Genomic DNA, 71,938 nt, shown 5'->3' on the forward strand with positions numbered 1-71,938 from the left:
AAAGCATTTCCAAAGCCTTAGAATGCTTGGATTTTTTTTTTTAAGTTTATTCAATTTGAGAGAGGTAGAGCATGTGTGTGAGTGAGTAGGGGAGGGTCAAGGAGAGAGGGAGAGAGAGAATCCCAAACAGGCTCTGTGCAGTCAGTGCAGAGCCCAATGCAGGGCTCAATCCCACAAACCACAAGATCATGACCTGAGCTGAAATCAAGAGTCAGATGCTTAACCAACTGAGCCACCCAGGCACCCCTGGATTTTTTTTTTAATTTATTAACTCCACAACTAAGAAATAGTCAGAGATATATGAACTCTTTATGCAGAGATGTTTATTACATTATTATTTGCAATTTTAAAAAACTAAGTATGGCCTAACAAAGGAGGTGAAAGACTTATTCATTGAAAATACAAAACATTGCTAAAAGAAATCAAAGAATATATAAATAAATGGTAACATATCCTGTGCTCATGGAGTGGAAGACTCAAATATTATTAAAATGTCCAACTAATCAGAGTAATCTACAAATGCAATGCAATTGCTGTCAAAATCTCAGTGGCATTTTTACAGAACTAGGAAAAAACATCCTAAGATTTATGTGGAATCTCAAGGGAACCCAAACAGCTAAAACAATCTTGAAAAAGAACAGAGTTGGAGGCTTCACACTTTCCAGCCTCAAAATATACTACAAACAACAGTACTCAAGACAGTGTGGTAGTGGCATAAAGACAGATATATAGATCAACATAAGAGAATAGAGATCCCAGATAAACCCTTACGTATATGGGGAAATTATTTTAGACAAGAGTGTCAACACTACACATTGGGAAAAGGACAGTCTCTTCACCAAATGGCTTTGTTAAAACTGGATATTCACATGCAAAAAGTTGGATCCATACCTTACACTATAATACAAAAATTAACTGAGAATAAAGACCTAAATGTAAGACCTAAAAAACTCTAAGAAGAAAAACTTCAGGGTACTGAATTTGGGGATGGTTTCTTGGACAGGGCACCAAAAGCATTGGCAAGAGAAGCAAAAATAGACAAATGGGACTATATCAAACTTAAAAACTTGAGTGTCAAAGGCAACAGAGTGAAAAGGCAGCCTATGGAAGGAAAAAACATGTTTACAAATCATATATCTAATAAAGGATCACTATCCAGAAGGTAAAAGAAACTTCTACACTCAACAACAAAAACAATAGTCTGATTTAAAAATGGGCCAAGGATTTGAATAGACAATTCTCCAAAGAAGATGTACAAATGGCCAGCAAGCATATGAAGGTGCTCAACGTCACTAATCATTAGATAAGTGGAAACCAAAACCACGAGATACCATCTGATACCCAGTAGGATGGCTGCTATAAAAAGAGCAGAAAACAAGTGTTGACAAGGATGTGGAGAAATTAGAATACTTGTTAACTCTTGGTGGAAATGTGAAATGGTGGAGCCACTATGGAAAACAATATGGAGGTTCCTCAAAAATTTAAAAATAGAATGACAATATGACTCAACAAAACAGTTCAAAGCAGACTCTAGGAGAGCTATTTGCACACTCATGCAGCATTATTTACAAAAGCTAAGAACTGGAAGCAACCCAATTGTTCATCAACAGATGAATAGATAAAGAAAATGTGGTGTGCATGTACAATGCAACATTATGTAGCGTTGGGGGAAAAAAAGGAAATCCTGCTGCATGCTGTAACACGCATGAACCTCAAGAACACTATCCTAAGTGAAATAAGCCAGTCACAAAAGGGCAAATCTGTATGATTCCACTCACATAAAGTATCTAAAATGTCAAAATCATAGAAACAGAAAGTAGAAAGATGGTTAACAAGAGCAGGGAAAAGGGAGAGTTAGCGTTCCATGGGTTTCAGTTTTGCAAGATGAAGAAGTTCTAGAGATCTGTTCATAACAATGAAAATATGCATAATACTGCTGAACAGTACACTTACAAATGGTGCAGATGGCAAAATTTAATGTTATGTTTTTTTACCACAATAAAAAAAAAGTTAAGTTGGATACAGTTAAATAAATCAGTAATGGTGTGTTTTTTTGAAAGAATATTATTCAGCATTTAAAAACAGTATTTAAGAATTTTTTTTCAAGTCTTATTTATTTAAGCGATCTCTATACCCAACATGGGGCCCGAACTCATGTCTCTGAGATCAAGAGTCACATGTTGTCATGACTGAACCAGCCAGGTGCCCCTAAGAACTATTTTTAATAATATGATAAAATACTTGTGATATAATGCAAGTATTAAAAAATAGTATGTAATAGTATTAACCAAATAATGAATGCATGCTTGAACAAAATATGTGTAAAATACAAAAAAAAAAAAAAAAACAACTAGAAGGAAATATTTCAAAGTGTTAACAGTAAGTATGTCTGGGTGGGGGATTTTAGATGACTTCTGTTTTAGTTTCCTTTTTGTAGTTTTCCATACTTCACAAATGTTTCACAAATATATTACTTTTGTAATCATAAAGAAGTTAAAAAATATAAACTTTTATTAAGTGTCAACTAAGTATGAGGTCTCAGGGACCAAAGATGAAGAACATGAAGAATACAAAATTCTTGCTCATAGTGGGCTCAGTCTAGCCAAATTATAAATTCCTGTCTGTGTGGCCTTGGCAGCTAGCCCAGTGCCCTGACCTGGGGCTGAGCTCTGTGGAGCTGAAACTCAGGTCAAAGTCATTTTCTGCTATCCAGACCTGGGCTTTTAAAAAAAAAAAATTTTTTTTAAATGTTGATTTATTTTGGGGAGACAGCGAGAGACAGAGTGCAAACAGGGGAGGGGCAGAGAGAGAGGGAGACACAGAATCAGAAGCAGGCTCCAAGCTCTGAGTGGTCAGCACAGAACCCGACGTGGGGCTCAAACTCACAAACCGTGAGATCATGACCTAAGCGGAAGTTGGACGCTTAACTGACTGAGCCACCCAGGTGCCCCAGACCCGGGCATTTTTATACCTCTCCTCTCTGCTTGAGCAGCTGTCACCTACGTCTACCCTGATTTGGTTTCACCAAGCCACACTTGCTCTGCTGAAGCAAATTACCTCATCACTGGGGTTCTATTTAACAGACCGCCAAATGGCTTATAAAAAGTTATGAGGACTTGTAAACAAATTATAAGGATGTGAACTATCAGTGTCTCAGTTTGGCACAGAAGTCTTCAACCTGATTTTGAGAACCGTGAGACTTTTATCTAATGCTGCAAATTTTACCTTCCTTGTCAAACACTCTCCTTCTAACTTCCCTCTGTGCTCCTGTCCCTGCAAAGCCCACCATTTCACGCTCCCTCTGTTGCCTTCCTGCCATTCTGTTCCACTCTGGACAAACATCTGTCCTCCTTGAAGTATATCTCTGGGTGCTTTCTCCACATCCTCACCCTGACAGAGACCTAGCTTCCCCCTGAGCACCTCACTTCCTTTCTGGTCCTGTCTCACTGAGGCTATTTATTTCCCACTTCCTGTGAAATTCAGAGCCAGGTGAATTCTCGGCATTTACCTAGATGTTCACTGGCGGTTCCAAACTAGAACCCCTTCTCCTTCACGTACATGAAATACCTCCTTCAAGGTTAATGCTGTACCTTTATGGTTGTTGTTACCAACAATCTGCCCAGTTGCTTATCCACATTCTGTGAGCTCTCTGGAACCCAGTCTGAGACACTGATGACTTTTGTGCTCAGGAGCATGAGTAATTGTACACCTACCTCAGCTTCAGGGTACTTGACCTTTACCTGTACTTCAGTCCCTCACTGCCAAGGACACACCCTCGTCCCTGTCAACAATCACAGTAACTCCGCCTCATTCCAGTACCTTTTGTTTTCCTCACAACCCTTTAGTTCTGACCTTGGTTCCTTTTGTTTCCAGTTTATACTTCATGATCCCCTCAATTCAGTCACCTAACTCTGGGCCTTTTGTTTACTCAAACCATTTTACTCTTCACTCTCAATCCAAGATGCTGAATGAAGATACAGGAGAGGGGACAGGCACCTGGGTGGCTCAGAAGGTTGAGCGGTTGAGTCTCCGACTTAGGCTCAGGTCATGATCTTGTGGCTTATGGGTTTGAGCCCCACATTGGGCTCTCTGTTGTCAGTGCAGACCCTGCTTTGGACTCTGTCTCTCTCTCTCTGCCCCTCCCCTGCTGGTTCTCTCTCTCTCTTTCTCTCTCTCTCTCTCTTCTCTTCTCTTTCTCAAAATAAATAAACTTAAAAAAAGATACAAGAGAGGGGAGATCACCGATGGGTTGGAGGAGCGTGTCGGCTGGGAGAGTGACAAATGGGTTGAGGGTCCAGCTGTGATTGGAAATGGAAATGTGTAGAGACGCCAATTCACATGGTTGTGTGATTTTTCTCCAATATCCCAGGGTAGGAGTGAAATGCACACCTGGTTGGATTTGGGGTTTGTAGTTCAGGTGAACAGAATGACAAGACAGTGGAAGAACTGAGACTGACTGAGCCAAAGGACCATAGTATCGAAGAGGAAAGGGAAAAAAACATGACAACTTCTGTTGTGCTAGTATGCTGTGTCCATCCACTTTTTTTCTTTATTTAAGGTGTATGAGAACCTGGCACAGTGTTAAGATCTAGAGCTAGAGTGCAGATCAGCCTAAGGTGTCAGAATCTGCCCCATCTCTCTTAGACTATTCACCAAGGACGTGACCATGTTTATATGAAACCTGAGGAGACTGAATGCGGTCACTTGGCATGGGCAAAAGGTTAGATTTCAGTTTTAAACATAATGAGATGTAGCATTAATAATTAAAAGTGTAGGCAAGGAGGCAGACCCACCAGAGTTTTAATTGGGACCTGTCACATACTAACCAGAGCAACTGCATAAATTATTGCACCTCCCTTTGGCTGTAAAGTGAGGACAATGAGAATATCTACCTCATAGAACTGATGTGAGGACTAAATGATGTCACGGGCTATTGATATTATTATTATTGTAACATCGCAACAGCAAAGAGGATGGATACTTGATCGGGACTAATTTCCACCCTAACTTGGCATCTAGCTCAGAAGATTAAGATCATCAATAACTTATATTATCCAAATTTAACAAAGTCTCCTGATATCTTCCTATGGAATCTTACTCCAATATGACTCATATCCCATCTTATCTCATAAGGAGACCAAATGTTCCTATGTATCTTTTCTCTTGGTTAATTTCTTCCAGACTTATGACTTTAAATACCATCCATATGCAGATAACTCCCTGATTTATATCTCATTCTGACCTCTCCTATGAGAGGTCTCCTATGAACTTCATATTCACATATCCAACTATCTCCAAACTTATACTGAAATACAAGTTTAAAATATTAATATACTTACATATAAGTTTATTTTTATATTTGAAGTATACCTCTTGCACAGGCAACAAACGAAAAAAAAGATAAATTGGATTACACCAAAATTTAAAACTTTTGTGCATAAAAGGACATGATCAACAGAGTGAAAAGGCAACCATGGAAGGGGAGAAAATATTTGGAAGTCACCTATCTGATAAGAAGTTAATATCTAAAATATATAAAGAACTCCTACAACTCAACAACAACAACAACAACAAACAACTCAATTAAAAAAAAACGAGCAAAGGACTTCATGGACATTTCTTCAAAGAAAATACACAAATGGCCAGTAAGCACATAACATAATGCCCAACATCACTAATCGTTAAGCAAATACCAATCCAAACCACAATAAGACATCATCTCATATTCATTAGGATGGCTGCTATTAAAGAAAAATAGAAAATAACAAGTGTTGGTGAGGATGTGTAAAAATTGGAACCTTTGTGTGCTGTTGATGGGAATGGAAAATGGTGCAGTTCCCTATAGAAAACAGCATGGCAGTTCCTCAAAAAAAAAAAAAAAAAAAATAGAATTGCCATGCAATCCAGCAATCTCATTTCTTAGTATATACTTAATAGAACTGAAAGCATGGACTTGAAGAGATATTTATATACTCATGTTCCTATAGCAACACTATTCACAGTAGTCAAAAGATGGAAGCAACCGAAGTGTCTATTGACAGATAAATGAAAGAACCAACTGTGGTCTATACATACAGTGGAATATTATTCAGCCTTGAAAAGAAAGAAAATTCTGACATATGCTATAGCACAGATGAACCTTGTGGACAGTGTGCTTAATGAAATTAGCCAGTCACACCAGGACACACAGGACTGTAGGATTCCAGTTATATGAGGTACCAAGAGTGGTCCAGCTTATAGAACCAGAAAGTAGAAGGATGGTTGCTAAGGGCTGGGGGAAGGGAGAGAGTGGGAAGTTAGTGTTTAATGGGGACAGAGTTTCAGTTTTGCAACATCAAAAGAGTTCTAGAGATGGATGGCAGGAATGGTCGTACAACAATGTGAATGTACTTAATGCCACTGAACTGTATTCTTAAAATGGTCAAGATGATAATTTCATGTCATGTGTATTTTACCGTGATAAACTTTTTAAAAAATTAAAAGGAAGTAAAACTTGTAATTTCCCACACCCCCACCCACCCCATCAATTTCCTCATTCTAAAAATTGGCACCAAGTTGCTTAGTCCAAAACTCCAGGATTCGTCCTTAATTTCCTCCCCTCCTGCCCATATCCCATAGTAAGTCATGTTACCTTTTGCTTCCGAAATATATTCTGAATTTATCCGTTCATCTCTTTCACAGATACTGTTGTACTTCAGGCCATCATATGCTCTGACCTGTGGTGCCACACTGGCTTCCTAAGCAATTGACCTGTTTTTCTTTCTTGTCCTCTCCAGTCAATTGGTATAGCAACCAGAGTGCTCTTTTTATGGTAGAAACCACCCGTTTTTCTTTCTCTACTTAAAAATACCCTGATAGTTCCTCATCGCACCTATAATAAAATCCAAACTCCTTGCCACTGTTTACAGGGCGCTAGATGATCTGGTGTCCATACAAACTGGCCTCCCTCCAATGTCTCTGACCTTATGTCCCATCACTACTAGCTTTGATCACTATGTTCCAGTCACGCTGGTCTTCCCTCTGTTGTTCCAACACCCCCAAGCACATGCCCTTTCCTTGCAGACTTAGCATTTGCTGCGCTTCTGCTTGGTACACTCTCTTCCCAGATCTTCACGTGATAGGTTCCTTGTGATGCCTTGCGTCTCAGCTTAGCTATCACCTTCTCAGAAAAATATTCATTTACCACTCAATCTAAGGTAGTCACCCACTGATTGTCACTCTTTACACTGTCATTCTCTTCTATCTTTTCTTGGCACTTACCACTACTAGAAATTCATATTTGTTTTCACAAGTTTATCATCAGTTTCACCATCCCCCCACTAAAGTGTGAGCTCTGTGAGAATAGATACCTTGTTTGTTTCCTCGATTCCCAGAACCCAGAACACTGTTGGGCACATTACATCCTATTTGCTGACTGAAGGAAGAAGTAAGTAACATCAATGACTCAATTTTCCTTCTATATCACATACAGACATAAAAGCCTTTTGGCTGAACTGATATTTCTAACATTAGCTATCACCAATATCTTTTCTATCTATTCTAGAATGTGGTAACCAGTCTTCAAAAGTCAAGCAACATATTTGACATTTCATTTTATGCAGGTATACCCTGAGGGGAATGATTTTACATTCCTACTGTTGCTGAAGTGTGTAGCAATGTGTAATTATTTACCTGGAATTTAAAAATTGTCCCGTATTTCTTGAAGCCAGATTGTAGGTTTTCACATTGGAAATTACACTTGTTCAAAGTAAAATTCCAGACATCTAAGTCCTTAAAAACTTGTTCACAGTATTTCATTACATACTTTTGCTAGTCCTAAGAATGTTTCACAGTTCATTCTCTTCACGGTTAGTTATCTATCTGTCCAGGACAAAATACATTGGGATTTAAAAGGCAGGACCATATACCAGCACAAATGTGATTTCTCTGCCTCTTCTATCTGTGCAACCCCAAACTCCTTCAAAGTCAAACCTCTAACCACAGTTGGGCCCATGAATATAGACTATTCTGTCATTATTTTTGAGGTGTGTCTGCAGTGGACACCAGGGCACCAGTGGCACAAAAGTACTGCATTCCCACTGACAAATGAAGTCCTGCTATGCCAAGTTCAACTGCAGCTGTTCTACTGTACCCAAAGTGCTGATAGGCATGGGTGATGAAATGCTACTTGGGATGTTGTCTGATGAGGGGGATAGACCCCTATTCCTCCACTCTTGAGTCATACTCTGATGTTCTGAGGCGAAGGCAAATGGAATGTCACAGAGATCTTGTCAAAAAAAATAGCTATTCCAGATTTCACTTTCTATAAAATCTGTACACAATCTGTGGAATTGACAGCATTGCCTGGGCAGACCCTCTGAATCATCCTTCACTCCGATAATGAAGCTATAACATTGGGCTAAACCTGGACCTCCTCTCTTTTCCCAAAGGAGGAGTTCTTTCTTTGGAGGCTTCTCCTTCCTCAGGCAAGTTAAGGGCTGCCTGCTTCAGCTCACTTAATGTAAACATTTCCAAATCTATGGAGAACTTGTAGTTCCAAAAGTGTTTCTTTAGTCAATAAGCAAAAATAAAAATAACTATAGCTAATACTTATTTCACACTTAACATGTGCTAGCTAGGCACTGAGCTCACCACTACCATCTGGGAAATTGAGGTTTGGAAAGTTTATAAACTTGCTCACGTTTACAAGCTAGGACTTGAAGGAGTCAGTAATTGAATGCTGACAGCTATACCCAGAGACTATGCTCTTAACTAATGCACTGTATTCTCTTAACCTGGAAGTAATTACAAAGTTTCCAAAATTCTATCTTGTTGAATAGAAGATAAATCAAGGAGTTATAGATGTTTATTCTTCCTTATTTTAATCCGTTATTTAATAATCTGTGTATTTTTTTTAACATTTTTTTTTTTTTATTCTGAGAAACAGAGCATGAGTGGCGGAGGGGCCCAGAGAGAGGGAAACACACAGTATGAAGCAGGCTCCAGGCTCTGAGCTGTGAGCACAGACCCCGATGTGGGGCTCAAACACGTGACCAGTGATATCCTGACGGACGCTTAACTGACTGAGTCACCCAGGTGCCTCTTAATCTCTCTTTTAAAAGATGCATTTTCAATAATAATAGCATTCAGAGTAATCACTGCCCCACCTAGAACTGGAAGCTGCTGCTACAGGTTGCTCTTTGCTTTGTACACATAGACAAGCCTTTTTTGGTAAAAGATTTGTTTTCTTAAAATCTTTTTTGGTAACCTACTGAATTGTTTTCAGACCCTTCAGGAGTGTTTTCTGATGTCCAAGTGATATTTCTTAAGACCTTTTCACTTTTTTTGGTCTGGGCGCAGGTCAGCATTCTTCTCAGAGAAGCTTTAGTTTATTTTGAAATATTGAAACAATTTTGAGAATTGATACAAAAAAAGTTTATTTTCAAGAAGCTTGGTTTTCCTTTTCAGTTAGTTCCAGAAAAGGACTGTTACTTGAGATAAGATGTTAGAAAGGATTAAGTGCACTTTTGAAGGCATAGCCAGACATCTTCAGGAGGCAGGAATATTGTACGTATAAACAAAATGACTAGTATCTGTGTTAACACTTTTATCTCAAGTTTTAAAAATCTATGTTTTTATGTTTTAGGAAAATGTTTATATTTTCTTGCATAAAACATGCTGGCTTGTCCTCTATTTTTATTTTCAATTTAGAATATAATCACTATTAAAGAGTGTTTATCCAAGAGATTACATTTAAACAATATACATTTAGTTCCCTATCACCAAGCCACTGTTATAAAAAAAGGAATATACTGCAATGTTAAATTTAGCAGCCCTAATTTTTAAAGGCTTTATAACAGTGCTGTCCAATAAGATAGCCACTTAAAGCTACATGTGGCTACAGAGCACTTAAAATGTGGTTAATCCAAATTGAAATGTGCCGTAAAATACACACTGGATTCTTAATATTAGTATGAAAAAGAAAAGTAATATCAATGATTTTTTTATATTAGAATATAAAATATCTCATTAATTTCTATGTTGATTACATGATGAAATGATAATGTTGGAAATCTCGGACTGAATATATTATTAAACATATTATTAAAACTAACTTCATCCATTCCTTTTTACTTTCCTTAATATGTAGTGTTTCCAGATAAAATATGGGACACCCAGTTACATGTGAATTTCATATGTTCCTGCTTATATTTTAACACTATAAAATTATCCCTCTTTTAACTGAAATTCAAATTTTCACTGGGTATCTTATATTTTTATTTGCTAAAACTGGTAACTTTATTAATAGGACTACTAGAAAAACTTAAATTATAAACGTAATCTATTGGACAGTGAAACTTTAGAAGCATCTAGTTTTGTTTTGTTTTACCAGCTATTGAGCCAATTGTGCAGAAATACCTAATCTGAATGAACATTTAATCCTAGACTGGGGTCGTCAATACTCTGGAAGTTAAATTTTTACATTTAACAAGTTAAAGGACAACAAAGGAGCTTGACGCAGACCAAAGTATGGAAAGGGCATTTGGATTAGAATTAAAAGTCATTGCTCCCAGCCTCTCCATTAGGGTAGTTAACGGTTCCACTTTCAAAACAATCCCTGCCACTGTTACAAGGATGGGCGGTGTCAAGGTCAGTTAACTGGCAGGGAGACTCTGGGCCAGTCACAGTCCCTCAAGAGAAGTCAGTAAAAAGTTGGCGGGGGTGGAGGGACGGTATTTTTATACTTGACCCTCGCACTCCGGTGGTCTAGCCATCCTCTCCCCTGGCTCCGCGCTGGGCCAGACGCCGAGGCGCCGAGTCTCACTGCCTTCCTAAGCCGAACCACGGCTACCTGGGTTGCAAGACCAAGACTGTTCCTGGAAAGGTCCGGTGCCAACCAGCTAGACCCCACATCTGCGCTCCGTGAGAGCCACAGATGCGCACAGCGGCTGGGGCCCGCCCACCCGCCGTCACGCACAGACCCAGTCCCGCCTCTCCGTCTGCGCCGCTAAGCCCAGAGCCCGCCCCAGCCTCCAGCTCTATGTAAAGCAGGTCTCTGCAGGCAGGCCGCTATGGCGTCTGGAGCGCGACAGCCCGTTCAGTCAGAGGGCCGACAAACCGCCCCTCCCTCTCTGGGTCGCGCGACGAGGGCCTGGCGCGCACGCGCACGCGCACGCGCACGCTCCACCCCCGGCCCCCGCCCCCGCGCGCTGCCGCGCGCCCCCGCGTCCTTCGACCCCGGGCAGCGCGCCGCTGGCCGCCGAAGGCGGCATGCGGGACTACGACGAGGTGACCGCCTTCCTGGGCGAGTGGGGGCCCTTCCAGCGCCTCATCTTCTTCCTGCTCAGCGCCAGCATCATCCCCAACGGCTTCAATGGAATGTCAGTCGTGTTCTTGACGCCGACCCCGGAGCACCGCTGCCGGGTGCCCGACACCGCGAACCTGAGCAGCGCGTGGCGCAACCACAGTATCCCGCTGCGGCTGCAGGACGGTCGTAAGGTGCCTCACAGCTGCCGGCGCTACCGGCTCGCGGCGATCGCCAACTTCTCGGCACTGGGGCTGGAGCCGGGGCGCGACTTGGATCTGGAGCAACTGGAGCAGGAGAGCTGCCTGGATGGCTGGGAGTTTAGCCAGGATATCTACCTGTCCACCATCGTGACTGAGGTGCGTACTAGCCCCGGGGCCGAGGACGTGGGGAGGACCTTCGCACTGCACCCCACAAGGTGTGCGCTGGATGCTGTCACTCTCTCTCTCCCAATACACTATCCACCTCAAAGTGGGCATCCTCCAGGCAACGCTTTGAGAAGTGACTTCCAACCAGACCATGCCCCTCCCAGCACGAGTGTCCTATTAGCCGCCTATGTTAATGGCCACCTTGAAGAGGGTGCCAAGAAGGCCACGGTGGTCCCTGATAGATACTCTAAGACCGTGAATAATCAAAGACTTTTTCTAGATGGAGATGGGGGTGTTGAGCAAATTCAGAGCTTGGGCCAAGGGGCTACCACCGCTTTTTCTCTAGCCTCTTGGCATCTGTTCAGAGAGAAACACTCCTTTCTTAAGAACTTGTAAAACTAAGGGAAGCATGTGTATAAAATAGTCACGGTGCTCCTTTCTCTAGTTACTCTTTCCTCATCCACCCTCATCCAAAATGTCGGTCTAGTCATACCCTATCAGGGATTGTTTACCTTTTGCTTATGTTTAGTTACCAGAATTATAGGACCCATTCATCTGAACATCCATTCAGGCTGACTTGTTCACCTGGAATGCTTTAGAACATTCGAAGGCCATGTCGTTGGGCAGATTTAAAGCATACAACTTTAGTTCATAGGAAGCATGGCGGGGGGGGGGTGCTTCTTATTCCCCAACCCCTTGGATTTTCCTTTTTGGGTAGCTTTGTCTCCCCCAGTGACCCTGCAGTCATTAGTACTACATGTATGGCATCACGTTAACGGATGCTTGTAGATGTGCTTTGCATCTTATTCAGATACTGGACTCCCTGGGGTCTCAAGCAGAAATGAACTAGCAGAGCAGTGAAAAGAGTCCTCCATAGGCACCTAGGTACCCAGGTTCACAAAGTGTCAGGATCAGGGATTCACAGATGAGAGAAAGCTTCCTGGCAATGGCATCTCGCTGAATCTGGAGTGTTTAGCTCCAGTCTGGAACAGCTGGAAACAACCTGGAAGGAGGGCAGGGTTCACAGGGAGAGTTCTAAAAGGGAGTGTGCACAGGTCCTGATATGGCATCAAACCCTCCTGTAAGCCCACAGGGGTTCTGGAGGCTCCTTTTATGTTGCTTCTGGAGGCTGTCACCCTTCAAGGGAGTCTGATCACTGCCTTGAGCCTCTTGTGTCTATGGATGTGCACACCTGTGCTCTGTATGTTTGGATGTTTGATGTCCCCAGCATCTGTGCTTCCTTACTGCCATGTATATGTAATAGAAGTGTGATCTGAGCCCCACTGGGATCTCTCAGCTAGTGATATCATTCCACTGTCCTGAGGTATTGATACTTGACAAGAGAGGCACTGAATGGAGGTAGCTGACAGTGCTTTGTGACCCAAGAGTCGGCAGAGAATCAAAACTCCTAGTCATTACAAGTCCTCGCTCCTAGCGTCATAAGCAAGTCTGTCACACCCCTGGAAGCCAGTGAGTTGTGAAAGCAGAGGCTGTCCCTCAGGTTGCTTGCTGAGGCCACCAAGGGGAAGCCATACTTCATGACACAGGAGTCCCTGCAAATTCTGCTTCTGGCTGCCCAATGAAAGGGGAAGCAGTGAATTCACGAGAAGCTCATGGCATCTCTTTGGATTTTACCCTGACTTCTAGAGTCCCTTGGCTTACCCTACTCATTTGCTCTTGCGTCACTGCCCCTATCCTGTCTTGGGCTAAGACTGGTGGTGGCACTGATGAGCTCCCAAAGGTCGACTATAGTGGAAGGGTCCTTGAGGTACATTGCTGCCAATGTCAGGCTTTTCCTTTTTTGTATTTAGCCTATTTATTTAGCTGTCTTGGCAGTTTCATAACAGCTGCGTGCCCTTTTACCTACATACACATTTTCAGCCTTTGCAAGGAGACAAGGTTAATACATTACTTAGCCCTTTGTTTTGGGATTCTGGAATGTCTGACTCTTAAGTCCAAGGCTGTTTGTTCCTCTTAGGTGAATAGTCACCCCTGGAAGCTATTGCATTAACATTCTGATGGCTCCATTTTTCTAAGACCCATTGTCTTCCAACCTGGACCTGGCCTGCTGATCACTGCAGACAGTTCCATGTCTGATAAAGTTTCAAGCCTGCCCTCAGCCCCAAATCATACATAGAGGTGTTTATAAGTACATTGGTATTGAATTCCTATTTGTTTTTCAACAGAAGATGAAAACTGTAGGTCTCCTGTTTAATTGTTTTTCCTTGTTGAAGTTATCAAGTATGTACATGTAGTACTAAACGTTGTGGTAGATTTACCTCTTTGCATCTCCCTGACATGAGGCTGGATATAGACAGGGTACTGGAGGAAATTTTTGGTGAATGGATTAATGAACAACTTAAGAAATGTTGTCTAAAGTTTGAGAGCTAAAGAAGGAAAGGACAGTTTAATTCATAGAAGGGAAACTTGGAGGTGGTCAGAAAGCATTGACCAAAATATTTTAAAGAAAATGTAACCTCCCAGCCCACAAACTGTGGCTTGCCCCTAAATGGATCTGCGACAAGGTGTTGGGATTGGCGGAAAGGAGGTGAAAAGGAATGCGATGAAAGGGAATGTTTCGGGAATAGTTTGGTGGTCCCTGTGCTTCTAGACTGGCCTCTTCCCTGCCCCTCAGTCATTCCTGGAGTACTAGAGAATCAGCCACCCCACCTTGCAGCGTTGCTCCAATATCTGAGTGCTTCTTGATTCAGGACTACCCCTCTTCTGAAACCTGGGTGATTTCTCAGGCTGCCTGGCCCACCTGCTTTTTGGTATTTCTCTAGCCCAGCTAGCAGCCAGAAAGATTCTTTGAGAAACTTCTAGCTCTTCTGGCACCCATCAGTTAGGGTGTCTTCAGCTAAGACCTGGCAGTCATGTGTGTTTCCTTGCTTCTGGCCATTCTCTGCTTCTCTGAAGCCTCCTGCCCCAGCCCATGGCAATACTCTGACTCACTCCTTATTGTCCTGGAAAGTCTCTTCCTCTGGACTGGCTTTTCTGTCAGTCTTATCTCAGGTACCGAGTCTTGGAAGATAGGACAGCCCTCACTGCTATCTACAAGCCTGCCTGAAGGAAAAACCACATCAACGGGGGAGGCAGGGCTGGGCTGACTCAGTGTGGAAAGACCCGGAGCTTGTGCCTCACTGTTAGGTCTTTGCTGACATGTCTCACTCAAGGGAGAGTGAGTGAGCAGACCCTCAGCCCTGCCTTTGGAGCTCATGGCAACCAGAGAAGTTACTTGTTGGGTCCCTGAGGCCCCTGTACACACAGTCTTAGTAGAACCATCTAGACATGAGTGGTCAGATTGAGCCCTGCTCTAGCTAGCTGAGAACCGACACCCTGGGTTAAAGTTCTTAGAGCTGACACAGAGAGGGGGTTAAATAGAAAAAAAAAGAAAGAAAAAAAAGAAAAAAAATTCTAGAGATTGAAGCTCAGGGTTCATCTGGGCCTTGAGCAGCCAAGCCTAAGGTCCAAGCCCAAAAGATACTGTGGTGTTGCAAGTTAACAGCCCTTTTATTTATCTATTCCCTCACTCAACTATGTACCAAATAGCCTCTCCTCTGTAGAGCACTGCCAGGCGTTATATAGAGGATATGGCAGCAAATTCTTTGTCTCCTTGCCCAGACAGCCTTGGGGCAAGGATCTGCCATTAACTGCAGCAGGAGGCAGGATGAAATGTGTGTAGGAACACATGGCATTCAGTAACAGGTGGTGCTTACCAGCGTAGCGTGTCTGACCACTGATGCGGTCAGGCCAGGTACATCACAGGAAGAATTTCTGCCCTATGGGCACAGACCCTGTCTTTTTTCCCTTCCAGCCAACTCACAGGTTAGAACATTTAGTCCCAGGGATCTACATCACATCTCTATTTCCCATAACTGAGAAGCAGCTATAATTATATACTGCATACAAGAGACACAGTTCTCTCTCTTCTTAAAAACATTGACAGCTTTGGGGCGCCTGGGTGGCTCAGTCGGTTGAGCGTCCAACTTTGGCTCAGGTCATGATCTCGCGGTTATGATCTCGCTGTGAGTTCCAGCCCCGCGTCTGGCTCTGTGCTGACAGCTCAGAGCCTGGAGCCTGCTTTGGATTCTGTGTGTGTCTCTCTCTCTGCCCCTCCCCTGCTCATGCCCTGTCTCTCTCTGTCAAAAATAAATAAACATTAAAACAAAAAAACATTAACAGCTTTGTTGAGGTGTAAATAACAGAAAATAAATGGCACATAAGTAAAGTGTACAGTTTGAAAAGCTTTGAGAGAGAGAGATCCATGAAACCATCACCAGTAGAGAGGCACATTTCTGAACAGGAAGGATGGCAAGTCTGGACCCTTGCCAGAGTGGCTCTTAGATTTTTTCAGGCTGTCTGTTTTCACAGCTCACCCAGCTGAGGGGTCACAATGCTAGACTCATGACCTGAATCTTAAACACACATTTAGTTCTAACACTGAGACTTGCTATCATCAGCCAGTACCAGCCTATCCCACGAACCAAGAGGAAGCATCCATGAGCTAGTCTGTAGCTGCTTTAGTCACGGCTGGGGAGCCACGAGCTCAGGATAGGAACACTAGATTGCTCTGCAAACACAAATCTTGGATACGTAGCCTGGACTCTAAGGGCTTCTCAGCCCACCTCTGCTAAAGAGGATGCAAGCCAAATCCTGGAGCCCACTGCAATCCTGGTGGCTGACAGGTTGGGTTGGCTGAATGGGTTGGCTGGGTAGGATCTAGTCCATGGCTGCCCTTGTGTTCATTTTTTGAGACCTATTATCTTTCCTGACCCTACTCATAGGCTGTCTGTGGCCAGTAGGAAGGAAGTGTCAACCCGGGTTTGCTTTTGGAGGGCCCAAAGCCAGGTCCTGAGGATTGTTAAGAATCTTCAGTGGTGGATAAAGGGCCCAATTACTCCAAGGAGTTACACACTTGCCCAGAGTAAGGACAGCCTGGACCAAGTGGTGGGGTTGAGGCTGCAGGTACTGGAGAGATGCCCTGGGAATCTATCCCAAGATGAGCATGACAGACACCTTGTCTCCTGCAGGGGATAGTCTGACCTGGTTTCAGGTAACACCTGGCCTTGTCAGCACAGAATTCCCTAGAAGCCTGTATCAGGAGACCTGACATTGTTGGGGGAGGGGTCTACTGCTCCAGAACTCACTATAGAAGCCCCTGTGGATTTCCAGTCTAGCTCAGCTGTATCAGTCCCCACCCCTCATGCGAATCCTGTTGAGAAGCAGCTACTGACTCTTCAGTTCTGCATCTCCATTGCTACAAAAGTAATGCGTGCTGGCTGGGAATAGAGCCCATCATAGTCAGGAGCTGCGGTAGTCGTAATCTGGCCCCTGAAGCTCTAACACCTAAGAGCCAGAGGCTTGCACCCCATTACCAAGTCCCCCAGTTCTCACTCCCTGGTCACTCCCATCCTGACGTAGCAGCTGTGTCTGTATGAGGACTGTCCTGGGAGCACTCACCCTCCTAGAAGAGAGATGGTATCTAGGTGCTAGCACCACTGAGGCTGCGGGGGTGGGAGGGCTGCCTGAGTATTTGGACCTTGGTGCTCCTCTATCCTTGCCTCCTGCTAATCTGGACTTCCTCTAGATTTGTGTGTATGTGTGTGTGTGTGTGTGTGTGTGTGTGTGTGTGTGTGTGTGTGAGACAGAGAGAGAGAGAGAGAGAGAGAGAGCGCACAAGTAAGCGAGTGGCAGAGAGAGAGAATCCCATGAGGGACAGAGAGAGAGAGAGAGAGAGAGAGAGAGAGAAGGGGGGCTCAAACTCACAAACCCTGAGATCATGACCTGAGCCAAAGTCAGATGCTTAACCAACTGAGCCACTCAGGCGCCCCTAAACTTCTCTAGATTTGAGTTTCAGATTGCTACCTCTTCCTTGCAGTGAGGATCACCACACCATTCTCAGCCCATCCAAGGTGCATGCTTATTCCAGAGTGGAGAGCCAGTTATGTGGCCAAGTGACCCTTATTGTTAGCTGTGGGGGTTCTTCATGGACTGCCTCACACCCCTCTGAGGTGCCCAGAGGCTATGTGCACACATGCCCAGTGGGGCAGGGAAGCAGACTTGTTTTTCCCCGTCACTGGCCTGGAAGAAATGCTTTCTTGGAAGCTGCACATCGCCCCCCCGCCTTTGTTACTGGGAAGCCAGCAGGCTCCATGGAGGGCAGGCCAGCAGCCTGGCACCAGACGGGCAAGGGTCTGCATTCCTGGAGGGCAGCCTTCTTGGTGATTACTGAGCACCATCTTTCTCTGTTCTGGGAAACATTTTTCTGGGAACCACTAAGCTTTTTGTTTTGTCCTTTCCTCTCTTTTTTTTGGCTCCTTGTTAGGCTGGGGCAACCCACCATCTGAATGTTCAGCTGCTTCCCCATGCCTGCAGATCTCTTTTCATGGTAACTATAGATGGAACTATGCACTGGGAGCTGGGAAACTCAAGCGGAGCAGCCTGTTCGGTACCTCGATCCCTGTTTTACACATGGGGAAATTAAGGCACAGTGAGGGAGGAAAATCTTACCTGACATTGATAACCACTTAACAGTAGAGCAGAAGCTAAACCCAGTTTCTTGATTCCCAGCTCAGAGCTCTTGGCTGTAATTTGGCCTAGTGTTTTTGGTACAGCATTAAGGATCCCAGGGCTCACTGGCCCAGAGTGGGGACCTGGGTCCAGCTGCAAGAACAGATCCACATGATGCATTCCGGGCCCTCTGGCCTCAGTCCTTTGCTGGATGCCTTGACTCTTAGAGCCCCAGAGTCCCACTCTAGACCCATTCCTGTGCCATTCATCCTAATGGCCTCAACCCCACGGAAAGAGTACCCTGCCCCATCCACAGATTCTTAGAAGTGACCATGAAAGGCCACAGTATTTGCTCCCTACCTGTCCCCCCCTCCTCAAATTGGTAGCAAAACAATGGAGCTGAAAGCCATGAAAAACAGGATGGGAGGGGCCCACTCTCCCTGTGAGGGGCAACCTCCTCTCTGCTTTGCTGCCCACATGAGCCTTTGCCTGCCTGAATGAGGTCATGCACCTGTGCAGTAATGTAAACAGAACCTGCAGGGATGCAGGATATTCTCATTTAATTTAACAAGAAATCTTAAATTTAAAACATTTAACAAAAGAAGTGAGTGATATGTCCCTTTGCTCCCTTACAGTGGAACCTGGTGTGTGAGGACGACTGGAAGGCCCCACTCACGGTCTCCTTGTTTTTCGTGGGTGTGCTGGTGGGCTCCTTCGTTTCGGGGCAGCTCTCAGACAGGTAAGGTGGGTGTCTGTCTCCTGCAGCTGCAGGGGACCATTGGACCGAACAAGGAGCATGTACGTACCTGGCGTTTGACTTCAAATGATAGTCTCTCAGCCCAGGGCCTTGTGTTTTAAAAGAAGAGGAAGCTGTGTCTATAGTATATACTCCATACCAGGTAAAGAGACCCAACAACCTCCTCTCTAATTCTTGCTTAGCAGAACAATCTGAGTGAATTATATCCATGATCCCACTGAACCAGAATTATGCCATAATTCACTTCTTGTACCAGCCTAGTTGGCTTTCCCTAGGTGACTCTTTCGTGTCCCTGAGCTTTGGAGAGGTAGACACCACACACATGCAGATGAATTTTTTGTACATCTTAAGGCCTACAATGAATGACCACCTCTGTATTTTCCAAACCATCATTCTCTCTGCATGGTGAGAGATCTCACTAGCTGGTAGTGGCATAACAGGCAGAACTCTTGGGTTCATGGGGATGGTGCCTCTTAGCTAAGAGACTTTTGGTTATGTTACCTACTTCACAACAAGCAGAAAATGTGCTATTTTGGCCCATAAGCAGCTTATTTGTGTAATTCCAAGGTTTTTAACTCAAGTTCCATTCATGGCTTAGGGAGTTCACCTACTCTTGAAATTATGTGCAAAATTTTAGAGATTGTATATGAGCATTTTTTTCTGGAGGAAGGTCCATAGTTTCCATGAAGTCCTCAGAGGGATCCATTATACCCTGTCTTTTTACCCTAGGGCTCCAAGGTCTGTTGGAGAAGCCCACAGTGAGAAGAATAGCCTTCACCAAGGTCCTTGGCTGTACTGGATCACCCAGTGGAGTCCCAGCATTCTCCTAGCTGGTTGGGGTTTAACAGAGAAGTTCAGGATGAGAATGTCATCCTACCTTAAGAACAAAGGGGTGTCTGGGTGGCTCAGTCAGTTAAGTGTCCCACTTCGGCTTAGGTCATGATCTCATGTTTTGTGTGTTCGAGCCCCACGTTGGGCTCTGTGCAGACAGCTCCTAGCCTGGAGCCTGCTTTGAATTCTATGCCTCCCTCTCTCTCTGCCCCTCCCCTGCTCATGCTCTGTCTCTTTCTGTCTCAAAAATAAATTAAAAAAAAATTTTTTTAAAGAACAAAGTCATATTGTCCCATAGCACAAACTCAGGGTGATGTTCTGGCATGTTTAGATTATTGTTTTTACCTGAGAATTCTTTCTTCATGAGAAATAAATGCATTTCTCACTAGATTTGTGTTTCCCAAGTGTCATCTAGCCATTAGAAAAGGGTCGGAGTGCCTGGGTGGCTTAGTTGGTTGAGTGTCCAACCCTTGGTTTCATCTCAGGTCATGATCTCACGGTTTGTGAGTTTGAGCCCCACATCCGGTTCCGTGCTGACAGTGCAGCGCCTGCTTGGAATTCCCTCCTTCTCTTTCTCTCTCTTTCTCTCTGCCCTTCTCTCTCTCATGCTCTTTGTCTCTGTCTCAAAAATAAATAAATAAAGTTTAAAAAAATTAGAAAAGGATCAAATTCCCGCAGTCACCAGTGAGCATTAAAGAGTCAGGTGGGCCATGACCACTGATTGACAATTCTAGACGAGCCTGAGACACTTGCTCTTTTGGAGGAAAGACCTTGCTTCCCTAGATCTTTAATCTAGCAGCAAGCATCAGTTGATTACTTATATTTATCTAACAAATACATGGCACCTAAGATGTATTAGACACTCTCATAAGCACTGTACAAATTTAAAAGAAAGAACAAATAATCTCATCATAACCCTATGAAGTAGGAAGTATTCTTACTCTTATTTTTACAGACAGGGAAAATTAAACCCACAGGAGTTAAATCACTTGTACAGTCACAAAGCCAGCAAGTGGCAGAGCTAAAGGATCTGGGTCCAAAGAGCCTTGATGCTCTGTTTTGTGTGGACTACTGTTCTCGGGCGCTGCTCTTCCAGAATTTTCCTTCTATCAAGGCAGAATGTACTAAACAATTGAGGCATGTACTTGTCCTTTGTGGTGTAAGTGATACAGAGAAGTAGTACAGGAAGCTAAGAGAGTCTGACAGAGGAGGCCAGGAGAAACTACCCCGACGAGATGACAATGTGCTGGGAGTTGAAAGATGAGTAGAAACTGGCCAGCGATAAAGGGGTGCAGAGAGGAAGGAGCATTCTGGGCAAAGAGAGCTGTACTTAAGCCTAGACTCCAGAAGAGACGGCACACTTTAGAACCTAGAAAAAAGTCCTCTGTGGTGGATGTGTGGAGAGTGGTATGAAGAGGAAGCATGACACATGGAGGCCCAAGCAGAAGAGCAGGCCAAGCTTAGCTGATGGACAGGAATTTGGGCTTTAGTCACAGAGTAGTGGGGAGCTGAGAGTTTTGTAAAAACAGGAGTGTGGTATAATCAGATTTGTATTTTTTTTTAACGATTATCTGATAATTTTGCAGAGAAAGGACTGAAAGGGAGAAAGAGGGGTTGTGGAGAGACCACATAAGAGGCTGTCACAGTATTTATGTGGGAAATGATGGCTTGGACCAGGCTGACAGTGGTAGAAATGGAGAAGAGAGGTAGGAGGTCCAACCAACAGCCCTTGGCTGTGTGTTGGATGCAGGAGAGGAAGGAAGATTTGGGGCCTGTACAACAGAACCCTTCTCTGAGACAAAGGACTCTGGAAGAGGACCATGTCTGTAGGAGAAGAGTGGAGCTCAGTTTGAGTGTTCTGAATCTGGTGTGACTGGGAGAGGCCTGAGTGGATGAAATGAGCCTGCAGTTGGATGTACAGCTATGGTGCTCCATGAGAGGTTTGAGCTGGAGAAACACATTTGGGAATCGTCAGCTCCGTAGAACCCTTGGCAAAGCCCCCGAGTGTGGAGGAGATTGCCTGGGAAGGGTGTAGAGTGAGAACAGGGGCTGCCCAGGACTGCTCTTTGAGACCTTCCAAATGGGCTGGTCGGTGGGAAATCTCCTCTCACGGGGTTGAGTGGCAGCTAAGACTCAGAGGAATTTCCTTGATGTAAAAATCAAGAAGGAAGTACCCCAAGTTCAAAGTTGAAACTCAGTGCATTTTTCTGGGTCAACTATGTCATGGGTTAAGTAGATCTTTGTGGGCTAGCCTGAGAACCTGATTACCAGGAACACCATGAATGCCTGAGGAAAGTGTTCAAGTTCCACAAATGTGATCCCAAGCAAACAGTAGAAGGAAAATTAATGAGTACATTGAGGACTACCTTAGCCTTCTAAAGGGCAAGTGCAGTATTTTAAAAACGTAAAAAACGTGAGCAGACTTCTTTTAAGTAGGGTCATCTATGTCAAGTAAATGAAGCAGCTAAAAGTGTAGCTGTTATAGGTGCAGCCCTGCCTTCAGCTCCTAGCATCACCTCTCAAGTTTGTCTGCACCCCTATGGGAGGCACCAGGCTCGGCGGGATGGACGGTTTCTGATCTCATTACTTCTAAGTAAGCTGGCTCAAAAAAATGACCTCATGCCAAAGAAATGACCTCAGAGCAGTAGATTCATGCCCTCAACTTGTCTAGGGTATCAACAGTAACTTTTTGTATAGGGCAAAGATTTAGTCTCCTTTCTAGAACGTTAATAAGCCTGAAATTCAAGAGCAGTTAAAATAATCCTGGGTTGTCACAGCATTTTACCTGAAGATACCGAGTTACCTTCTTGTGTGTGAATTACAAGAGGGCATAGCCCTAGAAAGAAGTAGTCAGATATTTCCTGGTTTTCTAACATATGTGTGGTTGACATTTTGTTGACAGACTTTAAGAGTAAGCATTTCTGGTCCCAGCCCTGGACTGCCAAAAACTGGTGCTATGTAATGATTCCCTGGGTCTTTCTCTTCCCTACCATCCCAGGGAACCCATGGGAAGGGAAAGCATGGGTAAAGGTTATCCCTGTCTCCTTATAGGAAGGGGCCGTCCCTAGGTTTGTGTGTAGGGTACTCTTGTTATGGAACAATGCAGGGGGAGATGGTCTCCTTCTAGACCAGAGTTTCTCAACCTTGGCACTATTGATATTTTGAGCCAGAAAATTCTGTGTTGTGGGAGACTATCCTGGGCATTTTAGGATGTTTAGAACATCTCTGGCCTCTACCTACTGGATGCCATTAGCAGCAAAAACAAACATTAAACCTGTTTCATTGGAGACAAGCACCAAACTCTTTAACATGGCACCAAGGCCTTGTGCGGTTTGGTTCCCCCACACACACAGACCCCGGCAGCCTTCTGTTGAACAGCTGACGCCACTCAGGCTGGCTGCTGGCTGTGTATGTCCTCCTGTCTCCTCCAGCTGCACTTGTGTATGCTCTTCTCTGTGTTCCCCAATCACCCTGACCTTCCTCAACCATGAAGGCCAACTCATGCTTCCTTGTGCCTTTTCTCCATTGCACTGATCGGAAATTGGTAAATAAGAGGTGTTATCTGATTAATGTTGGTCTCCTCCACTATACTGTGAATGCTTGGTCCCTTTTGCCTACTTCCCTTTGTCAGTAATAACTTCTTTTTCGGGCCTCATCAGCTCCCCATCATTGGGGATCCCTTCCCTGAATGCCAACGTCCCCAACCCCTAGTCCCAGGCCAGAATAGTTTCTTTTGTTGTATCCCTTGTGAACCTGAGTGGTGATCATTCAGTGCGCTTGTGTCCATGTGTAATTGTACTTTCAGTAGTGTGGTTGTTTGATTAGAATGTGATTACTGTCTGTCCCACCAACTGTAGACTGTAAGTCCCTTGAGGGTAGAAACAACATTTTTTTTTTTTTTATAATCCAGAAGTGTCCCTAGTGCCTAGTATATAATTGAGGTTCAAGTAAACATTCATTGAATGAAAATGGGTATCAGCCAGCCCTGGCCAGACTCCAGCTGAACCTGCTAGGTTGGTTGAAATACGTTGACTTGTTCCTCTCTGACTGTGATACTATCTTTAAAACAGAACAAACCCCCCAAAAAACCAACAGTTAAAAAATTTTTTTTAAATGAACATAGAGAAAACCACACAGAACAAGTGTGTGGTGGATTGATGACTTATTCCAGGGAAATAACCTTGTAACTACCACCGAGTCAAGAAATAGAACCTTGCTGGCCACCCAGGAGCCCCCGTGCACATGTCCTGTCTCAAGTACAACAGCCTCTCTCCACCATAGGTAACCACCAGGCTGACTTAAAAAAATTTTTTAACATTTATTTATTTTTGAGAGACAGAGCATGAGTGGGGGAGAAGCAGAGAGAGAGGGAGACACAGAACCTGAAGCAGGCTCCAGGTTCTGAGCTGTCAGCACAGAGCCCAATGCAGGGCTCAAACTCACAAACCGTGAGATCATGACCTGAGCCGGAGTCAGATGCTTAACCGACTGAGCCACCCACGTGTCCCTCAGCCTGACTTTTATACTAATTACTTCCTTGTGGGTTTTTGGTAGTTTTATCCTTCCGATGTGCATCCTTAAACACAAGTCTAGTCTTGGCCACTTAAAAAGTTTTTGATATGTCTTTTAGTCTACTTTGATTAAGGGATTCTGCCTCCATCCTTTTCTTTACCGTATATTTTATCTCTTGCACTCTGGATTGTTCCTCTGTAGAATTTTCTCGTCTGGATTTTGCTGATTGCATACTCAGGGTGCACTTCAGCATATTCCTCTTTTCTCTGTGTCTCTTGCATATTGGTAGTTGGATATAGAGACTTGATCAGATTCAGGTTCATACCCTTTAGTGAGACTAGAAATCATGCATGCAGTATTCAGTTATCTTTTCATAAAAAGACCATTAGCAGTCACTGAAACATAATTCCCAAATCTGTCCATTTATTAAAGATTATAATATGGTGATATTCTAATTTTATCACTTCTCTTTCATTTAATAGTTGGAATACTTTCATAAAATGATATTTCCCCTCACCTATTATTGGTTCCTATTGACATTCTTTGGATATGTGACAACTGTTTCTTTTTCTTTATTTACCAGTCTTCATTTAAAATGACTTGTTTCTCCATCATCCTCCAAAGTAAACCAGTTCTCTTGTAAAAAGCTACATTCTGAATGTATGGGTGTAAGCATAATGAATACATTTCAACCCCTTGCAATCATTATCATATTTCTGGCACTATCTTGGGGGCAGTCCTTGTTCCTGGGCTGAACATTGGTCCTGGGGAGTGGGGAGGGCAAGTAACAGCACAGGGACTGGAGACCAGGACTGTCCTTGTACTGCACCCTGGAAGCACTGTCCACAGCCCCTCCCTGGAGAGCTCTGGGGGAAGCCCATCTTGGTGGAGCCCATTTCTGCCACCTCCTCCCAGCTGGATCTCTGTCACTGTCTTCCCAGGTTTGGTCGGAAGAACGTGCTGTTTGTGACCATGGGCATGCAGACAGGCTTCAGCTTCCTACAGATCTTCTCGAAGAACTTTGAGATGTTTGCTGTACTGTTTGTCCTTGTGGGCATGGGCCAGATCTCCAACTATGTGGCAGCATTTGTCCTGGGTATGGCCATCAAGTTGGAGTTGAGTACTTGATCCTGTGTTTCACCATCATCCCACCACCCACTCTCTGGAGATAGCTATGATGTCCCCCAAGGGGAAATGGTCTGTAGCAACACCAACCAGCACTGCTTGAACCTAGTTTTGTAGGCAGTGAAATTGAGTCCTCTGAGTGCCCAGCCTTGAGTCACTAGGAGCACGGTAGCCTGAAGGCTGAATTCCAGTTCTTTTCTGGTCTCTGAGATGTGGCCCTTGGCCCCATTAGTATTCAATAGCCACTTTACTATAATTCACCCAAGATCATCTGTTAAAAAAAAAAGAGCCTTCCCAGAGCTAAGGTTGCTAAGGAAAGATGGAGACATGATGTGAGGAGCAAGGGCCATGAATGGTAGGCTTGCCAAGGAAGAAAACTGCCTCTTCTGTAAAGCATTGTGTCCAGGGAAACTGACTGGAAAGAATGAATTGATATGAATGGACTTTAGTCTCGTGATGTTTAGGGTTTTAATTCCAAGAACACACTGCAGTACTTTGGCCTGTTCTCACTGAAAGTCCCACTCTCACTGTTTGGAGGAATCCAACTCTAGCTTATTGGCCTTTGGGTTCCTTGGGTTGTATACTGAAAGGATTATTTCTTTCTCTTCACGTCTAATAGAATAATCTTTTCTTAAAAATATTTCCTTTAAGCCCCCATGTGCATCCTTCATAGTGACTTCCCCTTTAATAAATTCTTCCTCACATGAGGATTACATTTTGAGGCCTAACGTGGCATCTTTAGTTTACAGCTTGGGGAAGTGATAAAATTTTCAAGGTAGAACTGTCCTTGAGGAGCCTAAGAGGCCAGCGTGGGGCACCCCCAGTGGGCGCTCAGACTGCACGGGGTTCAGAATCCCACCGTTTCCTAGGGCGTGGCTGCTTCCATTTCTGTTGAAAATTACGTAAGAAAAAATCAAAAAGGAAATTACCTAAATTAAAGTGCTAACATGACTCCTCCCTTGTTTTGAACAGGAACAGAAATCCTTGGCAAGTCGGTTCGTATTATATTCTCCACGTTAGGAGTGTGCATATTTTATGCGTTTGGCTACATGCTGCTGCCACTGTTTGCTTACTTCATCAGAGACTGGCGGATGCTGCTGCTGGCGCTGACGGTGCCGGGGGTGCTGTGTGCCGCGCTCTGGTGGTGAGTGTCGCCTGTGCCCAGGGGTGCCCATCGGCAGGATGTCTTCCACCTGGCCTTCACTAGGGGGCAGCAGCAAGCCACAAATCCCTATTTGGGCTCCCAGAGACAGGGAGTGTAAATTAGTTGTAAGTTGTTTCAGAATGTTTTTTCCCTACCGGAAAAGCCAAAAAGGAAACAAAACAAAATCCCCAGACATCAACAGACTTGTTCTCAGTCCTGTGCTGGGTTTATTGAAGCGCAAGGAGAGGAAGAAGTTGTAGCCGGGAGACGATGGGGTCTAGTATGACCTTCAGGAAGTTATCAGACTGACAAGACTGCCTAGGCCCTGGTTCCAGCTGTGTGTTGCCAAGACCTCACACCACAGGCACTGGGAGAAGAGGGAGAGCACTGGAAGTGAGAGTCCCCTGGCTTACACGGAGGAAGCCAGGCTCCATATGGGCTTCCAAGATAGAGGACTTGGACAGGCAAAGAGGAGGCTGTCCATACCAAGAGTGGGAACACAGCAGAGCGGCTGAGGCAGGAATTGCCCCTTGCAGGTGGGGTTGGTGAGATCACTGCTCCTCTTAGAGCAGAGAGCATTACAGAGCATAGTGGGAGAGGACACAGAGCAGAGCATGAGTCCTTCCTGGTCATGATCAAAGGGCAGAGTCCATTTGGTGAGGTAGAAAATAAGATCCATAAAATCTTAAAGTCCCAGGTGCTTTGATAAACATAGGCAGGGGATCTGACAAGTCATTTGGATGCAGCAGGGGTGGGAAGTGAGGAAAAACTACAGGCTAAGAGGCCAGTGCAGAAGCTTCTGTGGATGCTGGGGACAAGTAGGAAAGTACAGCAGGGCAAGAGTCTGGGCTGGGCCAGGCCCAGGACAGAAGCCAGGCTTCAGGAACTTATCTTATGCCTTTCTCCTCAGTGTCCAGCAGGTGGCACCACCATTCTTTAGAAATGGAGGTGGCCAGCCTAAGAAGCAATCTCGTCCCGGTGCGCAGGACCCTCCAAATTTTGTGCACTCTTGAGGGTACTCAAAAGCTCACACTTCAGGTCATTAGTGGGTATAGTGTCAACCATCTCTTTGCTTCTCACTTGGAAACACCAGACATTCCCCAAATGTAGACTCTAAAACCCCATTTCCCACTTCCACTTATGCTGCACCTGGTCTGTTGGGCAGGACTGTCCCAGTGAGATTATTGCTTATACTTCCAGGTTCATCCCAGAGTCCCCCCGATGGCTCATCTCTCAGGGACGATTTGAAGAGGCAGAGGTCATCATCCGCAGGGCTGCCAAAATCAATGGAATTGTTGCACCCTCAACTATCTTTGACTCAAGTGAGGTAAGCGCCATGAGGGAGCTGGGCAGAGGGTGTCCGTGACCATGATTTTAGGCCAGCACCAAGCAGGAGCCCAGCCCTCTCTCTGCCCAAGCCCCAGCTGCCCTGCAGCAGGTCCTGTTCAAATTCACATGTTGAGGAGAAGGTACCAGTTGTCCAAATCTCTTCACCTTCACCTTTGGTTGTCATACTTATGTAATTCTCTTCTAGGCAATCATATGGTTAAACCATTAATTTGAATAATAAACACTCTGAGTAATAGGACTTGCATGAAGTTGGCATCATGGGAAATTATTGTTTCTCATGTCTTAGGTAGTTTCTCATCTTAAAAAAAATAGTACATAAAATATGGAGCAAAAGTAGGTTTGGAGTTAGAAATGTCCAGTGTCCTTCCACCCACCAGTCATTCGTGTTGCATATCATCTTGGAGCCAGCTCATTTTTGATATCCGCCTCTTCCACCTATGCCACCCTTCTCTGCAAACCCTATTCTCATGTGCCATGGGTAATTTCCTGGCTCTACCTTATTCCTGGGTCTTGATTCTCCCTCCTGTTCCCTCTCCTTCCACCATCTACAGCAGGCAGTTTTCCTTAGTCTCATGACTACCACAAGAGGTTAGAAGTTGTAATTGCTGGCTGATGGGGTCCTGGAATGTGTCTCTGATCTGATGGGAAGACAAGGCTGTGAGAACAGCCACTAGCAGTCATGCTGAAGTGTGTGCAGAAGGAACGTGAGAAACACTCAGGACTCAGGTGCAGATCAGGGCTTAGGAAAGGGAGACCAGTTATTACAGGCATCAGAGAAGCTGCTGGCCACCAACAGCCCTGCCGGCCTCAGTTAAGTGCTGGCCCAGCAACAGCTCCCACCCAGCACGTACTGGAAGGACCTCTGACACACAGATGGCAGGGCGGGAGTAGATGGCAGGGAGGGCTTTTAAGTGTGGTAGCTTTGGTGGCTTTTCAGTGAGGGGTCAGTCTGGGTGAACCCATAAGCCCCACTGACATCTTTGAGGAAACGAGGCTATTTCAGGGGCTCCATTAAAGTCAAAATTTGACCTTTGGTTGAACTGCTAACTTGAGAAAAACAAACTCCAAAGCTGGGTTTGCTTAAGAAAGCAACATCAGTGTGTTTAGACGTGTGGTTTATTAATGTCCTTGGCTGTGCCAAATTTCATAGGAAGTTACTCTGGGTGAAGCTGAGGTCAATTTTCCTGTTTTTCTATCTGAAATTTTTTTCCTTGGAAGTAACCCAATAACTACATGGTATGAGGACTCAAAACATTAATTCTTTAAAAATATCAAATCAATAAAGTGCACAGCCAGTTTCTCTCTCTGACCCAGAGGGCAGGGAGCCAGCCTCAGGAAGGAATGCTCGGGAGGCCTCCCTGGAATGTGGCCACCGATGGTGGCTGGGGGTGGGGCAGAGAAGGAGCTGTCAGCCTGGGCCTCTGCCTTGGCTACATCCCCTGAGGGACGGGTCACCTGCTTTTCCTTATTCTTGCTCACTGATGTGTCATCGACAAGGCCTGGGGATGCCTTCTGCAGCAGCGTAAGATACACTCAGCACACTTTTTCTTTTCAAGAAAGAAACATAAAACACTCACCAACTTGGAGACGCAGAAAGCTAAGATGGTAGGGTTCAGGCGTGTTATTGAATCTCTGAGTCTCCAGCCTCTCCATCCCATACCCTTGTCATATCATTCCTGCAGCTACAAGACCTGAGTTCCAAGAAACAACAGTCCCACAGCATTCTGGATCTGCTTCGAACCCGGAATATCCGAATGGTCACTGTCATGTCCATAATTCTGTGGTGCGTAAGTGAGACCTACCTGAGGCTTCCTGACAAAGCTTCTGGCAGTGGCTGTCAGGCCTCTCATTTGCAAATGTGTCTCAGACCAAATTGAAAGCCTGTGTCATCAGAAAGCGTAAGGGATCTGCCTTGCAGTGAAAGAAGTGTGCATGTCGCAATTTTTAGCTTGATGGAATCTCAGAAAAGGAGAATGAAATCTGTTGTGGGGGCTTTTTGGGAAGCTGTGGGGTCTTTGGGGAAACCCTCCAGGTCCTGAGGCAGATCCTTGATCACTGTGGGCCCTAGTTTGTTTCTGTCCCCCCTGCACCTCAGACAGTGACTGACGAGGACAGGGGAGGCCTTTAAAAAGGAGCTAAGTGAAAACGTTATGTCCTTCCCATTACAGAGACTGCTAAGTACTGTCTGGGAATGTGGAAGCAGAACATCCTCCCTTTGGGATGTTCACAGATTGTCCTGAAGGCAGGGCCCATAGCCGAGATGTCCTCAGGCTCCTTTTAATGAGGCATTTCACCAAGCATGTCAGGAGGGCATTTGTGCGTTACCAGAGCAGGGGGCACAGCCTAGTGCCTTGATAGCATTGGCTCAGTGGCCAGACCCTTGGGATTGTAGAATACCTGAGCTTGCTGGGTGACAATAGCAGGCTTCATCTCAGTATCCTTTGTTACTGGAGCTGTCAGTTTTGAGGCAGCCAGCTATTTTGCTCCCTGGGGGATACTGTGAGTCACTCACTTCCAAGGAATTGCCCAGGACCCCTCAGGGCAGTGCACCACACTTGTGTTGGCCTCAGACAGGACCAGCATTCATCCTGCACCACAGACTTGCCAGCCTGTGATGAGTCACCTATTCTGTGGTTCACCCAGGTGCTCTTCCACCTCTGGATTTCCCAGGGACTCCTGGACACTTCCTTTTTCCTGATTGTCCCAGCTGTGGTTTCAACATGCAGATGAGTCAAAACATCCTAATGCCTAAAGGTCTGGTTTGCCAGAGTGCTGGTCATCAGCAGAGAGAATGCCTACCAGGGATAGGGTCCAGGCCTGGGACATTGGGAAGCTTGTAGATGAGAGATGATGTGGCCCTGCCATCGGGAGCTCCTCCCCTTGTCCACAAGTACAGTGGGGCTGCGGTCAGCCGCTTCTGTCCATCCTCCTCTGGGCTGAGAGCCACAGATGGCGGGTCTGCTAGGAGGTCTTTCTCCAAATGTTTGACCTAATTATTGTTTTATCTTATCCCTCCAGTCCTATCACACCTTACTTGACACATGCCTCTTTTCTCATTCTCTCGCTCCTTCTGCTCTTGCTGGATTTAGGGGCGGGGGGGTCACAGGGTAGGGAAGTAGCTTTTGTAAGTACTTTGGCTTAGGGTTTTTAAAGCTGAGAAGCACGTTGGAGGTGGTTATTGTTTTTGTTTTTTCTCAACAAAGTAAATCTACCTGAATTATATAAGCCTTTTTGCTGGGACTCTTTCTATTTGGAATGCTCTGAAATTGGTGTGGTCCAGGGTTAACATGGGGTTAGGAGGAAATTATCTTTTGTTCTAAGAAGTAAGGCTCAGGGTTAAACCCGCTGTCCTCCTGGCAAGGATAGTTTTGAATTTCCTGCGCTAATTGTACTTTAAAAGTTGTTGAGGTTGGGAGGCATGTGGATGCTGTTTCTCCAGCTTTCTCCCGCACTCTTTTCCAGGATGACCATCTCAGTGGGCTATTTTGGGCTATCCCTTGACACTCCTAACTTGCATGGGGATGTCTATGTGAACTGCTTCCTGTCGGCAGTGGTTGAAGTCCCGGCATACGTGCTGGCCTGGCTGTTGCTACAGCACCTGCCCCGGCGCTACTCCATGGCCACCGCCCTCTTCCTGGGCGGTAGCGTCCTCCTCTTCGTGCAGCTGGTGCCTCCAGGTAGGGGCCACACGCATCTGTGGTCTGGAGTTTTTGCTGACTCACTCATTCTCTACCAGGCTGTGTCCCCCCATTAATGAAGAAAATGAAATCACGCAGAAACAGCTTACTTGCATATCTGCATTCTCCATCACAAAATCAAGAGAAAGTGTCTCCTGGGACCAGACACTCATCATGGCTTGGGCTTTGGGGGAGTGGTGAGAGCTGGTGGTGAGCATTAACTCTCCCAAGTTAAGGTGTGCATATGTGTCCTCTGCAGAGTAAGGGGGAAGAAAGAGCCAACCCCATTACTCTTGAACCTGGGCCTATGTTAGTCATGTATTTATTCAGTAAGTAGCTCCGGAGTGCCTCAGTGGACCAGGTGCTGTGCTTGGGGCTAAAGACACAGAATTAAACAAGTCAGACAGAACCCCAGGCCCTCCTGGAGTTCGCACACTAGTTGTGAAGACAACAGACCAGTAAATAAAATGGTTAATATGGTGCAGACTGGGTCACCTTTGATAATAACAATAAAGGACAGTGGAGAGCTAGTTTAAATAGAGCAGTCATGGACAGTGTCCCTGAAGAACAGGCATTTGCAAGTGAGCAAGGATGTAGATGGAATGATGGCGAAGACTGTGAGAGGGTCTACACATAGAGCATTTCAGGCTGAAGAAACAGCAGAGACAGAGACCCTGAGGAGGGAATAACTCTGGCATGTCTGAGGAGAAGGAGGGAGCTGGTAAGAGGTGAAGGGATGGAGAAGGAACGGGCCAGGCACCGCATGGGTCTCACAGGCCATTAGCTGGATTTTTTTTTTTTAACGTTTATTTATTTTTGAGACAGAGAGAGACAGAGCATGAATGGGGGAGGGGCAGAGAGAGAGGGAGACACAGAATTGGAAGCAGGCTCCAGGCTCTGAGCCATCAGCCCAGAGCCCAACGCGGGGCTCAAACTTGCGGACCGTGAGATTGTGACCTGAGCTGAAGTCGGACGCTTAACCGACTGAGCCACCCAGGCGCCCCTAGCTGGATTTTTTTTTAATGTTTATTTTATTTATATTTGAGAGAGAGAAAGTGAGCATGTGTGGGGAAGTGGAAGAAAGAGAGGGAGAGAGAATCCCAAGCAGGCTACATGCTGTCTGTGCAGAGCCCGATGTGGGGCTCAGACTCACAAACCATAAGATCATGACCTGAGCCAAAACCAAGAGTTGGATACTCAACTGACTGAGCCACCCAGGAGCCCCAATTTTTTTTTTTTTTGAGAGAGACAGAGAGGGAGGGAGAGAGCATGTGCATGCACGTGAGTGGGGTACAGAAAGAGAGAGCAGCACTCAGCACTGTCAGCACAGAGCCCGATGTGGGGCTTGAACTCACAAACCGTGAGGTCATGACCTGAGCTGAAGTCAGATGCTTCACCAGCTGAGCCACTCAGGTGCCTCAAGTGGATTTTATTTTTAAAACCATCTTGGTATCCTACTGATGGGATAAGGAGGCAACCTTTTTCCAGAATTCACAGAACAGTGTGTGGACCTTCATATTCCATCATGGTATCCAGATACATGAATATGGGGGCCTCTGGTGGTTGTGTGTGGGCGCCTGAGCCTGGCAGTGTTCTGCACAGGCATGGCATATATACATAGAGCTCACACCAGAGCTCAGGGTGACCCACAGGCCACTGTGCCTCATTGGTACAGCGAGCAGGATAGATAGGATTATTCCTGGGGATCTGCTGTCCTATGAATTATCAAGGTCTGAGTGAGGGAAAGCATGAAATGAGTTAGAATGGAACCCCCATTCATCCACAGGTCATTCATTGATTCCACAGTGCCTGCAGTGTGCGGTTCTGGGGTGCCACCTGACCCCTCGCCAGGCATGTCTTTAGTGACTTCTGGACTAGAGCAGGTTTACTTGGGCTATTGAGAGGCTCACTTTGGTGGTCTATAGGCTGAGAAGGGCATGTCCTCACACAGCTGTGGGTCCCAGCCTCCTCTCAGGAAGCAACTTGGAGGGCTATCTTGGCTACAGCTTCTTATCCCACAGAAGGTCATTAAAGAAACTGTCCCCCATATCCCAGAAAGGAGAAAATATGTTTGCTTCGGGAAAAAAGATACAAAATGCCTAATAGCAGCGTACAGTGGGTTGGTGCCTTCTACTTCCTTCCCTTTGCCTTTCCAGATTTGTATTACTTGGCCACTGTCCTGGTGATGGTGGGCAAGTTTGGAGTCACTGCTGCCTTTTCCATGGTCTACGTGTACACAGCCGAGCTGTATCCCACAGTGGTCAGAAACATGGGTGTGGGGGTCAGTTCCACAGCGTCCCGCCTGGGGAGCATCCTGTCCCCCTACTTTGTTTACCTCGGTAAGTCCTGTGGGCTGGGGCATGCAGGAGCCGTGGCATGGAAGCACTGATTGCCTTTAATATGAGCTCTGGTGGGTTGTTAACAGCAAAGCAGGCACACACAGCAGATGGGATCCATCCAGTACCAGATCTGTGCCTAGAGAGGGCCTGTGTCCAGGCACACTGTGGAGGAGGCACTCACTTGTAAACAGAAAACGACCTACGCACTAGCTAGAAATCAGTGAGATAAGTAGAGTTTTGTTTCTGCTCTGGCTATCCCAGGCCTTCCATCAAAGAATCTAGTTCCCTTGTCCTAAGAAACTGCAGCATGGTATAGGGAGCCCATGTACTTAATTGAAGAAATTTCTTCTTGGAATCAGAGTATAAAAGGGACATGGAGGGAAGGATGTCCATTCAAGACGTCTGATGGATGAACTGAGAATTACCGTAATTTGGAACACTTTGGTTTTACACCATGGTTCTGTACTGTGTAAAGATATGCTTTGTGCCATTTTATGTAACAGGGCACAATTTTTCTCTTCTTTGGAATTATTTCCCCATGGCAGCTTCTCCCTCCTGCACACCCCCAGCCTGCACATCTTTGGGGAGGGTTGGTGGCTGCCTTGAAAGTACCCAGAACATGTTGTGAATATGCTACATGAATCTGACAAGCAGAAACACATTATCTGGCCTTAAGGCAAAGTGAGCGGGTTGTGACATATCTAGAGAGGTGGAGGAGTTACTGCTGTACCTGGATGAGAACCTCGAGTTCCGTGGAAATGCAGCATTGGGAGATAGGAATAGTGCCCTCCTCCCGGCCCGCACCCCTCCCCTGTACCGTGAGGCGCTGCAGGACCTCTGGGCACGTGCCAACTCTGGGTTCTGAGACCTGTCCAGGTGCCAGGTTTCAATCTGGCAGCTCAGACTGTGGGAGATGCAGAGGCTGAGAAGGCACGTGGTCCCCTTTAGAGTCCTGGGAACACAAAGGGAGGAAGGGAGGCCAAGTCTGACTGCATCCCTCGCTTAGAGTTCTGTCTTTGCCATAGGTGCCTATGACCGCTTCCTGCCCTACATTCTCATGGGAAGTCTGACTATCCTGACAGCCATTCTCACCTTGTTCCTCCCAGAGAGCTTTGGCACCCCTCTCCCAGACACCATTGACCAGATGCTGAGGGTCAAAGGGTAAGGTTGTGCTGGGTTGCTGGGTTGCAGTGTTGATGCACTGGGTCCAGGCCTGGCTGAGAGTTCCCTACAAACTCTCCCAGACACCGTGGGCTAGTTTAGCCATCAGAGGGTTAGAAATGGCAAGGTGCTTAGAGACTGTCCTGTCTGGTCTGAGACAGACCACAGTGTCACCATGTGCATCTCCACCACCCCAGAAGCTCTGGGACAGCAAGAGACCAGGAGAAACCTTTTAGAATCTGCTGTAAGAGTTTTCCCCCCTTAGTGAGATCATCTCAGTTCTGGGTTTTGTTTGACTATTTAGAGACTGGTAGACATTTTTTTAAAGATTCATTGCTAACACTAGTTTTGTTTGTTTTTGTAGGATAAAGTACAGGCAAACTCCAAGCCACACAAGGATGTTAAAAGATGGTGAAGAAAGCTCCAAAGTGCTTAAAAGTACAGCCTTATAACACAGCATCCAGTGGGGGAGAAGGTGAGGAGAGGGACAGGGTCTTGTCAGAAACAGCTTGTGCTGTTGTGCAGACACTGAGCCCTTCAGCAGTGGACATCTCCACCCTTCATGCTCTTGCCTCTGTGTCTGACTTGCTCCTGGCTGGACACCCAGACTCAGAGGTTGCATGTGGCCCTAGGGCATTACCTTCCCTCCAGAGTGACAAATTTAGATACATCTTAACTCCCGGATTTGGTGGATGGTGGACTTGGCACTCCCTAAGAAGTTAACTGTTCGCCAGAACCAATGGGACCTGGAAGAATAAGAGAGGCACGTGCTAAATTTACATCTTAATTTCAGGCCACCTGAAAAGACTCCTGACAAAACTGGAGGTCTAATTATCCCCCCAAATCTTCTCCCCATTTCCCTCTAGTGGTGCACTTTAGAGGAAAACAAATAATTGCACAGAGGGTTTGCTTTCTCACACTTTCTTAGTCTTAAGGGGTATTAAATGGGATTGTTGCTCCCCCAGGCAGGAGAGCACAGATCTGGGGAAACCTAAAGGTAATTAATACAGAGGGAACTGAGCAGATAATGGAAGAAGGGCAAGTGCATTGATTTGTGAGTTCTGGTGCCACTCAGTGTGACTACTGGGTTGACTTGTTTACATCTGATCAAAGCCTTGGGCTTGTCCAGGCCCATACAAGGTGCATCATTGAATCTTTTATTCTGTTTTCCACTGCTGTGTGAATCACATCTCCTAGCTACTGTGGTTTCTGGTGTATGATTGGAAGGAAGTGTATCAGTGAGAAAGAGAGGCAAGCAAACTCATCTCTTTTCTCAAAACTATAATGTAGATTTTGTATGTTTGTGTTTTGTTTGTTCATTTGTTGTTTGTTATGGCTTTTTCTGCTTAAGTTATTTACCCTTCAGAATAGACTTTAGGAAAGGCTTGTTCTTCAGCCTCCTGGTTTGTGTCTTTGTTGTTTTTTTTTCCAACCCAGAATCACTCTGGCGATGGCCTGCCATTGCCCTTTGTGCAAAGAAATCAGCCTTAGCCACAAGCACTTCTCTGAGTGCCAAAAATGAAGTCACTATAAGAGTTCCTTTTGTGATACCTAATCATGGGAAAAAATTACAAAGAAGAAAGTTAAACTGTGTTCACAGTCTTTCAGAGTTGCTCACTTCAGTCGTGTAACATTGGGAGATATTTTGTGTTCAGTGTAACTGTCTTTTATGATTATGTTACCACGGCACTCCAAAAGCAGATGCTTCACCTGGATAAAAACCATATTTTTGTGAAAGCTACTGAAGTGCCTTGGTAAATGAAGATGTTTTAATAAATAAAATGATTTTTTAAATAACACCTGCTGCCTACAACCTTTATTTCCACAATTTGGTGAGTCATGCCACACCACCGCCTGACTTTTGTCTGGGTCAGCTTGGGCTCATTGTTGCAGTGATCGGTGATTAGTCTCTCAGGCTAAGATTTAATCCCTGTGTGCCGGAAACCTTTACTTTATTAATTGACAGTGGAATGAGCCAGCTTTCTTGCACAAGTGCCTGGGTTCTCCTGAAAGCAGGGCCTGAGACCAGTGCTTCTGTGCAGTTAGGTAGTATATTTGGGAACAAGATTCCAAGGGGGAGGAAACAGGGAAAGAGGGACACCCAGTACAAGGATGCACGCTCAGGATGGCCACCACCAAAGGCACTGCTCCAGCCAGCCAGAACTTCTGAGGAGCCCTGTGCATCTCAAAACCATCTGATCTGCCTCGTGGATAAAAGGGGGAAGCATTTATACATCGGCTTCCTTTCCACATGCATCAAAGGCAGCCCCATAGGTGTCAGGCCCCCAGGTTTCCAGGTTGCACATGTGTGAGTCCTGAGCAGGGCCTTTCCTCTGGTTAGAAAGCAAGAGGTAATATATTGCAGACCTGAGGTGAGGCACTGTCAGGTTGCACTTCAAATTTTTTTTTTTTTAACGTTTATTTATTTTTGAGACAGAGAGAGACAGAGCGTGAACAGGGGAGGGGCAGAGAGAGAGGGAGACAGAGAATCCGAAACAGGCTCCAGGCTCTGAGCTGTCAGCACAGAGCCCGACGCGGGGCTCGAACTCACAGACCACGAGATCATGACCTGAGCCGAAGTCAGACACTTAACCTACCGAGCCACCCAGGCGCCCCTGTCAGGTTGCACTTCAGTGGAGATGGTCAAAGCTTGTGTGAACTGGTCACTGCAACAGTGGCTGGAGTAGTGGGGCCAGGAAGACTGTGGATTGGACACAGTCCATAATACATGTATATGTAAAACGTGCCACAGGGCGATTTGAGCTAGAACGTGTAGATAGACCTGGGTGAAAAAGCTCCAGTGTTGGACAGATAACTCAAAAGGCCTGTTGTATAACATAACAAGTAGCATCACATTCCAGTGGGGAGGAAGGAAGCTCATCTCATGTAATCCTACTGGCTTCTCCACTCTCCTCAAACGTGGTTCTGTGCTGGGCTCCTGATTAACTAAGTTTTCTCTCTTATTCTCCATGCCACTGATCCCAATCATTTGTGGCCTTCTGCAGACTAAAAGCATAATTACTGAACGCTTAGAGCTCTTCCTTTGGCCAGGCAATAGCCCATGTCACTGCTTCCAGGACTGAGCCAAGTATCTGAAAATCCAAGCCCTCTGTCTGGGCCTGCTGGACTTGCTTCCATCAGAGCAATGGCTTTGGGAATACTAAGCAAGTTATCCTGACCAGGTACCTCCTCTCAAGGAGAGAGGGGTGCATCATCTGAAGTCACAGGGACAATTGGTGCTCAGTTAAAGCCCATAAGAATTAGAAACCAGGATCGCCACAGAAATACAAAGGACAAAACAAAGTCAATGAACAATTCAGATTTTAAAAATAATAATTTTTCTACCACAGATAAAGATGAAAGCAAGAGTAAACCTATGATCTTTCTTATTCTTGGCAATAGCTCCTCTCTCTCAGAGTTCCCTAAACATTCTCATAAATTCCAGAAGAGCTGATGTTTGCCAAAGAGAATTATTCTACTTAACACCTAGTCGAAGTGATGGTGAATGAAGTCGGGCAGAGGGCCCTGTTCTCTGTCAAGAAGTAAGTAGCACAAGAAATCTTTCTCCTAAGTGTTTATCATTTAATTGCTTTTCCTAAAGGGTTTTTAGGTTGATGGAGGCTGGACGCAACACAGTATTAACAGTACCTGAGGTTGTGTGCCATTGCCCTAAAATCAGGTTGGAAAAATGCAGGCATATCTTGTTTTATTGAACTTCACTTTGTTGTTCTTTTTACAAATTGAAGGTTCAAGATGTCAGCAGAGGAAGTAACAGCAGCTGTGGTGGAAATAGCAAGAGAACTAGAATCAGGTGTGGAGCCTGAAAGTATGACTGAATTTCTACCATCTCCTGGTAAAACTTGAATGGATGAGGAGTTGCTTCTTGCTGATGAACAAAGAAAGTGGTTTCTTGAGATGGAATGTACTCCTGGGGAAGATGCCATGAAGCTGAAGATTGTTGAAATGACAACGAAGGATTTAGAATACGATTTAAACTTAGTCAATCAAGCAGCAGCAGGGTTTGAGAGAATTGACTCCAATTTCAAAAGAAGTTTTGTGGGTAAAATGCTATCAAACAGCATCACGTGCTGCAGAGAAACAGTAAGGGAAGGAAGAGTCACTGAATGCGGCAGACTTCATTGTTGTCCCACTTTAAGAAATTGCCACAGCTCCCCAACCTACAATAGCCTCCATCCTGATCAGTCAGCTGCTGTCTGTGATTGGCTGAAAGCTCAGACAATGGTTAGCAGTTTTTTAGCAGCAAAGTATTTTTTTAATGTTTATTTTTTATTTTTGAGAGCCAGAGAGCATGTGCACAAGCAGGGGAGGGGCAGAGAGAGAGGGGGACAGAGGATCCAAAGCAGACTCTGTGCTGTCAGCAGTGAGCCCGATGTGGGGCTGGAACTCACGAACTGTGAGATCATGACCTGAGCTGAAGTTGAATGCTTAACCGACTGAGCCATCCAGGCTCCACAGCAACAAAGTATTTTTAAATTAAGGTGTGAACATTTTTTTTACATATAATTCTATTGCAAACTTAATAGACTACAGTGTAAACATAACTCTTATTATGTACCAAGAAACCAAAAAATTAATTTGACTTGCTTTTTTGTGATACTTGCTTTATTGCAGGGGTCTGACCAAACCTGCACTATCTCGAGGTATGCCTATACACCTGTTTTCTCATTTGATCCTTATAAAAAGCCCATGAGATTGATATAGGATGACAAAATGAGAGGTTTCTCAGAAGTCACATGTCTTCTTGGAGTCTCAGAAGGACCCACCCCAGAAAGTCTCACCTTGGGAAGAAGAGACTTAAGTATAGTTGCTCAAGAAGCTGTCACAGACACTGGAACATCATCTCTCTGCTGGGCCAGCCAAAGGGCAGCAGCCAGGCACCGGATTAGCTCTTTTTACCTCAGAGGAAGTCTCATATGAGAAGCTCTTCTCATGAATGTGTGGGGGTGTGGGAATAGGCTGCACGCATCAAGGATACAGTACTAAGTGCATACAATGGTAGCAGCATTCCCCAGGGCTTGTCTACTGAAGAGCTTGGAAGCATTTAATTACCATGTAACCTTTGATTAGGAACAAAATAATTCTGAAAATTCCAAATGTCATTAACCAAACAAGAAAGCAGCATGATATACAACACACTTTAAAAATTGGTGAAAGGAAGTAGAAAATTCTAACACTGTATACAATGTAGAACATTGTATCTACACTCTAACCATTGTAATACAACATAATAACCCCTAAACTCTTTAGCCATACTAAAAATTCATCAACATCTGGAAGTCTAATCCTCCTAAGTCTGGGCAACAGCAGACTGGATGAAGGCCTCTATTTCCCTCTTCAAAGATTTTTGGCAACTGCTATAGAAAACAAACAGATGAAATGGAGAAAGTGGATAATGGGGCTAATCACTGAAAGAAGTGAGGCCTGCCCTATGAGAAATGTTACAGAGAGCCCTTCAGGCTGAAATGAAAGAATACTAGACAGCAACTCAAATCCACATGAAGGAATACAGCACATGGATAAAGTGAACAACCTAAGTAAATATAAAAGACATTAATCAATGAAAATGAGGAAATTATTGCCAACCCTACAGAAATAATAAGGATTATAAGAGAATACTATCAACAACTGTATGCCAATAAATTCGACAATGTAGATGAACTGTATAAATTCCTAGAAACACAAAGATTACCAAAAATGACTCAGGAAGAAACAGAAAATCCAAACAAACTGAAGTAGAGAGATTGAATTAATAATCAAAAACCTCCCCCAAAAACAAATGGTGAACCAGATGGTTCTACCAAACATTTAAAGAAGAATTAATACCAGTCCTTCTCAAATTCTTCACAAAAATAGAAGAGGAGAAAATACTTCCTGACTCATTCTATGAGGCCAGCATTACCCTGAGACCAAACCCAGACGAAGACTTCAAAAGAAAACTATACATCAATATCCCTTATGAGCATAAATGTGAAATATTCCATAAAATACCAACAAACCAAATCCAGCAGCATACTAGGAGGATTATATATTGTGACCCTGTGGGATCTATCCCAGGAACACAAATATAGCTCAATGTAAAAATATTAATAACGTAATACAACACATGAATAAAATGAAGGTTTAAATAAAGGTCATATCAATTGATGCAGAAAATTACTTGACAATATTCAACCTACTTTCATGATAAAAGACACTCATCAAACTAGAAATAGAAGGGAACTTCCTCAACATGATAAATGACACCTGTGAAAACCCTATTGTTAACATTATACTCACTGTTGAAACAAAGCTCTCTCCCTAAGATCAGGAACAAGACAAGGAAGCCACTTGCTACTCCTGGAATCGTATTGGAACTTCTGGCCATAGCAATTAGGCAAGAAAAAGAAACAAAAGGTAGCCAGTTGAGAAGGAAGAAGCTACAGTAATCAAAACAGTGTGGTACTGGCAGAATGACAGACATAGAGACAAAACAGAATAGAGGGTCCAGAAATAAACCTTCACATATGTGGTCAAGAAGGTGATTTGCAAAGAAAGTTCCAAGATAATTCAAGGGGAAAGGATAGTCTTTTCATCAATGAAAACAATATTGAAATATAATTTTTACCTACCCATCCTCCTCTGTATAAATGCAAAGAAATGCATAGAATATTTTTCTAATATTAATAGCAATGTTTTAGATGGTAAGATTTAGGGAAGCTTTTCAGGCATTTATTATACTTTGTATAGAGTTTGCATTTCTTATAATGAGCATGTATAAGTTTTGAAGTGGTTTTAGTTAAAAAATAAAACTGGAAGTAAATATGCAAGATGACAATAAAGAGGAATTTTTTTCTTCTTTGTACTTTTCAGCATTTTTTAACCACCCCCCAACCCTCTCCCAAACCATCACCTATTTTTTAGTGTATTTTGATTCTTGAAATAACACACTTCCAGTTTTGCATTTTTCCTTCACATTCCTGCATCCATCCTTATCTCTGATTTCCCAGTCCTACCCATGTTCTAGGTGCAGCTCAAACACATCCTCTTCTTGGGCGGCACTGGAGCATATTGGCTAAGTGCCCACAGTGGGACACTGCTGGAGCAGATGTGCGGTCCAGCAGGCCCAAAAGTAGGTTTCTCCAATTACTAGCTCTATGACTTTAGGCAAGTCACTTAATCTTTCTGAGACTCGGTTTCCTCCTCTATAATAGAACAGATGATCTATCTCACTGGGGTTTTTAAAGAATTAAATTAGATCATAACATGTAAAGTGCTCAACAATAATAAATTTGTGTTGACAATAATAATACTGTTATTCCTCCAGACCTCCCTAAAGCAATCATTAGCTCTACAAATAGTCAGTCCTTATTAATTCAGTTTGGTTCCATGTGGGAAATTATAACTACCTTTGGGAGAAATAGTTTTACTCATTCATCCCTTAATGAAAGCCAGAGCCCTCAGGAAAACATACTTCATGATGCCCACACCTGCTTCTTCCTCTTTTTAGTCCAAGCAAACTAATGGTATCTAGGCTTCTTGAAAGCTTGGTTTAAAAAAAGGAAGAAGGATGGGGTGCCTGGGTGGCTCAGTCGGTTAGGCATCCAACTTCAGCTCAGGTTGTGATGTCACCATCCATGAGTTCGAGCCCCGCGTCGGGCTCTGTGCTGACAGCTCGGAGCCTGGAGCCTGCTTCGGACTGTGTGCGTGTCTCTCTCTGCCCCTCCCCTGTTCATGCTCTGTCTCTCTCTGTCTCAAAAATAAAATAAAACATTAAAAAAATAAAATAACAAAAAAAGGAAGAAGGAGATGGGGAAGAGGAGGAGGAGGAAGAGGAAGAAGGAGGAGGAGGAGAAGAGAAAAGGTAATCTCATCTACTATCAGCCTCCACACTTCACAATGAGATGGGTGTGGGCTGTCTGGGGTCTGTACTTAGTGAAGGAAACATTGTTTGACTTATCAGAGAGGTCAGTGTTCAAATACTCATATTGTAGTCATGATTTCTGTTCAAGCCTGAGGTCAGCAGGATGAACCAATGTTGGACTTAAACATATCTGCCCTATCACTCTTTACTCCTGCAAGCTACTGGGGACTGCAGTCTTCATGACAGGGTCATCCTCTGGCAGCCAGCTCTCGAAAGGCACCTTGCTCAGGGAGACAGACATCAAAGTAAGAGTGCCTTTCGGAGTACCAGCTTCTTTTCCTCCCTGAAAGACAGATTTCCATCGGTGTTGCCAAATATGTAAGTACTTTCCTTTAGGAACACTTATGAAAGACTATGTTTTCACAGGAAACCAGGGCCACCCAAAGCAAAAATCTTCACCTTTAACTGTTTAAGAACAATTGCCCACTCGCTTTCTATTTGTTTACTTTTTCCTCCTCCATAAGAAATTTAAAGGATATTTTTGCTAGTGGTAGGTTGTATTTTTCCAGAGGCAAACAGTTTTAGTTTTGAGTTCTAAACTAAGGTTTGGAGACTGTCCGTGGAACAAGCATTTTACAAAGAAGACCAGACACGAGCTCACGCAGAGGACATAGTTGGATAGTTCAGTAGCAAAGCACAAACACATCTCAGCAGTAGGAAAGCAGACATGGAAATTCCCTGCCCACCTGACACCTCATCCAAGATGTGCAGAATCGAAGCCCTGCAAAATGTGATCCTTTAACACAGTTCTCCAGCTCAAAGAAAGGGGTCATTGTGTCAGTTCAGGTCCTCCTAGAGCATATGCCAAGATGGGATTCAACACGCAAGAACTTATTGAGAAACATGTTTATGAAGGGTGAAGGGCAGAACGAACAGGAATAGTCAGACTCAGATTATGACGCAGGTCTGTCTCCTGTGAAAAGGGGAAGGGAAGGAAGGAAGATTGGGCAGCAAGAGCTTCAAACTGCAGATGAGTTCTGAGAAATTATTGACCACACTGATGGAAATTCCCGCAGTACAGATTGCCTGTTAGAGGAGGCCCACCTTGGGCAGAAATGGCCTGGCTCTGGTACCCCCACTGTGTTCATTCATTGGCTAGGAGCAGCCAGAGAGCGTGTAGCCTTGTGTGAATGTTGCAGCACATCTAAAGGTGTGGCGGCCCAGGCGCCTGGGTGGCTCAGTCGGTTAAGCGTCTGACTTCGGCTCAGGTCATGATCTCACGGTCCGTGAGTTTGAGCCCCGCGTTGGGCTCTGTGCTGACAGTTCAGAGCCTGGAGCTTGCTTCAGATTCTGTGTCTCCCTCTCTCTCTGACCCTCCCCTGTTCATGCTCTGTCTCTCTCTGTCTCATAAATAAATAAACATTAAAAAAAATTTTTTTAAATAAATAAATAAAGGTGTGGCGGCCAGAGGCTCTCAGCTATGTTCTTGGTAGAAGGTTCTCTGGAAGAGTGATCTGTATAGGTATACAGCTACCACAATCATTCACTCAATTATGCATCCTAGGAGTCATGACTCTTATCTTATCCCTATCTCTAAGAACCAATCTACTGGCAAGTTCCTAACCATTTTACCTCCTAAATATCCTTCATGTCTGTCCATTTCTATCTCCTTCACCACCACCACCATCATCTTGCTCCCATCTGGTGACCATCTTTCTTTTCTTTTCTTTTTTTTTTTAATGTTTATTTTTGAGGGAGAGAGAGAGAGAGAGAGAGAGAGAGAGAGAGAGAGACTGACTGTGAGCAGGGGAGGGGGAGAGAGAGAGGCAGACACAGAACCCAAAGCAGGCTCCAGGCTCTGAGCTGTCAGCACAGAGCCCCACATGGGGCTTGAACCCATGGACCGTGAGATCATGACCTGAACCGAAGTGGATGCTTAACCGACTGAGCCACCCAGGTGCCCCCAGAACAGTCTTTTAAAAATAGAAATCAGGCTACCTGGGTGGCTCAATTGGTTAAACTTCCAACTCTTGGTTTCAGCTCAGATCATGATCTCAGTTTTGTGAGATGGAGCCCTGCATTAGGCTCTGCGCTGGCAGTGTGGAGCCTGCTTGGGATTCTCTCTCTCCCTCTATCTCTGGCCCTCCCCCACTCACTCTGTCTCTCTTAAAATAGGTAAATAAAAACAAAAAAAAAATACAAATCAGATCTGCTTAAACAACATCAGTGATCATAGGATAAGGACCTAAGTCCTTAGCATGACCTTCAAGGCCCTGTTACAGCTTTAGCCTCCTGTGGACTTGGGTTGTCCTTCCTCTCTCTGCTCCCTCTGAGCATCAGATAGATATCTGATAGATATCAGATAGACAATCTAACCTGCTTCCAGTTCCCCAAATGTTCCAAGTTCTTTCCTGCCTCTGGACCCTTGCATATGTTGTTCCCTCTACCAGTCATCTCTTCTCCAACCCTATGCCCCTTTACTCAGTTAACTAACCCTCATTCCTTTGCTACCAGTTCAAATATCATTTCTTTCTGCCTTCTTTGACTCTCACACAAATCAAAATCCTTTGTCATTCTCTCTCATAGTGAATTAAATGCACTTTTGCAGCATTTAGGATGGTATTCTAAATTTGACTAATTATCTGATTGACTACTTCACTATAAAGTGTGTTTTCTGATAGCAGAGACTATGTGTATTTTTGCTCATTATTGCATTGCCAGCATTAGCAAAGTGGTTGCATTTTGTAGTTGCAACAAAATATTTGTTGAAAAAAGGAAGTATCTAAAAGGGTTAGTTGATATATATTTTTTCCTTTTTATCTGAGTCACTCCAAGCGTTTTATTTTCTAACCAGCGAATTCTATTTCTTTCTCTTTGTATTGTTATCCAGCTGTGTTGCATGATCTCTCCTCACGTCTACTCCCACCCTTCGCCCATGGTAAAATCTCTGAGGGCTGGCCTTGGACTTGGATTTTGGGTCTTTGCTGATAAGCAATGCAGGCCTGGATAATGTGCTTGTTGCAAAATTTACTGTAGCACAAGATTTTATTCTAGAGTTAGAAGGCTAGGGAGGTAGGAAGGAAAAGAAAGTGAGTTGCCTCCCAAGAGTTGGGATACAAAGTTGCGCTTTGAAAGTTAAATTATAAATCAAACCCATCAAAGCAAAAATATACAAAATGCCCCCTTAAAGAGAAATAAGGGATCCAGGACCTACAAGGTGTAACAGTACTGTCACTTAGTAAGGCCTTGCTCTACCTAAAAAAGAAATATGTTCATCTGAGGAGGGACAGCCCAGGTGGCATAATAAGGAGAAATTAGGTAATACAGGTGGGGCTGTCCACCAGCCACCATCTCCAAGAGAAGCGCTGGCCAGGACAGCAGGAGTGAGTGGCCTGTCCTCACAGCAGCTTGTTTGACCTCTGATGTGGAGGAAGATGCACCACGCTGTCCAAGGCTGATTAAATCAGACAATTCACTCTTCTGATTCTGACTTCAAGCTCACCAAGCCACCTTTCAACAATTAGGTTCCAAATTGAACAGTTACAAGAAGAGAGTGCAGTCACCAAACAGTCTCATGTTCCTGACTGTTTTGCATCTAACAGTAATGGTTAAGCTCCAGGTTTTGGAATCACATGGCCTTTATTTGAACACTTATATACTGACTGTACTTACTAAGCTTGGGAATTTCCTTCATCTTTTGTACCTCAACTGAAAAAAATATCACAATATACTGCACGATTACAGGGAGAATTAAATGAAGCAATGCATGTAATGTACTTAGCATACAGTTTAGCAAACAGTGAATGAAATCAGGAAGTTGGCATTCTGATTTTCTACAACATAGATTTTTAATCAACACTGGAACACTGAAAAGATGAAATTTTGTATCCCATAGTATCAAAGACCAAATCTGGACTCTGGGAAATTACCAAGCTGATAGACTATATGCTAGCCTTTTACCTCTTGGCACCTCTCTGGTCACATGTGTAACATCTTGTAAAAGGTAACCAGGACTTGGCTTTATCTTCTTGGATCTCTACCTCTCTTTTCCTAACCCTCATCTCCCAGACATACTTTTTATGCAGAAATAGATTTACCTCTACTTTGCTCTCGTGGAATCAAGAATGATTATCCTATCACAAGGAAGAGCTCCAAGGCTTGCCTTGATTTTTTTTTTTTTTCTTTTTCCTTTTCCTTCATACTACAGACCAAAAGCATCATCTCCTGGAGGGGGAAACATGGGCTCTTATTTTTCTAAGATCATCCTTTGGCCTGCTTCACTTCCCCATGTGCTCTTGAGGGAAATACTGCAAACACTTAGAAACCCACAGCATGAGTCACAAATCAAGTCCTCCCTCATGCAGGGAACGTGCCTGAATTTCAAAGAGGCAAACCAAAGTGACTCTGGCAGATCAGGCAGTTAATTCGTTTTTCTGTTCCAGTTATCAGACTGCTCTATGACAAAAATGAACAAACACGTGGCAAACTGTGTTTGGAGTATGGAGTCTTAGCAACATTTTCCAAGTAGGATGGCTTACAAAAAGTATTTTCAGATCTCAGTAACTGATGCAGGACAGGGCTGTGGGGACTTGTGTCCAACTTCCACTGCAGCGGTGCTCTAAGAGAACTTGGTCTACTGGCATAATTATAGGGGCAAATTGTCAGGCTGAGTGTAAGGTGCCTTCCAAAATGACTGCAGTGCCTCCTCAGTCCTTCTAAGTCATGATAACACAGTCCAAACTTTGAAAACTATCTTATTATCATAGAGATCTCCAATTATATCAACTGACATTAGAGAAAGTCTATCAAGCATCCAGAAAAACAACAACAAATATTTTCTCCCTTACATCGGTTCATTTAAGTCCTACAACCTTGACGTAGGTATGGTTATCATCCTCATCCTACAGGGAGTAAATACTCTGCCCCAAATCACACAGCCAATAAGTGATAAGCCTCTAAATCCTTGGGTATTGATGGGCACCAATTAGTCCAGGGAGTCCAAGTCTTAAGCTTGCTGTTCAGTTTTTCTTAATCAAATGAAGAGCCCCATTTCCTTGATACCACTGACTTTTTATTTCTCCGCTGACCCAGGATGAGGAGCCTGGTACCTCATGGTCACGACCAGGCTGTTTGAAGCGACGGTGCCGCCAACTTGGCAGAGAGACCAGTGCGCATGCCCTGGGGACAGGCCGACCCCTGCTGGCCCAGCGACCCCACCCGAGACCCCTCAGAGGTTTGCTCCTGGTCACCCAGGCCAAACCCCCCTCCGGACGCCAGAAACCCACGAAGCGCCGCCACCAGCCCCGAAGCCGAAGCAGGCGCTAAGGCGCGGCCTGGGAAGCAACCCCGATGGGCCGAGGCACGGTAGGCCGCGCGGGCGAACGACGGCGCGCGGCGGGCCTCTCCACCTGCTGCCCGGACGCGGCCCAGGCCCCGTCCCGCGGAGGTGTTCGCGCCAGGCTCGCTCCGGCGCCTCAGGTGGACTGGGTTCCCGCCCGAACGCCGCCCGGCCGCCCGCGTGCAGGCCCGAGACCTGAGCCCCCGCCTCTGGCCGCCAGCCCGCGCTCCGCGTTCACCGCGCTCGGCCGGGGCCCGCCTCTCGGCAGTTTTCGCTTTCGCTTTCCTGCCGCTGTTGTTGAGGAAAATGAAAGTGACCGTGGCCGTGGCCCGGGCCGGCGCAGCTGCCGTCGGGGCGAGGGACGCACAAAACGGCGGCGGTCGGCGAGGAGCCTGGGAGCTGGAGCCGCTACCCGCGCCAGACGAGGTAAGCGCAGCCCCGTGGCGGCCGCCTCGCGGGCTCCTCCTTGCGGACCCGGCGGGCGGGACGCCAAGCTGGCCTGTGACGCACGGGCGGGTCTTGCGGGGGGCTCCTGCCGCGGGGCTGGGGTGGCGGCGACGCGGCAGCGCCCGGGCCTGCAGGGCTCTTGTCCTCCGGGCCCGGCTGAAGACCACCTGAGGGGGCTTAGAGCAGCGTACCAAGGATCTGGCAGCCCGGGGCCGAGGTCGCACCTCGGCAAGACAGGCCACGGTTCCCATCGCACGTTTTCTTTTTGTACGACGCCACCGGTCCCCCACCCCCCACCGGGCTTCAGTAAAAATCGAAGTGGGGGTTGTATAAAATGCTGAGCAGAGTGCTTCACCTGAGCTCAGCAGGGAGGAACTCATAATTTACCCCTTCGTACCTGTGAGACTCCTCTTCCCCACTCAGCTCCACTCCTCCTGTAGTTTGCCATTCTACGTTTTACAGATAGGGCGCACCTGGGGTGCCTTCCAACCGTTCCCTGAACTGGCAGGCTTGCAGTTCGCCTCTCCTGGTCATAGGCATGGACATCAGCTAGGCCAGGCCGTCACCCTCTCCCCAACGCTCTGTTCGTGAGAAGACAGGGGCTCGCTCCAACCCTGGGGCTGGCGATAACCGTCGGGGACGGGTGCACTCAGGGACTGAGTCCTTCCCAGACCAGGAAACCTTCTGTCCACTGCATCTGCCCGCAGAAGGGTGAAAGATGAGTGCTCTGGTCCCGTTAACGCTAAGTTGATGTGGGTGCGGGAACTGGGCTCCACCTCAAGGCTGTGGACACAACCACTGGGAAGACATTGGCGGGGGGGGGGGGCGGTGAGATGTGTAATGTCCCCAGGGGTAAGTGAAAAAGGCAAGACAAAAGAAGGAATATATCTAGGGTATGTATGTATGTGTATGTATGTGTGTGTATATATGTATATCCCAGAAAGCCAGTTATGTGGGACAAGCATACACTGTAGAAGGCACTAAGTGTTGAAAGTAAAGTGGCTTACTTGACTTATATTCGAATGATGACGGTTTTTGTAGCCAGTACCATGAACCCCCTTTTAATCAGCGTTTGTCTCAATAAAAATGAATTCAGCCTAATCACATGGATCTGATCATAAGGCCCATTACTAAAACAAAACTTGAATAATCTTAACTTTTAAAATAGCCATCCGAATTTGACAAAAGATGGCATAAGGTCCTGATTTTTTTTTAATTTTTTTTAACATTTATTTATTTTTGAGAGGGAGAGAGAGAGCACGAGTGGGGGAGGGGAGACAGAGACAGAGAGACACTCACAGAATCTGAAGCAGAATCCAGGCTCTAAGCTGTCAGCACAGAGCCCCATATGGGGCTCAAGCTCACTGACTGCAAGATCATGACCTGAGCCAAAGTCTGTCGCTTAATGAACTGAGCCACCCAGGCGCCCCCATAAGGTCTTGATTTTTAAAGCATGGAGGTCTTCTCCTACCTTGCTCCAGGGCGGTGTTGAGTATTCATTGCTTTTAGAAAACGCTGCCTTTATCATGAGGCAAAAAAATCAGATTCTTGGATTCAGTTATTCCTTTTCTTCTGAATTCCATAATGTCCTGTTCTCTCCCTCCTGTTAACTAAAGTTCAGCTGTAGTGGATGGTTCTCTCCCTTTGCTCCCCTGTCTCCTGTCTGCAGGGGGAGGAGGTGGTGTAGTGGGGACAACATCCACTACATTTCTACCACCCTGTGTTCTTTCTTCCCTGGAAACTGAATTACTCAGCTGGAGACCAAGCAAGCCTCTGGCTTTCCCACTACCTTCTTTTCTCCGTAGCTTTATGTTTCATTGAGTTAGCTTCCAACATGTGATGGACTTTCTTAAATTTTTCACTGAAAAGTAATGCATGGGATTTTATTTTTCTTAGTATCTCAGGTCTCACAAATTTAATTGCTCATATATCTTAGTTCATGGCATACTATAATCCTTGGTCCATTTTGAGTCTCTCATTTTATTTCACTTTGTTATTTCCTCCCTTTATACTCCATTTCTCTCTCAACACCCTCCTCCCCATGCGCACACAGACAGGAGGCCATGCTGGCATATTTGTTCGTTCTTCCAAAGTACATTTCATTATATCATCTTAGAACACGTATATCTTTGAAACATATGTCATGTTTTGCTTTTGTTGCACTTAACTAAATAAATACTATTATGCTATAAATCTCATACTATTTCTTTTTTCCCTTCCACATTATGTTTTTGAGTCAAACCATAATGCTGTATGTAAGTCTAATTCATTACTCCTGGCTGTTGCATAGTTTTGTATGAAAAGTATACACCACAAGTACTTAACAGCCTCCTGGGGATAGACATCGGTGGCCTGTAAGCCCTTGCTTGCATGAACAGTTCTGCACCAAACGTCCTTTTGAGTATCTCCCTGTGGCCTTGTGCAAGAATTTTTTTGATAGACAGATATGGAACTGTTGGTAAAAGACTGTTGTCTTTTACTAAAAACTGCTACTTTGTGCTGCAGAATGACTTCATCGGTTTCCTCCCACCAGGAGTGCATGAAAAGTCACTTTTCCAACAGCTGCTGGCACTTACTATTATTTAATTTACTAATTTTTGTCAAACTACTAGGTTAAAGCAGTACTCCATTTCTGTTTTAATTGAGCATCTCATCATATTGTTTTGTCATTTGTGAACTGCCTATCCATCTAATTTGCCCTTCTTTTCTTTCAGATTTATGATATTTTTCTATATGGGGTTTGCATTTTGTTCCTTATTTTTTTGTTGTTGTTTTTATGTATTGTTGTTTATTTTATTTAAAACCAAGTTAGTTAACATATAGTGTAGTAAATGGTTTCAGGAGTAGAATTTAGTGATTCATCACTTATATACAACACCCAGTGCTCCTCCCAACAAGTGCCCTCCTTAATGCCCATCACCCATTTAGCCCATCCCCCCACCCAGCACCCCTCCAGCAACCCTCAGTTTGTTCTCTGTATTTAAGAGTCTCTTATGGTTCCTTCTGTATTGGTATCCTTACATGTTAAAGTGTTAGTCCTTTGTCAGATGTGGATGTTTTAAGTCTTCCCCTAGTCTTGTCTCCCATCTGTTAATCTCACATATGGTCTCCTTTTTATTATTAACTTTATTGAGATATAATTTTTATACCACAAAATCCACCTATTTAAAGTGAACTCATTGGTTTATAGTACATTTACAGAGTGGGTAACTATCATCATGATCTAATTTTAGAATATTTTTATTACTCCATTAGCAGTCACCCTCCAGTTTCTCTCAATATGCTCCTCCCAAGCCCTAGGCAAGCACTAATCTACTTCCTGTCTGTATTTGCCTGTTTCTGAACATTTCATATAAATGGGGTTCTACAGTATGTTTTTGTTGTGACTGGCTTCTTTCACTTAGCATAGTGTAGTGTAGGTTTATCCACATTATAGCCTATAGCAGTAATTTGTTCCTTTTTATTGCCCAATAATATTTCCTCATGTGGGTATACTGCTTTTGGTTTATCTGTTTATCAGTTGGTGCACACTTAGGTTGTTTTTACTTTTTGGCTATTATGAATAATGCTTCTGTGAACATTCATGTACAGTTTTTGTGTGAACACATATTTCCATTTCTTTTGGATATATACCTAGAAGTGGAATGGCTGGATCATATGGTATCTCTATGTTTAAACTTTTAAGGAAGTCCCAAACAGTTTTCTAAAGCAGCTGCAACATTTTACGGTCTTACCTGCAGTGCATGAGGGTTCCATTTTCTTCACATCCTCACTAACACTTGTCTGTCATTTTGGTTATAGCCAACCTAGCAGGTGTGAAGTTGTAGCTCATTGTGGTTTTGATTTATGCTTCCCTGATGGTTAATGATTTTGAACATATTTTCATGCGCTTACTAACCACTTGTATATCTGTATCTGCTTTGGAGAAATGTCTATTCAGATCTTTTTTTTTTTTTAATGTGTATTTATTTATTTATTTTGAGAGAGAGAGAGAGAGAGAGCAAGTGGGAGAGGCAGAGAGAGATGGGGACAGAGAGAATCCCAAGCAGGCTCTGCACCATCAGGGCAGAGCTTGAGGTGGAGCTTGAATTCACGAACCGTGAGATCATGACCTGAACCAAAATCAAGAGTTGGTCGCTCAATCAACTGAGCCACCTAGGTGCCCCTATTCAGATCTATTTTTAAAGTTGGATTCTTTGTTTTTTGTCATAGAATTGTTAGTTATTTCTATATTGTTGATATTTATCCTTTCTCAGATGTATCAGTTGCAAATAGTTTCTCCCATTCTGTGAGTTATCTTTTCACTTTCTTGATGGTGTTCAATTTTGTTGATATCCAACTGATCAATCTTCTCTCTTACCTGTTGTGTTTTTGTGTCATATCTAAGAAATTCTTGCCTAACTCAAGGTTGTAAGGGGTCACTCCTATGTTTTCATCTAAGACCTTTATCGTTTCAGCTTTTACATTTAGGTCCATCGTCTTCTTCTTCTTTTTTTTTTTTTTTAACATAGATCTTTAAACTTTGTGTAGTCACATCCATCATCTTTCTCCTTTTAGCTTGAGCTATTTGCATCTTACTTTAAAAATCCTTACCTACCTGAAGATCAAAAAGTTTTTCTATATTTTCTCCTACTAACTTCGGTTATTCTTCTACATTTACATCTTTAACCCAGTTGGATTTTGTTTTTATTATGGCTTTGTAACATATCTTAATATCTACCTTTTTGTTCTTTTTCAAACTTTTCTTAGCTTGTCATGGATTTATTCTTTAATAAATATTTTAAAATCTGTAAAGTTCACAGAAGTCTTTCTGAAGTTTTGATTAGAAATTAATTGAAATCATAGGTTCATCTGTAAAGAATTGACACCTTTTAGTGTCATGCCATCTCACTTGTGAGTATGGTCTATCTCTGCATTTATTCATGTTTATTTTATATACTTTAATACAGTTTTTCAAATTTTCTCCACAAGTCTCTTATACATTCTTTATTAAGATAATTCCTAGAGAGGTGCCTGGGTGGTTCAGTCACTTGAGTGTCCAACTCTTGATTTCGGCTCAGGTCATAATCCCAGGATTGTGGGATTGCTCAGGTCATATTCCCAGAGTTGTGGGATCGAGCCCCATGTTGGGCTCCATATGGAGTGTGAAGCCTGCTTAAAATTCCCTCTCTCTCCCTCTACCCTTTCACCCGCTCCTGCTCTTTTGCTCTCTCTTAAGAAACAAAAATTCCTAGATTCAATAATATTACTATTATAAGTGTTTTTTTTTATTTTGTCACATTGTTATGGGTTACACTGTTACATATCTTCTCTCTCTCTCTCTCTCTCTCTCTCACACACACACACACACTCTCTCTCTCTCTCTCTCTCTCTCTCTCTGTCTCTCTCTTTGTCTCTCTCTCTTTGGTTGGTTACTGTTGGTGTGGAGAAGTGTAGTCAGTTGTTTTTAAGTTAGTCTCATATCCAACTACCTTTTTGAACTCCTATTAATTCTAATAGTTTTTCTGTGGATTCTCTTGAGAGTCCTGTGTGAAATAACTATACCAGTTGCAAACACTGACAACTTTTGACTCGTTCCTTCCAATTTTATACTTGGTTTTACTTTTTATTATTTCCTTGTAGTGGTTAATTTTTCTATAATTCTATTACATGTTGGTGGGGATAGCTGGAATCCTTGTCTTGTTCCATTTCTTAAAAAGAATATATGTAGGGGGCGCCTGGGTGGCTCAGTCGGTTAAGCGGCCGACTTCAGCTCAGGTCACGATCTCGCGGTCCGTGAGTTCGAGCCCCGCGTCGGGCTCTGGGCTGATGGCTCAGAGCCTGGAGCCTGCTTCCGATTCTGTGTCTCCCTCTCTCTCTGCCCCTCCCCCGTTCATGCTCTGTCTCTCTCTGTCTCAAAAATTAAAAAAAAAAAAAAAAAGTTAAAAAAATTTTTAAAAAAAATTAAAAAAAAAAGAATATATGTAGTTTCTCTATTAAGTATGATGTTAGCTGTAGGTTTGTATCCCTTTCCTTATGATCTGAGATATCAAGGAAAATAGATAAAATTCATGCATTAGTTTCCAATGAAAAATTTTGTAAGAAAATGCATCAATATGGGGCTAAAGTAATGAATAATCAAGCGATGAAGGAAAGAGGGTAGTGGGGAAGACAGGGGTTTGGTCTCCTAATTCTGTTTCAGCTCCCAAAAGCTGGTTCTTGTTTTGTTTAAGGCATTTATTTTTTAGTAGTCTCTATACCCAGTGTGGTGCTTGAACTCACAAACCCGAGATCAAGAGTTGCATGCTCCTCCAACTGAGGCAGCCAGGTGCCCCTTGTTTTTGTTTTTAACACGAATTAGCATTGAACTTTGTCAAATGATCTCTCTGTGTCTGGGGAGATAATCGTCTTCCCCATACCAGTTTTCAATGTATTATTAGAGTGTATAATCTTAGCTACTGTAACAGCCCCAATGTTTCAGTGACTTAAACCAATAATGCTATTTATTTATCACTCAAGACACAGTCGAAGGTGTTGGGAAGATAGTAGGCTCTCCTTCACTTAGTTGTTCAGGAGCCCAGGCTCTTTCTTGCCAGTTGCTTCCCCAACTGCTAGGACCTAAGTCCTTTAGCGAGTTCTCTATGATGGCAAGAGAGGACACATATCACTATTCCTCTCATTCCGTTGACGAGGACTAGTCACCTGGTCCCACGTATTTTAAGGTGGCTGGGAAGTTTAATGGTATTCCCAGGAGGCAAAGGACAACAGAGAGATGTTGAGCAGCAGTAACTTCTTCCATAATCCATTAATGTAGTGAATTACATTGAGAGATTTTCTGACTTTGAACCATTTTTTAATATTTTATTATGATATATTCTTAATACTTTTTTGGATTTGGTTAGGTAATATTTTATTTGGGTGTTTGGCATCCATGTTTAGAAGTGAAACTGGCCCATATTTTCTTTTTATGAACAGTCCATATTCCAAATTTCAAAATTATAACAACATTAAGTTGGGTGATGTTTCCTCCTTTTTTTTTTTTTTTTTAATTTTCCAGAGTAACACATTTAAGGAAAGAGTGTCCGTTCTTTGGAAGGTAGTAGGATGCTCTTGTAAAACGTCATAGCCCTGAAACTTTATGGACAATAAGTTTTTTAGATTACTTTGGTTTTGGAGTGCCTGGGTGGCTCAATCGATTAAGCATCTGACTCTTGATCTCAGCTCAGGTCTTGATCTCTGGGTCATGAGTTCAGGCCTCATGTTGGGCTCTGTGCTGGGCATGAAGCCTACTAAAGAAAGAATAGAATAGAATAGAATAGAATAGAATAGAATAGAATAGAATAGAATAACTTCAATTTCTTAAATGGTTATTCACATTTTTATGCCAATTTTGGCATTTTTTTCTAGAAATGTATTGATTTCATCTTTGTTTTCAAAATGTATTGTCATGTAGTTATTTACAGTTATATAGTTATTTATAGTTATATAGAAAAATACAGTTATATTGTTCTTTTATAGGTTTTTAAATGTCTGTCATATTTGTCATGCCTTTTTTTTTTCTGTAGTCTTTTTTACCCCCATATTATTCTTGTTCTGTCTCCCTGTGTTCAAAGAAATACTTTGATCGTGATGAGCCATGATACATAGAATTGTTGAATCACTGGATTGTACACCTGAAACAAATATAAAAGTGTATGTTAACCATACTTAAAATTAAAAACTTAATTAAAAAATAAATTCAAATTCAAAAAACCTCACAAAGAAATACTTTTATTTTATTAATCACCTTTATTTTTTGTTCTGTGTATCTTCTATTGCACTGATTCTGCCCTTATATTTATTATTTCATTCCTTCTTATTTCTTTGGTTATATGCTATTTGTAATAGATTCAGTGTAGGCACTTGTAAAGTGAGATAGGAAAACCTGCTCCTGTCTCCTATAATCGCACTCTTTATAGGCAACCACCATTACCAAATTAGTGTTCTTCTGGATCCTTTTCTCTGCTTATGCATTTTTCTGCAACTTTTCTAAACTATGAATGTCCTGGGCCTCTTTTTCTGGTGTATACACACACACACACACACACACACACACACACACACACACACACACATCCATTAAAATGATATATCATAATTTATTTATCTGTTTTCCAACTAATAGGAAATTAAGTTGAAAGTCTTGGTTTTTTAATAGTAGAGTTTAATTGACATGCAAGTAAAACCTTGGTTTATGAGCATAATTCATTCCAGAGACATGCTTGTAAACCAAAGCACTTGTGTATCAAAGCAAATTTCAAGAACCATCGGCTCAGTTGTGATCACGTAACATTTGGTGTCATGTACTATTCATATTGCAAGACATCGCTCATTTATCAAGTTAAAATTTATTAGAAATGTTTGCTTGTCTTGGCACTGGCAGAACAAGTTACTCACAATTCAAGGTTTTACCATATATTTATTTTGGGCCTTATTTCTGCCTTCTTGTTTTGCCAAATATTTATCATGAGTTCTTCCTTTTCTTTTTGTTCTTATGACTTTTTCTGGATTAATCAAGGTATCTATTTCCATTCCTTCCTTCTTTTTTTTTTTTTTTAGTTTATTTATTTATTTTAGAGAGAGGGAGAGGAAGTGTTTACTTATACAAGCAGGGAAGAGGCAGAGAGAGAGAGAGGGAGAGAGAGAATCACAAGCAGGCTCCATGCTGTCAGCACAGAGCCAGATGCAGGGCTCGATCCTATGAATAGTGAGATCATGACCTGATCCAAAATCAAGAGTCACACGGATGCTGAACTGACTGAGCCACCCAGGCACCCCTCTTCTTTCTTTTTATTTAATGAGTTGGAATTCTGTAACTTACAGGGAGCCCTCTTTAATTTCTTAAGCATAAACAAATTTATGTTTTCCTATAAACACCAAAAGTTAATCAGAACCTCTAACCTCTTCTCAAACATAAGAAACTTTTTATGTTTTTAATTCTCTTCTCCCTTACTTTCCCTCATAGGTGCAAACACACATTAAGTGTCTGCCCAGGAATTACTGAAATAATCTGGAAGCTTCCTATTGTTATTAATTCTTCATACTTCAGAATACACTTTTCTTTTTCTATTTTAGAAATCTTTTGTTAACAATTGCATTCATCTGTACAAGTGCATTAAACTGCATTTGTGCAGTGGCCCTATCACATTAGGATAGGAAGGCTCACACATATGTTTCTTTTAGAGTTTTCATTGACTTTCTGAATTATTTATAGTGATTGGTGTCTCATGAGTAATGCTTCTCTGGCTTCCTTATTTCTCAAAAGTCTACTTTGGAATCCATGCTATTCTGAGCCTCATTTGACCTTTGCTGGCACAAAAACATTCTGAAGTATTTGCAAATGCTAGTCACTTCCTCATGTTTTACTTAGTTTACTTTAGCTTGGTTAAACCAAGAGCAATATCAGTTTGTGTAAACTTACCACTAACTGAAGGTTCATGTAATCGTCCTGCCCCAGGGTCAGAGACTGGCTAGAGGAATATGAAAATCGCTTTGAAAATTCAGCTGGTGAATATCTTACACTATAACGCTTAACGTTTTAACATTTGTGTTTATAATACTTAACTATTTGAGGTTGGAGCCAAGTGGGCACTCTTACATTTCACCTAATCTGGTGAAACTAATCTGGATGGTGTTTATCAAAAGCTTTTTTTTTATTGTAATTTTTTAGAGATTTTATCTTTAAGTAATCTCTACACCCAACATGTGGTTCGAACTCACAACCCCGAGATCAAGAGTCACTTGCTCCTTCGACTGAGCCAGCCAGGTGCCCCTATCAAAAGCTTCTTAAAGTGTCGACATCTTTTATTGCAATAATTCTACTTCTAGAACTATATTCTAAGACATGTTCCTATGAGAGGTAATGTCAGGTGGTGCAGGGTAATTCCAGGTGGAACACATATGTGGCGTCGTCTCACAGGATTCTCATATTGAGAAAGTTATTCATTCCCTGTCAATTCCTTTTCAGTGTTCTGATCAAGGGAGGGAGAAAGCTGTCAGTTTGGTGCCGCTATGTCTTTAACACCTCTCTAAACTTTCCCAATCTCCCTTTTGATATCAAAGAATGAGCAAAAGGATAGCAATATCTTAACTATATTTTCACAACGGTTTTTTTTTTTTTTTAATTTTTTTTTTCAACGTTTTTTATTTATTTTTGGGACAGAGAGAGACAGAGCATGAACGGGGGAGGGGCAGAGAGAGAGGGAGACACAGAATCGGAAACAGGCTCCAGGCTCCGAGCCATCAGCCCAGAGCGTGACGTGGGGCTCGAACTCACGGACCGCGAGATCGTGACCTGGCTGAAGTCGGACGCTCAACCGACTGCGCCACCCAGGCGCCCCATTCACAACGGTTTTTTGTTTTCCATTGTGTTTGTCTGTAAGATTGCCTTCCTTTATGACATAAGATGCTGGTTTTCCATTTATAGTAGTAAATAAAGTTTGCTTTTAAGATTCATTTATTATTTAAGGGCAGGAATTAATTAATTTAAAGAGAAATATTAAGTATAGTACATATGGTATTTAATTTTGGTGAAATAGTTATGGTGACGTATGGATGACTAAAACGTGCAAAACATGACACTAAAGAATAATCAGAGCTTCAGATACAGATTAAAAAATTTTTTTTAATGTTTTATTTATTTTTGAGACAGAGAGACAGAGCATGAGCAGGGGAGGGGCAGAGAGAGAGGGAGACACAGAATCGGAAGCAGGCTCCAGGCTCTGAGCTGTCAGCACAGAGCCCGATGCAGGGCTCGAACTCAGGAACTGTGAGATCATGACCTGAGCCGAAGTCGGATGCTCAACCGACTGAACCACCCAGGCGTCCCCAGATACAGATTTTAAATGGAATGTTCTTATATAGGAAGCTGTTCCTCTCAGTGAGACTTCTGCTATCAGAAAATTGGAAACCAGGGCGGTCAGGTGGCTCAGTTGATTGAGTGTTTGATCTTGATTTCGGCTCAGGTCATGATCCCAGGGTTGTGGAATCGAGCCCCACATCAAGCTGGGTTGGAGATACATATGTTTAAATTTGGATGTCTCCTTGCTAGGTTTACAAAACCTCTGTTGGGAAGAAAAATATGTTCACTGCAAGGTCTAATGCTTGGCAGAAACAATTTCTACCTTTTGCCTAGTAGAAATTCCTAGCAAACTGCAGAACTTTTTTCTCGAAACTCTTGGATTCTTTTGTGGGAATGGGGTCAGCAGGTCCCTATTGAGAGACTAGATGATGTCTCTTTCTGAGAGTGGTCTCACTGTCTTGGTGCAGGCTTCCTCTTTCTACAAAGGATGCTGGGCCCTGGCCAGGGCCAGACAGCCTGGTCCTGAGCCTCAAGAAGGCCTATTGCAGCATTCCAGTGACATCTGCCAGGTTGTAGCAAGACCTTTGACTGGCCAACTCCCCCTTTCCTAGGGTCCCTCAACTCCTCTCCACCCCCAATGCCACCACTGCTGTGATTCAAATTGTCACATCTCTTGCCTGGATAACACAGTGACCTCCAACTGGTCCCTACTTCTCATTACCTCTTGACTATTTTGTCACAGAAGCCAATGTGTGTTAGTCTCTTGTGGCTGCTATAACAGATTACCACAAAGTCTGAAGGTCAAAGTCCTAAAATCAAAGTTTCATCAGGGCTGTGTTCCTTTTGGAGGCTCTGGAGGAAAATCATTTAGTTGCCTCTTCCAGCTTTTTGAGGCTTCCTGCATTCCTTGGCTCATGGCCCCTTCTTCCATCTTTCGAACCAACAAGTCTTTCTCAGGTTGTACTGCTCTGATGCTCCTCTTCTATAGTCACATCTCCATCTGCCTCCCTCTTGTAAGGACACCTGTGATTACATTGGGCCCACCTGCATAATCCAAGATCATCTTCCCATCTCAAGATCCTTAATTTATCACATTCTGCCTTTCTCCATGTTAGGGGATATATTTGCTACTTGCAGGGATTCAGACATCGACATCTTTGGAAGGGCCATTATTCAGCCTACCACGTAGTACAGCATTTTAAAAACACACACACATCTAATCACATTACTCCTCTGCCTAAAATTCTCACGTGGTGCTCCAGTCCTCAGAGGATGCAAGCCTTTCAGGGCTGGGGGTGCCATACAAGGGCTGCCTCCCCATACGTCCTCTCTCCCTACCCAGCCTCTGGCTTGCTGTCTGTGTTCCAGCCTTTGCACGTGTTTTTTTACCCTACACTCCATTGCAGGTCTTCCCAAGGCTTCAGACAAGATCAGGCCTCTTTAGGATGCTCTCATAGTGGCTTGCGCCTTTCTGCTGTCACACTTAACCACAGGTCGTTATACCTTTGCATTTATTTCAGTGATCATTTGATTAATATATGCTTCTCCTATGTGAGTAAGTACTCCATACAGGCAAGGACCATGTGTGGGTTTTGCCCTTTGTTGGATCCCAGCACAATGTCCTGCTTATGGTAGATGGTTAATAAGTACATGGGGATAAATGAATAAGTGAATGCATATCAATGGTATTGTCATCACCCTCTGTTCCCTTACCCTGCTGCTGCTTCTGCACAGCGTTTATTGCTCCTTCTCTTGTCACATCCCTCCACCAGAATGGAAGCCCACGTTAGAAGGGACTTTGTCTTTTGGGTTCATTCCAGGTCCTAGAGCAGTGTCTGGTCCATAACAGGTGCTTGATAAATGAGGGATGCATGATATGCAGGATGCTCAGATCCTCTCTCAAAGTTTTCATAGCTGACCCCTCTTTGAAATTGGCCATTATCAAGTTCTTCATTTTAATTATTCAATGATAACTTACTAATCAGGCAAAGCAGCAGAGACCTTTAAAATATTCAATTTTTTAAAAAGTTTATTTATTCTGAGAGAGAGTGAGCATTTGTGTGAACGGGGGAGGGGCAGAGAAAGGGAGAGAGAGCAGGTTCCCTGCTGTCAGTGCAGAGCCAAGCTTGGGGCTCGATCCCACGAACTGTGAGATCATGACTGGAACCGAAATCAAGAGTCACACACTTAATGGACTGAGCCACCCAGGCGCCCCTAAAACATTTTTGTGAGGATTAAATGAGTTACTAAATGTAAATCATTTGGAGCAGTGTCCGGTACTTGGTGAGCTCTGTGTAAGTTTGCTTGTTGTTGCTATTAAGAAATGCTTGAGTCCTTGATAGTTTACAATTTACAGTTCTTACTATGTCGTGACTCTGTGGTGGGATCACAAACTGAACTGAGTGGGTTCTCCTGGCTCCTGCACCTGGGTGGACCCAGCTGTTGCAGCTGCCTGTGGACAGGCCAGGGGTGGGAGTGGGGGAGGGCAGTTGGTAGGCACTTCCGATGGATGATTTGGTTCATGACTTGTGCTTTTTCTTGTTTTGCCTGCAGATGGCAGCACGCCCTGGACTTGTCTGCACCGCAAGCAGCCCTGAGGCTGGACAGCAGGGAGACAAGAAAATGGACTCCCCTCTGCAACCCGCAATGTGAGCAGTTGTGCGAGGATTGTTGATGTTCTGTTTCGACCCCATTCGCCCTCCACAGATAATAATTCTAAGTTTCCTATTTGGGAATAAGAGTACTTTCTGTCCAGAAGGCTAAGGCCATTGTGCTGCTTCTTGGCATTGTGATGAGATCTAGGAGAGACTTCCTGATTTTCAGCACCTGCTTGGTTTGATGCTGTTCTTTCCTGACTTGCAACCCCTTTAGGGCCGTGTGTGACAGGGATTCTGTGACAGTTTCCTTCAGTGTCACTAGTCCTTCTTTGCAAGGAGCTTGATGATCCCTGTCCTTCATCCTACCCTCTGCCTGCTTTGCCCCAAGACTCTGTGTGTCAGGTACTGCTATGCGGTTTATATCTCATTTGGCCCCCACAAAAACCTGGTCAAATAGCAAATATTATTCCTTTGTTACAAATGCAGAACCAGGGCCCAGAGATTAAATTATGTACAAAGGTGATATGTGGCAAGCCAGGGTGTACAGCCCAAGGTCTCTGTCACTCTTGCCTCTTATCAGAAAATGAGGCTGGCCACCTATGGGTAGAGGATGAATCATATTTGTGCTTGTAGACCAGAAAAAGGAACAAAGTAGAAGTAATGGAAAACAAAATTAGAGTCCCTAAATAACCTCACTCTCTTAAATCTACATCCTAACTTCACATAATCCTATTTTTCTTTATTTCTTTTAACCTGAATTATTGACACAGTAGCAAAATTTGCCTTTGTTACTATTTGCCTTATGCATATACTTGTGTACTTGGCGCAAGGTAGCTTTATGGTTCATTTGAAGGGTCTGGAACCTCCATAAATCAGACAAGTGGGAAGAGTCTTCCTCTGTGTGCAGAAGGTCTGGTGACCCATCTGAGGGTGCACACGGTGACGACCCTGAGCGCCCTGAGTGTGACCCTGTCTCAGCTTACCTCTGATGACTGGTACAACCCACAGCTGAAGTGTCGCCCATGTCAGTTATGTTATAAGCCAGACCACTCATAAGTGCCTCCTGATATCGGAGCATTCTAAAATGCTGCAGTTAAAACTGTGGCCAGTGGAAGAAGAGCTGTTCTTTGTCCCGGGGGCATCTTCCTGAGTGCTTCTTTGGGGCACTTCTCTAGCCCCTCAGCACAAAGAGCCTCGAGGACACATTCACTGTGGATGTTTCAAACTAGTAGATTGACACCAATCACTTTCACAAGCAACAGTCACTAGCCTGTGTGAGATATTTTTTCCTTGTACTTTTTTTTTTTTTTAAACAGCTTTACTGAGCTATAGTTCTCACACCATACAATTCATCCATTTAAAATGTATGATTGAGGGGCGCCTGGGTGGCTCTGTCAGTTAAGCATCTGACTTCAGCTCAGGTCGTGATCTCATGAGTTCAAGCCCCTCATTGGGCTCTTTGCTGTCAGGACAGAGCCTGCCTCGGATCCTCTGTCTCCCTCTCTCTCTGACCCTCCCCCACTCATGTGCTCTCCCTCTCTCTCTCTCTCTCTCTCTCAAAAATAAACAAAAAAAAATATATGATTGAATGGCTTTTAATATATTCACAGTTATGCATCCATCACCAGAGTCAATTTTATAACATTTTCATTACCCCAAAAGAAAGTGCACCCCTAAATTGTCAGCCACCTCCACTCTCCCGATTTCCCCACGCCACTGGCAGCCACTCATCTGCTTTCTGTTTCTAGACATCCTATACTGGACATTATAGAAATAGAGCCACACCACCTGTGATCTTCTGCGTCTGGCTTCTTTCACTTCGCACCATGTCACAGCATGTGTCAGTGCTCCATTCCTTTTCATTGCCAAGTAATATTCCATTGTGTGGTGTGGATATACTGCCTTTGGGCTCTCATTCATCATTTGATGGACATTTGGGTTGATTTGAGTTTTGGCTGTTATAACACTATGAATATTTTGGAGTGTGGGTTTTTGTGGGGGCCATGATTGTTAAGTTGTAAGTTTTATGACTGTAAGTTGTAATGAGCAATTCCAGTTTTTAAAGATTTAAGAGAGGAATAGAACTATGTTGATGTTGTTTGTAACTTAAAGGGACAATTTTTTTGTGTAGATGTAGATTTCCATTCAGAGAGATTAACTATATAACACAAGGCTAAAATCAAAATGTGTCTAGATCTAATTCTCCATATCACTTGAGTTTTCTAAGTTCTATGTTTTACTATTTTTTTTTTTTTTTAAATAGGCTGGGGTGCCTGGGTGGCTCAGTTGGTTAAGTATCGACTCTTTATGTCAACTCAGATCATGATCTCATGGTTCATGGGTTCAAGCCCTTCATCAGGCTCTGCACTGATGGCATGAAGCCTCCTTGCTATTCTCTCTCTCCCTCTCTCTCTCTGTCCCTCCTCATCCTCCCCCCCCCAAAATAAATAAATAAACTTTAAAAAAATTAGGAAAGAAATACGTATTGGTCCTGAGGTCTCACTTGAAATGATGTGGAATTAGTCTGGGTGGAGGGTGGTACAAGGATTTTTTTCTGGGTGTGTTTGGCTGCTGGGTGGTTGAAGTGGAAGCCGGGACCAGAGAGAGGAACGAGGTGGGAGGAGAATCTGGGGTGATGTGTGACACCCATCTGCCTTCGGCCCAGCTTCCCCTGGCCCACCCTCATGGCTGCAGGGCACTGACTGGTAATACTTAGTATGGTTATTGCTTGTTAACTAGGTGACGTGCTTCACAGCTGAGAACCTCTGTGTCCAGTTTCACTCTGCTTCTGACTCACAAAGCTCTGGTGTTGAGCTGTTGGTTTTTAGTAAAAGCAGGTGTTAGGAAGAATGTACTAAAAGACAAATCAAGCCCCTAAGGGACTTTGATAGATGCAGTACTAAAAAACATTTCCGGGCTGTTTTTTGTTATTATGTTTGTTTTGTTTTGTTTTTTTAAACAGGACTTAACAGTTTTCAGTTTAACTGTGTTTTCCTTCCTGAAATCTCTAAGTGAGGCTAGTCTTTGTGATTTATTCTATGCATTGTTTTTAGGGAGTTCCTCTACTTCTCATGTCTCAGTTGAAGTTAGAGAGCATTGTTTTTCTTTTCACACCAACCATACCTGCAGAAATAGGAGTGATTTGAGTTTGCCTCCAGTTTCTTTCTTTATCTCTATTTTCCTTCCTTTGGGGGTGTTTTAACTGAATTCTGACTTCGGGTGAGTCAACAGGAATTTTTAGGTATCATTCAATGCATGACAGGAGAGATATCATAAGAGATGGTAGCCCTCAAGGATCCCACCTTCTGGTTTGAGAGTCAAAGCTTTATTCCTACCTGTTGACATACAGTACTAACACCTCTGAGTGCCCAATTGTGAATGGCCAGAGAAGCCCAAGTGAGGGAAGGCTTTGTGAGGCCTGCCCCTGAGACTTTAGTAAACTCAAATGGGAGAAAGAAAGTGGGTAATAGTCGTAGGCATACAGACATGACAGCAAACTGGAGTTGGGAGGCATGATGATGAGTAGGGTAGTTGACAAGATTTGGGTGATGGTAGGATTTGACTATCAAGCCAAGCAGTTTGACTTTAATAACCCTAAAGAATACGAAGTAAGGGGGCGCCTGCTTGGCTGAGTCAGTGGAGCATGCAACTCTTGATCTTGCAGTTGTGAGTTTGAGCCCCACGTTGGGTATAGAGATTACTTAAAAAAGTATTTAAAAAAAAAAAGAATAGGAAGTAAAGACTTTTGAACAGGAACACAAGCTTACTGTTTAAAGGAGAGACTTTTATTTCCATTTTACACCTGAGGAAACCAGTGCTTTTCAAATATTTTCTTTTCAAATAACTCTCCAAGGTCACATGGCTAGTGGAGGTTGGATCCCCCAGAGCCCAGGGTAGATATATATATATGCGTGCACTGGCCTGAATCTTCAGATCACCAGGGCTTCAGCCAGCTCCACCCTTGTGTGACCCTGGGAGTCTATACATGACTGCATTTGTTTGTCAGCGTCACTCCCTGGGCTGAACCGATAAGGGGGAGATGGGGGATTTGGGGTAAGTCACTTCCCAGCCTTTATGAAGCCCTGGGAAAGCAGGGGCAGGCACCCAGCCAGGCCTCCATAGTCTGCACAGCAACAGTCCAGGCACGTTCCAAGAGCTGCAGAGAGTGCCTGAGGAGTTTTGGAGCTACAGGTCCCTGGGCAAGCCTTTCCTCCAAAATGGGAGCCGCAGGGCTGATTGTGATCTGGGCAGGGTGTCAGCACAGCTGCAGCCACAGCACAAGTCGACTCTTGTCACTGCCCTGATCCTTTAGCGCAGGCAGGAGAACAAGAGGACTCCGTCTGTACTGAAGTTTTCCATTCATTCCTTTGCTCACTCCTTCACAGACTATGCAACAAATAGTTAAGTACCTAAGATGTCCTGAGCCGCCCTAAGGCAACACACAAAACAACCTGAGTCCCTGGGTTGCCTTTGCTTGATCCTTCTGGTCTCACCTATGGAATTTGAGTAGGCAGAGCATTCCTGTCCAACGGGAGAGAGAAAGGAAAAAAATGAGTTATTGAGGGTTTTCCTCATCTTAGAGGTCTCTGATTCTGTAGACAGATCTCACAGAAGGTTTTTAAATGGATTAGGAATATCCCTTAAATCATGTCCAGGGGGTTGCAATTTGTATTTCTATTATGCAGCGCACCCCTCCTCTTTTTTTTTTTCTTTCAAAACACTTTTACTTCTGTCCTTGATCTTTATGAATTAATTCTTTATGTCACAGTAGATATACAGACATGATACTGAGACCCACGTCTACCTATACTAACAGTGGACCCTGGTTCCTCCAAAATTTCCTTGTCTGAAAACGGGAATGAAAACAGTACCTACCTTAGAGGGCACTCCGGGGATAGAGGTGACGATGCTCCTGGCACAGGGCCTGGCTCAGAGAAAAACCTCAGGGAATGATGGTTACAATGATGACTGTCTGTAATTATTTCCATTTAACAGGAAGGAAAGCCTTAGACCTGGGAGGTTAAGTGACTTGCTTAAGGTCATGTAGAGAGTTAGAGGCAAAGCTGGAAGTAGGAGCCAGGGCTTATGGGGTCCCAGGCCAGTGCTCTGGCCTTGAGATTCATTTTGGTCTCCAAGAGAAAATGTTAATACACATGGATAATTGTGTCTGAGGCTAATCCTCTGGTAGCTGGTTTTGGCTTTTATCGGGGATTGGAGGGCAAGGCTTCCTCAACACACAAGATTCTCAATCCCGGGCACCTGTGGGAGCAGAGGATTGGGGGCCTCCTTCTTTGTTTTCTGAGAGGCATAGTGGGCCTGGGGGCGGTGTGATTCCAGTACTCCTCTGCTCCACCCTTGCCTGGTGCTGGCCAGATCCTGCGGACCCCCCTGGGGCTTCACAGGGACCAAGCCTGGCCTGGGGTGGGCGCTGGGCTAGGCATGCAGATGGCAGCTGGGTGTTCTAGAATTCTCCATCCTTGAGCAGAGCTGGGCCCTTACTGCTGTAGGAGGACTCTCAGGCTTAAGCCTGGGAACTGGGTATGGGAGGAGTCTCCTTAAAACCCTTTGGAAAAGGAAACCTGACATTTGCCATTGGGGCAGGGGCAGCAGATGTCCCTTGCAGCTTCCCTGGTCACCCTGTGGTCAGAGGACTGTTCCCATTGGTCTTAGGTACACAGTGGGGTGCCCTTACTGCTGGTAAGGGAGAGTTAAGAACTGCCCAGATGGGTTTTCCCAGGAAGTGGATAGCACTTGGAATTTTGCTTCAGGTGGGATAGTGCAGTGGAGAAGTCCACAGTCAGGCCTGGATTTGAATCCCAGCTCTGCTTCTCTGCGTGCAGGGGTGGATGGGTGGGGCATGCTTGGAAAGTTATTTAGCCCCTTTAGTTCTCAGTTTCTTTTTTTTTTTTTCAACGTTTTTTTTTTTTTTTTTTTTTTTATTTATTTTTGGGACAGAGAGAGACAGAGCATGAACGGGGGAGGGGCAGAGAGAGAGGGAGACACAGAATCGGAAACAGGCTCCAGGCTCCGAGCCATCAGCCCAGAGCCTGACGCGGGGCTCGAACTCACGGACCGCGAGATCGTGACCTGGCTGAAGTCGGACGCTTAACCGACTGCGCCACCCAGGCGCCCCTCTCAGTTTCTATATCTGTAAAATGGGAATGAGAATACCTACCTCACGCATATGCAGTATGAAATAAAGTAACATATGCAAACGTGCATGTGCATGGCCTGTTGTGGCTATTTTTATCATTCTGATTGTTATTAAGCACATCACTGGGCTCCACTAATATGTGGGTGGAAACAGCTTTCACGTGTGGCTCAGCCTCGCAGAGGCTGTGCATCTGCCATGACTCAGGAGCTTAAAATGAGCCGAGGAGCTTAAACCTCTCTTTGCTGTATTGTTATGTGCAGTCATTTCTGTTATCTGGGGGGGATCATTCGGTTCCTGCTGCTGTGTAATGCCATGTCATCTTTCACAGTTTCTTCTCTGTTTAGTTTGATGTTTTTGAATGAAAAAAATAACTATATAGCTAAAATGTATTGAGGGTTTACTCTAATAAAGTTTTACTTATATTATCTTCTTTAATTCATGTAACAACCAAATGAAGAGACAGAGGTTGAATGATGCCCAAGGCTACACTGCTTTTGTACAGCAGACCCCAGCTTCCCAGGCCCAACGCCAGAGCCCGCACTCAGCCCCTGCCTGCCTCCCTTAAACAGGGCAGTGGTTGACTTTGGTGGCCTCGAGAGATCACGTAGTCTGGTCTGTTCCCCAGCCCTCTCTCTGGACGAAGCTGTGTGCCACAGAGGTGAACATCTGCCTGACCTTAGAAGCTTTTCTGAGGACGCTGCAGATCCTGTTCCGGAAGCCATTTTAGGGTCTGTAGGGACAGTGGCTTCGTCCTCAGTCCTCTTGCAGTGTCCCCTTCAGGCTATCCATACATCCTCAGGAGTAGTTAGGGACTCACTTTGAGAGTGTGCTCAGTCCTGGGTTGGGCACAGACAGCAAGGGTGATGTTCCACTGGTATGTGGATGGTGGGGCCTTCTGCCGCTGTGTCTGTGGTATGTGGCATCCAGTGCTGGTGTAACCAGACATCGTCTCCGCCTTCCCTCCAACTGAGTCACCAGACCACAGCTGGCTCCTTCCCCACAGGTTTGTGTCTACTGGGCTCTAGAGCAGAGAGGTGGCCTGTGGGCCAACTGGATGGCTTGAGGAGCTGAGTGGCTGTATCCAGCCTGGCCTGCGGTCCCTGACGTGACTGGGGTGGGTGGATCAGCTCCGACCACAGCAGCCACTGAGGCGTTTTTTAGGGACCTTGAGGCCTGAGAACTAACATACCCCCCGGGTGTGCCTTCATGCAATGAGCACTTATTGAGCATCCACTGTGTGCCTCAGGAGACCGTGTGAAAGAGACCTCACGTGTGAGTTGGTGTAGTGCTGCTTCCAGCCCAGCGGGCAGGGCCACCAGTGGCCACCAGGGAGCTCCACTGCTCTCAGAAGGATCCAAGGCTGGCAGAGGGGCCGGGTTGGCTGTGTTTCTGTTTATCTGAGCAGCTTCCATGACAACCAGGAGATAAATACCTGAGGTCAAGCAAAGCCTGGAGCAAGATTAGGTGTCTGGATAGGGTGGGGCCTATACTGTGATTTGGAGACCCTTAAGTGACCAGAATCTTCCAGGTGACCTATTCAACCTATCTAATTAGTTTTTTAGTTAATTAATTAATGCCCCACCCAATTCCAGGAAGGATTTAAAGTGGCTCCATACAGCAGGTGTTTTAGAGGGAAGAAGGTATCCTAAGCCTGCTCTCAGTGAAATGTTGGGGTTTAGGCCCCACATGGGTCATATACCAGCTGCCAGCTCAGCTCCATGCTCCCAGGTCTGGCTCCCTGAGAAGCACAACCTTTGCAGCTTCTATAATCACCTCCTGGGCCCTTTGCAACAAGTGGCCCCCGACACCTTCCTGCCTTGAGGCAAATCATGTGACTTAAGAGAAGCAAATCTGACCTCAATTACCAGGTGCAAATATCAGTCACTGGGAGTAACCAGGAGGCCAGCGTCCCTGGTTGTTTCAGCCTCTGGCATTAAATATTAAGAGTGCACTGTTCAGGGTGTGATAAAGGCTGTCTCTAACAGTTTATGATTTCCAGTAAACTAGAGGGCTTCAAGGAAGGCCCAGGGGCAGGTGAGAGACTCCAAGCCTGGCCCACCACTGAGCTGGCAGAGCAATTTCTGCAGGAATAGGAGGGGCGGGAGCAGGGCTCCAGCTTCTCAAAGCTAGCCCTGCTCTACAGCAGAGCCAGAGAGCCACACTGCCCAGCCACCATGAAGCAGGGCCAGTTTCTGCAGCTAGCCACACAGTGATGTGCACTCTGGGGGTAGCCATACGGGGAAAGGAAGACATCTATCCGCAGTGCTGTGGCCATTGTGCCTGCTTCCTGCTACCCAGCTGCCAGGCCAGCTAGGAGCCTTGGACACATTCCTCTGTACGTCTGGGCCGTGGGCAGCTGGAGCTGCTCTCACAGAAAGCCAGAGGAGCATTTCCAGCATCTGGGACCTGCAGACACTGGGCTGAGAACCCTCAGCATCTGGCCACGTGGAAGCTCTAGGCAGGCAGCATACCCCATCTTGGCCTGGGAAGGGACCTGAGCTCCCCCTCCCCACTTCCAATACCATAAAGGAGGCCCTTCTAAGTTTCTCTGGAGTATCTGATCCAACAGCAAAGATAGAAGACACGCGTAGAATTAAATCAGAACACAGTAACAGTAGCATGCATTCACTTAACAAATATGTAATGAACACTTCGCTGTGTGGCACACACTGTGCTAGATGCTGGGGTTAAAACCGTGAACACCTATCCCTGATCAAACGGAGCTTGCTTACTCTAGTGGTGAAGATAGGAGGTAATTAAACACATAAATAAAATGTTAACAGTAGGATTAAGTGGTGTGTAGCAAATTAAAGTACACTAATATGTAACCAAGTGACCAAGTAGCTATGTTGCACTGGGTGGTCAGGGATGGCCTCTGAGGAAGTGGTGTTCAAGAGAATACCTGAAATAGAAGAGGGAGTTTGGAGGAGGTGAATAGTCACAAGATTACCTGTCCTGATAGCTGTTGGGGCAGGAGAGCCAGGGTGCCAGTAGGAGAGGAAGGATGTTCTAGAACACACAGCTTAGTTAACTTGATGCTCTGGGATTTGTAACATTTCTTATTTTCTGAATCATGCCCTAAACATCCATTCAGGAAACCTTTACTGAGTGTCCTCTGTGTGCCATGCACTCTACTGGACATGGTGAAAGTAAAATGGACCTGCCAGCGTCCCTTCTCAAGGGTGTTGAATCTGTTGTGACAGTTAAGGCCAGGAAACCAAGGCTGTGTGGGAAGTGCTGTGGAGGAGAGAACCAAGGAGGGGCTTCCCAATCCCTGTGGGCCTTGAGGGGAGGAGACACTATCTGTGAGGCTCCCTGGGTGAGATGACACCTGAGGGGTCGTGGAGGGGATGAGGTTAGCCAGGCAAAGAAGAGAACGCGTGTGTCCCAGGCACAGCGACCTGTGCGAAGGTTCACAGGGGAGGGGAGGCGAGGCAGATGTGAGAAGACTATGCTCCAGAGCCTGCACCAGACATCTGAGAGTGGCTTGTGGAGTTAAGAGGTTCCCAGGGGGCCAAGTGAGTGCCGGGCAAAGTCTTGAGAAAAGGACTGCTGAGGTTCACGAGCTCAGACCAATCTCGGGCCTCCCTTCCCACCGGGAGCCGTCCATGGGAGGACGAACTCACTCGGAGCAGCCATTTCCCAAATCAGAATAGAAGAGTCA

At 44.5% G+C, this 71,938-nt stretch overlaps 1 protein-coding gene across 1 annotated transcript; it reads left to right on the forward strand.

The window, feature by feature from the left end:
- Nucleotides 1-11,215: 11,215 nt before the first annotated feature.
- Nucleotides 11,216-36,815, forward strand: SLC22A5 (solute carrier family 22 member 5). Its single transcript, XM_007087815.3, has 10 exons — nt 11,216-11,643; nt 18,798-18,901; nt 25,204-25,358; nt 26,360-26,531; nt 27,732-27,858; nt 29,564-29,664; nt 31,344-31,558; nt 33,715-33,897; nt 34,923-35,058; nt 35,423-36,815. The coding sequence occupies exons 1-10, from the start codon at nt 11,251-11,253 to the stop codon at nt 35,508-35,510; spliced, it is 1,674 nt and encodes a 557-aa protein (XP_007087877.2). The 5' UTR covers nt 11,216-11,250; the 3' UTR covers nt 35,511-36,815.
- Nucleotides 36,816-71,938: the final 35,123 nt, after the last annotated feature.

The sequence above is a fragment of the Panthera tigris genome, chromosome A1 (genome assembly GCF_018350195.1).
Source record: "Panthera tigris isolate Pti1 chromosome A1, P.tigris_Pti1_mat1.1, whole genome shotgun sequence".
Taxonomy (NCBI): domain Eukaryota; kingdom Metazoa; phylum Chordata; class Mammalia; order Carnivora; family Felidae; genus Panthera; species Panthera tigris.

What these genes read in the sequence shown, in the direction of transcription:
- SLC22A5 (XM_007087815.3), top strand. Translation starts at nt 11,251, where the DNA reads ATGCGGGACTACGACGAGGTGACCGCCTTCCTGGGCGAGTGGGGGCCC. An exon ending in TCGGGGCAGCTCTCAGACAG is followed by an intron (nt 18,902 to 25,203) that starts GTAAGGTGGGTG and finishes CTGTCTTCCCAG; the next exon opens with GTTTGGTCGGAAGAACGTGC. An exon ending in TGTGGCAGCATTTGTCCTGG is followed by an intron (nt 25,359 to 26,359) that starts GTATGGCCATCA and finishes TGTTTTGAACAG; the next exon opens with GAACAGAAATCCTTGGCAAG.